At 47.7% G+C, this 71,229-nt stretch overlaps 1 protein-coding gene and 1 long non-coding RNA gene across 2 annotated transcripts; both read left to right on the top strand.

Annotated features, from left to right (window-relative positions):
* Positions 1-19,375: 19,375 nt before the first annotated feature.
* On the top strand, positions 19,376-25,371 carry LOC111935437 (uncharacterized). Its single transcript, XR_015276762.1, has 3 exons — positions 19,376-19,653; positions 21,562-21,686; positions 21,868-25,371. It is a non-coding gene; the product is annotated as an uncharacterized LOC111935437 (long non-coding RNA).
* Positions 25,372-43,765: 18,394 nt separating this feature from the next.
* STC2 (stanniocalcin 2) lies at positions 43,766-55,246 on the top strand. The gene is made up of 4 exons (XM_086851674.1): positions 43,766-44,088; positions 46,255-46,397; positions 48,849-49,060; positions 52,461-55,246. The coding sequence occupies exons 1-4, from the start codon at positions 43,926-43,928 to the stop codon at positions 52,846-52,848; spliced, it is 906 nt and encodes a 301-aa protein (XP_086707800.1). The 5' UTR covers positions 43,766-43,925; the 3' UTR covers positions 52,849-55,246.
* The last annotated feature ends 15,983 nt before the right edge of the window (positions 55,247-71,229 follow it).

Raw genomic sequence — 71,229 nt, 5'->3', positions numbered from 1 at the left:
AGCCAGGCCAGGAGCTGCAGAGCAGAGTGAAACATCAGAAGCAACCAGACTTTCTGGAGCAGTTTTCAAAGAAGGGGCTGCAGAGCCCTGTGTTTTGGGTAGATGAACACACGAGTTACTGCTCAAGAGCATGAACTCCACGTTACTCCCATTTCCCATCTGCCCTTCAGCTCGACAACAGACACACCTTTCACCTCCCTCAGCCTTTGGGGAGATACCTCGCTCTTCCCTTTTCCTCAGGAACACCAAATCCTGACAGCAGGAAAGGGCAGATTTATCCCAAAAGATTGTGTGTCCAAGAAATTGCCTCATTTGCAGCCTCCTTGCAGTCATGAGGGCAAATATAAAGGTCTCGTGCAGCCTCTGTGAGGAGCCAAGGAAGGGTGTGGAGAAGGTTTTGTGCTCTGAACTCCAGTTTTGGTGACACAGAACAGCCCCAACTGCAAACCACGAAGGCAGGAAGGAAATATCTCCCTCAGGAACTCAGGAGCTTCCTGCAAAGAGCTGTGATGAGGGAAAAGCAGCGACACATCCATGCCACAGGTCAGAAAAAACCACCAGGATCCTGCCTGAAATGGATCAGACACAAAGGTGTAAAGCAGCTCCAGTTTGTTCCAAACATTTCAACACATCAACTTTGTACTGGTGGGCTTTATGCCAGGGCAAACACCACCTGCCTGCACCCTTCTAACTTCTGCCAGCTTCTCCATCCTCCTGCTACGGCACAAATCTGAAATAAAGGGGCAAAACAGAGAGTCACCGAGGTTGGAAAAGACCTCCAAGATGGTCAAATCCAACCTGTGACCAATCCCCACCCTGCCACCAGACCAGAGCACTGAGTGCCACTTCCAGTTTTTTCTTAATCCTGTATGGATTCTACATCTTGTGTTCAACAGAAAAGCTGCATTCCCAACCCTGACCTACACCAGTTTTATTGCCTCTGGATGCACAGGTACAGCCTGTACAGCCACAACCCAGAGATGTATTTATACAACATCTATTCCAGCAAAAAAGAAAAAATCAAATTTGAGAAGTTCCTGCTTTCCTGCCTGACCCAGGTGTCCTGTTCCCATCCCTACTCCTCGGTTTACCTCCTGTTTCCAGGTGCTGCTGCAACTGCTCGTGGGGCTCTGTGATGAACTGGGTCAGGGAAAATTCTTTGGAGCAGCAGTCAGGTTGGGTTTTTTTTTAATTTTGGATGTTTTCACGTCTCCACAAAGAGCTGCCTCAGCACAACTGGGGGGCAATGAACTGCGTGGGACAATGCCAAGAGCAAGTGGCCAAACGTGGGGGCAAAACTAAATTACCTCTGCTGCTGGGGAAAACATTCATGTAACTGCTCCAGAGCGGCTTCCAACCTCTGGAGCAAGTGATCAGCATAGCATTTGCATTTGAATTGAGGGAAAAATCCCCAAGGAGCATGTCTAGGCAGGTGGCTGTCTGGAGTTGGTCAGAGGTGGGATGGAAGGAGGGCATTCTGCATGAAAATTGGGTAAACACTTCCCCGGGCTGCTCCAAGGATTTTAGGTTGTTTCCAAAACTTTTACCTATCTATCCGTACCTTTGCCTTAAGCTTTAATAAATAAATCTTCCCTTTGCCTCGCAATGAAAGCTGTCTTGGGTCATGGGACCGGGCTCTGCGCAATGGAAAAGCTCATCCAGCTAATTAATTACCGCTCCTGCCTCCCTCAGCACCAAAACACGGATCCTTTGGCTCCAGCTACATGGACTAATAGGAAGGCATTTTTAATTACAGCTGGGCACTGCATCCTCCCTTTGCAGTCCCTGAGCTGGGTCCACAGAGGGGAATTTTCCCTGTTGGAGCTCGTGGGAAATCCATGGGAGCCACAAGCGTGGGCCAGGCTGTGGGAAAGCTGGATCCCACCTTGCCCAGGGTGCTGAATGCACAGCCCTGCTGCCAGCCCAGCTCGGATCCTTGGCTGCTGCCGGGTTTTTATTTGCTTGGAAATAGCAAGGGGGAAAAGGGGTGAGGATGGCAGCAGGATTACCACATCTGCTCGTTAGGATCATTAAGCAGGGTGCACTAAATGAATCATTAGGCATCACAGCAGATCCACACACGCTTTGCTTCTCAAAGCTCCCTGACTCCCAGTCCCAAATGCCCAGCGATTGTTTCAAGCAGACGTGCCCAATGTTACTGCTGAAAATTCCTTCAAAAAAAAATAAAAATAAAAATAATAATTGCTAAACAGATGAAGCACTGCTGAAGGAACTGATCTGTTAATGGAACGTACTTTTATTTCAGCAGACCAAATATATTCAGCCTTCTCAAGTAAATATGTATATTAAAAATTCCCTAAACTGGCTAAATGAGAAGAAAGAAATAGCAAATGGGAAATTATGTAACAAGGGGCAGCTACAATAAGAAGGTGCATTTTAAAATGTTTTATTGCACATTCTTTTGAGGCTGAATCTGAGAGCAATTTTTAAGAAAATCAAAGATTGAATAAATGGTTCCACAAGAAACTGAACAAATATGTGAAGGAAACGTATTATTATATTTCAAAAATAAATAAATAAGCCCTCAGCCTGTATTATTACAACCTAAATGTTGACTTAGCCTGGAATATAAGAATCTGAAAACAGACCTAACTAGGCAAATAAAGCAATACTGACTTGTTTGTTTTCATTACCCAAGCTAATTTTTTTAAAATAATAATATAAATCATATTTTTTTTTCAAATTCTATTGTTCTTATTACCCAAGCAGATATTTCCACAGTCATATGCTTGCAAGAGTACCTGGCAGCAGTTGCAATAAGTTATCTGAGTATTACAAAACAGCCTTACAACAGCAGACAAAACCACTCCATTCAACGCTCCTCCACTGATCCCCTCTTGGCTCCCATTCCACCCCAGCCCTCCCCATATCACAAGGCTGCTGAGATCATGCCAGCCGAATCAAAACCCCAGGAAATCACAATAGGATTAAAAAATCCTGAGGACAGCAGCCAGCCAGCAGTTTTTCCATGGACGTTAATAAAAGTGGGATAAACACACCGCTAAAATCTCCCAACCTTTACTCAGGTGTGCAGGGCTGGGCTGTGGCTTCGCCTGTGTTTGCACACACTCAGCAGGCTGGGAGCAGCAAGGAATTCTGCAAGTCACACTTGGCTGCTCTGATTCAGCTCTGTTACAGGAGCAAGCTGAGGATAATTTATCCTATTTTTCCAACCCTTGGGTTTTCTGTGATTTAAAAGAGGGAAGGTGGGCAACATCCATCAGCAGAGCCCTGAGTGCACAGGTGAGCCAAGAATAATCCCCACAGCTCTGTCAGTGAAGATAATATCAAATCTATCAGCTGCCTGCAGCTCATAGGAGCTGCTTGTCTCAAGGAGCTGTTAGATCTGACTTGAGTTCAGCCCGTTGTTTGGTCTTGTTTTCTTCTGCCTCCAATGGCAGCTCCACAAATTGTGCTTTTCATTCCGCACCGAAATGCATCAGGGCCTTGAATTTTATCCCTGATGCAATATGGTCTTAGCAACAATGAGAACAGTGAGCAAGTCATAAAAATAATAAACCATGCTAGGTCTGGAGGCTATGAAATCAGTTCAAACCTACTGCGGGGAGCTGTGCTGCCTGCACAGAGCCACATGGCTTTCCATGGGCACCAGCCCATTTATGAGTCATGAAACATAATAGAGTATTGTTGAAAGCTTTGGGACCATGAGAAATTATCTACTGCCCGGCATGGGGAATGGTATAAACTGGCAAGGAGCTGGAGTTACATTCTTTTACAGAAATGAAATCAGACAGCCTTGACCTGCTTGCCAGTATACAAAACCACAAATCATGAGGACAACTCCTTAATTAGGACTAATTTTTCTTTTTTTTTTTTTTTTACTTCTCTTTTTGTGTTTTTGTTTGTTTTTTTTTTAAGGAGTTGCCACTGCACTAAGCAGTCAGGGAAGCCAACATTTGCTCTGTCCCTCGCTGAGTTATAATAAGGCAGAAAAGGTGGGTAAGACAAAAAGGAGGGGTAGGTGAGACAATGTCTCAGCACGAGCTCCCAGGTGCCATTCCCTCATGCCAAGGACTGGGGACACATGTCCAAGGAGAACTAAAGCCATTTGCTAAATGTTCTGGTTTTAACACCAGAATATTTAGATATTTAGAATATTAGAATGTTTAGATTATTTAAATAACACCAGGGTGCCATAGGTCTGCTTATTTCCATGTGGAGGAGAGAGGGAGGCAGCATCCTGCAGGGGAGAGCACAGGGCTGGAGATCATCTCTAATCCAAATGCCACATTCCTCCTGGTTCCTGTGCCCAGAGGAGAAATGCTAAATGGCCCTCTGACTGAGAAAGCAAAAATCCTATTTTTAAATGAACAGTGAAGACTTCAGGAAATTGCATAACTGCAGGAATACGGCTTAGTGGATAAATACCTGACAGGGAGAGAAAAGAAGACAAAGTCAGAATCTTCCCAGTGTTATCCATGGAATGCATGAGGGGCAATTGGCACAGTGGAATATAGAAAGCTTTGTTTAAACACAAGAAAAAAATTGCTTTACTATGAGGGAGGTTTGAAAAAAAAAGAACAAGTGGAGTCTCAGTCCTCAGATGGAGGATCCCTGTTAACTTTGGGAATGTTACACACTCATCCAATCAAGGAGGAAAATGACAACATTATGTGTATTCTTCAACAAATTTCAGTTAATTTAAATCATCCAGATAGTGAGTTTTTATTGTGTATTAGTGAGCCCAGAAAGTTCAGTAAAATCCCAAAGATTAACCTCTCTTAGCAAACCAGTTGCTACCCTGGAATTAAAATATGCTGAAGGAAATTATGGCCTGTGTACCAGTGATGAATGAGCAGGAAAGGGCAAAACTGAATGGAAATTCAGCTAGGAATCATTCAGTCTACAAATGCAACCACATTTTCTATTGTGCAGCGGTTGCATCACGTTACACCCAGCCAATAACAATAAATCAGGAGCTCCCTTCCCTCCTCCTGCCATGGATTATCTGAGATGGGACTGCTCTCTTCCCCAAGGAAACCTCATGTTGATCAAAGCATAAATGCTGCTTGAAGCATGTGATTGCATTTGACAGTGAGGAGAAATTTATCCAAGTTCAAGAATGGATGGATGGATGGATGGATGGATGGATGGATGGATGGATGGATGAATGGAGTTTTCTGAGACCACTATTTGGCTTCAAATTTACATCAAAATTGAGGGGACCAGGCAGGTCCAGCCCTGAAAGCTGAGGACAGACATCACTTCCAAAGGTGGAACTTCTTAATAGGACAAAAATAAATGGATGCATCTCACTTGTGGCCCCCAGGGTTTCAGCTCCATCCTCAGCAGAGTGTTGGTGTTCTGGGAGATCCTCGAGGAGAGAGAAGGAAGCATCAGCAGGCTGAGCATTTTGGTGGGATTCAAGGAGCATGGACTCGATTCCCAGCTCAAGCCCCAGCTGCCTGTGAGTCCCTGGGAAGCTGTTCCAGCCAGCAAAGCAGAGGCTGCAGGCTCTGGGCCAAAAAATACCAGGCCAATATGCCTGAAATAGAGAGAGAGGCACTCAGAGGTCACAGTCCCAGGCAAGCGGGGCAGGAGGGGAGAGATGACCCCGTGCAGCACCTGAAAACAGCCTGAGGAAAGATGGAAGAGGAGCTCTGATGGAAGTCTTCAGCTTGATGCTGATCCGAATCAAGGGAAAACAGCTCTCCCAGAGGACAGGGACAGTCCTGAGGGAAGGGATCACACGTTCTCCGTGCAAATATTGCAAATTTATTTGGCCACCAAACAGCTGCCAGTGCTGTCACAGCTCTGCTGGTAGAGGGACACGACCACACCTTCAGCTGCACCACTCTGGGGGACAGAATAAATGCTGGAGACCCAGGAATCAGGCAGCTCTGGGGAACAAAAGAGGAGAGTGTGAGTTTGGGGAGGCCTCAGGCAAAGGCTTTGGATGGGTGGATGTCTGAGTTTCACGCCAGGAGTGAGATATCTTTCATTACATTGGAAACCATCACTTCATAAAATTTTATACTCTCCCCACACACAGAGAACTGAGAGCTCTTGCGTGTTACTGTTGTTCCTGGATAACCAAAATGTCACCTTCATAGCTCCTTGTGGGCTGCAGTTCCACCTCAGACTCACTGAAAGTGTAGCTGCTTCATTAAAAAAAAATAAAATGAAATGAAACCCTCAATGTTTGTGACAATCACATCGACTTTAATGTCTTCCAGGTTCTTGGCTGGGATGACACATCTCAATAAAACAGCAAAAGAAAATGTCCTCTTTCATACAAACTAGACTTTTGTTTTCCACAAAGCTTTTCCAAGTCCTGGACACACGGTCATAGTAAATTCAACCTTTCTGACTTTACCTCTCTGGTCCAGCAATAACTGGGAGAGGAGATTAAACCAGAGTTGAAAACCACATCACCACCAAGCATCTTTGGAGAAAGACAGAGAGAACATCCAGAAGGGATTTGATCTCTAACCTACCAAGTAGGGTTACGGAAATAAAATCTGAAGTCCTAGAACTTTGTGAATTTGAATAAGTGGTGAGTTTTGGCCAAGGAAAGCAACGAAGGTGAAAGCTGGACTTCAAAACAAATATTTTCCTGCATTCCTAAAAGGCCTTTAGTTTAAAAAAAGCATTTGTAATAAAACCTAAAACAAGTTTTAAAAATTTCAGAAGCCAAGGGCACAAACAAGTTCCAAGACAGTGAGAAGAGCTGTATCATTGCATAAACTGTGGGGAGAAAAAACCCATTAACCTGAGGACATTGGTCAAAAAGTAAAGCATGAAATCAGAGTGGGGTTTGTTTGTTTATTTGTTTTTAAAAGGTCTCACACATTCTAAAAAGGATTTTGGTTGGGGGCCTCTCTTTTTAATGTCTGCCTTTTCCTCCAGCTACTTTGTGCCACTGATTATTCTGGAAGAAATTCTCACCTCCCTGAACTACAGCACTTTTCTAAAGTTATGCAACATGGGGAGCAAAAACTCAGTAACTGTCAATATTAAAGAATGTCCCTTGCATCAGCCAGTCCATCTGTGAAGTTTTGTTCATTACATAGATTACACCACTGACATATGGGAGAGACATTTCTGTGGAAGAACGAATGAAAGAAGTTAGAAATGTTTTATTTCTCACTTAAAAAAATTCATAGCGAGAGCTTCACGATTTTACAGGGGCTCCTAATATGTTTTGCCTTTATCTTTTTGTATACCCTTCTTTTATATTTTATTTTTTTTCCTCCCCTCAATACGTAGACTAATTACAGTGATAAAACAACTCATATAAGATGTGACTCACACAGCCCTTAAGAGAACAATACAGCACTACCCTCAGACAGGGAAACAGCCCAGCTCTCAGCAGGCAATAACTCCAGGCCTGGGGATCATTCCCACGGATGCTTAGATATCAAGCTTAATTGAAGGTTAGGTAAGTCTAATTTTAGACTCATTTCGTGCCCACACATCCAGGTCCAAACCCTTGTTCTGGGAAACTGCAGATTAAAATGGATTGCTTTGTGTTTTCATTTGCATGCAGAGCATTGGGGGAAAAACCAACCCCTGGTGTTTTCGAGCAAATTCTGGCCCTGGGTGTGGCTGCCCAATGCCTTCTGCGTGGAATTTGCCCAGAGATATCAGGCAGGATGCAACTCATTCAGCTCTGAGGAGAGGAACACCAACCACAAGCGCAGTGCATGGACCGAGACATGGCAGCTTGGCCTTGTTGAAATCAGGATCAAAACAGGCACTTAATAAGTAATAAAACCCAACTTGACGCTCTCTCAGCAGTACTAAGAAGGTGTCCAGTCCTACCTAAGCCATGTCCCTGTCCTGTCACAGCTGTTCCAGGGCACTGAGCCATCTCCCACCTCAGCACCAGCTGGATCACCCAGTCCCAAAGGCTTGTGATCATTCCCGTGGTGACTGAGGAAGAGAGAGCCCAGGCACCTCAGACCTCGAAAGCCTCCTTTGGTGTGGAGTCCCCCAGCTTTTGGCAGCTCTGCCACTGGGTGAGGTGCCAATGCACCTGCTGCTTGCTTTTCCTCCTCAGAAATCCGTAGGGAAGTCTCTTGGGGCGTGATTGTGAAAGGACGAGCTTAAAATTGGACTGGGAGTAGGAGATGAGGCAGAGCAAGAGATGGAGTTTATGGAGGCAGGCTGAGAGAGTTGGGGATGGTCAGCCTGGAGAAGAGAAGGTTGTGTTGAGGCCTCACAGCCCCTTCCAGTGCCTGAAGGGGCCACAAGGAAGTGGGAGAGGAAACTTCATCAGAAACTGGAGGGACAGGACGAGGGGAATGGGCTGACACTGACAGAGGGGGAAAACAGGTTAAATATTAGGAAGGAATTGTTTCCTGTGAGGGTGGCCCTGGCACATGTTGTCTGAAAATGTTCAAGGCCTTTGGGAGCACCCTGCTCTAGTGGAAGGTGTCCCTTGCCTAATTCAAGGCCCCTTCCAGCACAAACCACTCTATAGCTCTATGCAAGTTTAATGCAGCAAAAGGTGAATCAGAATTACAGAGAGTATTCCAAAGTATTCCTCCCCCCTGCCCTTTGCCACAGCCATGGGATGGCAGCTCCCTGCCATTCCCCTGGATTCCCATGCCAGCTGCTGAACCCCCTTGCTGTCCTTATCTTCTGTGACACACAGAGCACATGCCAAAGGCTCCACATCACAAAAAACTTCAACCTATGCCTGGCCTGAGCCTCCCCTGCTCAGCTGTCACAGCCACAGCTCACTGTAAGACAAACTATGGATTTCTTTCCAGAAATGTTGTATTTCACACAATTTCTACAAGGCCATTCATCACCCTCTCAGGGAGAAGCAACTGTGTTGAGAGGACAAACCCAACTTCTCTGCACATGTGTTTACCCAGCTAATGAGAAATGAGGAATGGCTGGCTGTATGCAAAGACAAATTCCTCCAGAGATCAAGTATGCTTAGATCTGGCCACGAGAGCATCTAATAATATGCAAGTGCTAGGAACTATTTACGGGTTTAACCCAACTGCAGTGAAGTCGATGGTTTAACTCTCCCTGCCTTCAAAGGGAGAGGGATCTGGCCTTGGCACGTGCTTGAGGCACAGCTCCCTGCCAGGCTGCCTCATCTCCCTGCCACCAGTTTAGGAGCTGTGGCCTGAACAGGAGAAATCCCCAAATTATACCATTTACAGCCAATCCTGATTCCCTGCCTTCCCCCTCTCTAAATGCCTTTGTTTCAAACAGAGGTGCTAAATTCTGTGTACACTTCGGGATGAGCAGGAGGACTGAAAACAGGGAATCCTGCCTGGACCAACAGATGGAGGCTGTGTCTCAGTGCCTCTGTTAAGCAGGCACAAGCCAGGCTACAGCATCCTGTGAGCTCCTGCTCTCCAGACCCTGCTGTAAAGAGCAACACAAAACACCCCTGCAGCTCTGCTCCCTGAGAAGATGCAATTAAGATGCCTTTCCACCTCTACAACAGGCTCTTTCTATACAAGCATGAGCTCTTTCTATACAAGAACAAATTTAATTTGGCAGTGGGAGCACAGGAATGGCATCCAGAGCTCCTGAGCCTTGCCAGCCATTTGTCCCATTTGTTCAACCATCTTGCACAAGCCACTTAATCCGATTTTACTTTTTTTTTTTCAAGCTGGTTACCTGAAATAGGGCCTGATCCAATCCCCAGAAAGGCAAATGGGAAGTTTCCAGTCCACTTCAATGGTACCCACGGGCTCCTAGGCCTCTATGTCTATATTTAGGCACTTAAATATAGTAGTCAGGGCTTCAGAGATTACTGAGTGCCCACAGCTGCCACTGATCTCAGAGGGAAAAAGAGGAACAAATCTCTGGTTCATAAAGTTTCTCAGCTGCAGGCTGGGAAGGCATAATCAAGGGAAATATCACTGTATTCTTGCTGTGATATGGATTTCTCCTTACACGGATGCTGTGACCCAAATCAGACCCAAGCTGCAGGAATTCTGCTGGGATGACACAGCACAGCTCTGTCTGTGTTCCTTCCCACAGACTCAAGCACTAAAGATTGCAATTCTTTGCAAAAACTCTGCTTGAATTCTCCAATCTGTGGTCACGGTCATTGTGAAGGTTTGGGAAACTTCACACGGGCAAACCGAACAAATTGTTGGAGAAATGGAGGAAATTCCTTTCTCCAAAAACCACTGTGACCAGTCCTGCCCAGTTCCACTGGTGCTGTGGACAATATCCTCATTTTAACAAAGCTGTAGGAACCCATTAAACTGATATTTCCTGGCAGCCAAATCCTCAGCACCAGGACCTTAAATAGGCAGAGTTAGCAGGGAAGCGATGGGCACGTGGCTGGAATTGCTCCATTGCCACGAGAACCAGCACAGCAGAAACGTAGGCAGAGGTAAGGAAAGAGACAGGGCTCAAACTGCTTTAATTTGTCCTAATTTTTAAAGCAGAAGTAATGTGGATCCTTTGTCCACGTTTTCACTCATCCTTTCATTTCTGACATTGGGAAATTCACAGTAAATTGTTTTAGTTATGGAAATCTAAGTCACCTTAGTTTCCATATAAACTGCTTTTGCTACATTCTAGGGATTTGTCAGAGGCATAATTCATCCACTATTTGTGCCTTGAGTGGGCCCTAAACATTAAAAAAAAAAAAAAATCAGGAAAAAGCTTTTGTTGCTTATTATCTCCCTATGAAGTTTCCTGTGCTTATCCTCCTTCACCTGCAAAGCCTCAAGTTCAAAGGACACCCCATTTTCCAACGCCAACATAGAAAACAAATCAGCAGAACTCCATCTCAAACAGGAATAAGCTGCATTTTGCAAGTAATACATGGAATATAAATATGGCATAGTAGTAATAGTTTTGTCAGGTTTTGAAGCTGTGTTTGCTCTGTGTACAGTTCAATTCTACAGATAACTGTGTTATTATCTGGTTATGTCACTCTGGACACGACAAATTCTCTTTCCAGCTGCATAATATAAAATATTCTAATTCTGGCATTTAAGGTAAAAGGGTAAGAAAAATCTGATTAGGAATAAATTGTAACACATTCCCTCCTGAAATGACATCTGGGAGTTGATGGACATTAAGCCAAAGTGAGAGCCTGATTTTTCATTTACAAATAATAACTAATTGTCATGTATATCATGATCATTTAGCACTTTTTCTGTGCATTTCTCTCCCCTAAAAAACAGGCCAGGGAGAGACATACATAAACAAAATCCCGAGGGAAAACCCTAGCAGCTCTCAAGGGCAGAGTGAAAGTCTGGACTTGTAAAAACACTTGGGCACCAGTCCAAGCAAAAGGCCCAGTCTTTAGAACAACTAAACCCAGGAGAGCAGGATCTCATCCCACACCAATCTTCAGGGGACAGGGAGAATCTGCAGAGCTGTGGTCCCAAAAGCTGAACATCAGCAGGTGTGAAGAGCAGCCTCCTCCAAGGAATGTGGGGATCCTGCCCAGGAACCCACTGCCAGCTTAATGAGATGGAAGGAGAAAGGGAAACCAGACACAGATCAGTGGAAGTCAACTTATTTTTAAATGAACTGGGACACAATAACCGGGAGCTGAAGTGCAGCAGGCTCTGGGGCTTGTGTCACTTGGCTGGGCTTTGCTTCATCCCCTCACACCAGCTGAAGGACACTTTATTAGCAAAAAGGCTGAGATTAAAACAGGACTCATCAGTACAACCCACCAGGTTCAGTCAGGGAAGGGATAAAGGCACATTGTTCCACTGCACACCCCCCTGGCCATGAGTGACAGACATTGCAAACCCTGAGCTGCACAGAGAGCAAGGGCCACACACAGCCAGCTCTGGGAGATGCTCATTTGCTGCTAACCTCTGTGCTCAAAATACCCAGCCACTCACTTCCTTGGGAGTTTATTTTTCCCTCAGGAGAATTATCTGATTCTGTGAATCCTCTTCATTTTCCATTCAGCTTCCCAGATTGTGCAACCTCCCCTCTGCACCTCCTTGTATAAACCAGAGAGGACCAAAATTACCAGCAGCAGGGCAGACACTGCTTTCCTCATCTGCCCCTTTGAAGCTGTGGCTGATGCTCCTAAGAGTGATTGAACTGATGCTCTTGGTTGAGTTTTGTACAAGAAATCAGGACAGATCTGTCAAATGTCCCCAGGTATTGGGGAATGGAGAGTCAGAGCTGCAGGAAGGAGCTCTGGAGGCAATGTCTGTGCTCAGTCCTCCCTCCTTTCTCCACCTCGAGTCTTCCCTCCCTTCCTCACCTCCCCTCCAATCCCTCTGGCAACACCAAGGCCACTCCAAAGGGCACATCCAGCTCATCTCCAAAGGATTTGGTGCTCTGGAAGCGTGGGCAGCGCTCATTTCCTCTGCACCACGATCCTGCCCGGGCTCTGGGTTTTTCCCCACACTCCAGCCCCAGGAAAGGATGCTCAGGAACCTTCCCTGTCTCCCTCAAAAAGTATGGAGAACAAAGTTTCTTTTGCAGAGAGTCTAACACGAGTTGGAGAGTCCTGGCAATGTCCTTTTCCCATTCTCTGAGCTCCATCCAACCCACTGGCATCACCTGTCCCAACAAAATTTTAAAAAAAGAACATTTTTCCAAGGAAGAGTTGTGGTTTTTTGTGAGCAGAGGGTCTCCATGAGGCAAGTGGAAAGTTACTGGGAGTTTTTCTGTCCCAGTGTTATGCCACAGAGCAGGACTGCAATGTCCCAAGAAGATTTAGATCTACACTGGTGCCACTGATGTCAGAACTGGGCTGGCATGTACAAATAAATATGAAGTATTTTGGTGCTGTGTCACAATGGCAGCAGTCTCTTTCCCATATTTATGCCTGCAAAATGTTGCCCTGCAGTATCAGAGAGGACTTCTGTGCAATCCAGGAACCGGTGACAGGACTCCTTTAATTGCACTCAGAAATATATTTTTAGGAATAAGACCAAGAAGTCAACGCAGCTTCCTTCTTGTTAAAAACTAAAATAAAATGTCTGGTGGGCTGGGAGCGAAGAAAAATGAAAGTATTGATGAGCTCAACAGCTGGAAAAATGATTACAAATAAAAATTTTAAAACCCTGTTAATATTTAAAAGATTGTGTGGCTGGGGGGAGAAATCAAATTTTTGTTTGTTTGTTACTGTTAGGAACACACAGCTTCTGGAGAATCAGGTTTCCATAAAAAGCTATCTACTGTTTAATGCCACTAAAAGCCTGGAAAATCAGTTTCTTAGATATTTAACCTTTTGCTCACTGGAAACCTAACAAACCTGTGAAGGAGATGTGACAGCAACAGTGAGGATTTTATTAATTTCAACATCAAGGGGGATACAGGGAACTTTTTAAAGAGAAAACCACTCTTGTCCTTGGCCCCAGAGAGCCTTCTGCTCCTGCCACCCACCAGCAGGGAAGAGCAGGCCACAAGAAAAAATGAGGAGATCTGGGAAATTGGGTTATTTCAGCTCTGAGTGCCCCCATAACACCAGCAAGTGTGTCAGGCAGGTGCTGAAATGTTTCTTCTCACCCTGAATGTCCAACCTAAGGGACAAAGCAGGCCTGGTTTTCACAGATAATCACCTTTCTTATCCAGCTAAAGCCAAGGAAAGCTGCAGATGCTCCCAAGCTCAGCTCAAGGACTTGAGATCAAGCGTTTCAGAGGGGAGGTGCCCAAAAATCAGAGGCTGCTTCTGAAAAGGGCTTCACACAGCAGCACATGAAATTTCCAGAGCATTTGTTTTTAGACTTTTAAGTCACTTCAAGCAAAGCTAAATGTCAGTTTTAATAGATGACAAAACCTCCTCTCAATTCCAGTGCCAGCAGTCAGGAAGACTGTGAAGCAGAACTGCTCCTGCCAGCACAACTCACCCCTCATTTCTTCTGAGCAGTGCAGTCAAGTTCTAACTTTACTGTGAAATGCACTTTGGGCTGCTTCCTTCAGAAATGACAAACAGCTGATCCATTTGTTTCAAAGTTGGTAATGGTAAAAAAAATAATATTTAAAAGTCATAAGCACAGCTTAGTGATGTTGAGCTCCCACTTTCTTCAGTTTTTAAAGAAATCAGAGAGAATTTCTACAGAAAAAATCACACTTTCTCAAAGACCTTAACCTGAAGTTAAGTGCTAGCTGCTACTTTTTCCAGCTAAAATTCCAGTCCAGTCATAGAACCCAAGCAAAAGAACCATCAGAAAACAACAGGGGCTTTACTCCACATCGTCTATGATTTATATTGATGACGATCATGCTAAAGCAAGAAACAAAAGCAGATTAATTTTTACAAATGCCAGTGTTGCAACCATTGTGCTGCTGCCTGAAAGTCACTTTTCCTTGCTTTTGAACAGGGCAAATTTCCTCTGGGCTCCATATCACCAAAAAAATTGAATGAAGAAAAGATGGAAGCCTGATGATGCCAACCTCCCATGGATCATTTCCAGATTCCAGCCTCCGTTTCACATTCTTTTGACTTTGATCCTCACACGGGTTCAAAAGTATTTGTTCACATCAAGGTCATTCCAGCTGACTCGATATTTCGGCGAGACAAAACGTTTGAAAGAAAACAAGCGGTTAAAGAAAGCGTGGAGGGGTTTGGTACCTGTTTGTGTCACGCCATAAAGCAGAAAATTACCTCAAATACTGAAGGAAAAGACACGCATGAGAGATAAAGCCCAGGCAGCCAAAAGCACTGGGGTTCTGGATAACAATTTACAGCAGTAAACACTCTTGAACTGTTTAACTTCTGCGTGGTTTCAGAGCAGGAGAAAGTCTAACTCTGCAGCTGGCAGACTTTAACCCTAAAAAAACCTGTTCAAATCCATGAGGCTCTTTTCATCTTCCTCCACTTGATTTTTTCTCTCATCTCTGTGTGAATGATGAAAAGGTTGTGGGTTGCTTTCCCCACTCCCCTCCACATGAACTTGCAGGCTCTCTCATGGGCACAGACCTCCCAGTTTAGCTGGAAAATGAGTTAACAGGTAAAAATGACAAATGTCCTGCAACAGTTTCCTTTCCACTGGGTTTTCACCCTGCATAAACCAGAACAGACACGAGCAAATTGTGCCCCGCTCCCACTGAGGTTTTTGACTTGGAGGCAGCATTAATCCTATCAAGGAACAGTGACTTTCCAACCTATATTTAGGAGCAGTGTTCTCAGCATCCCTTGCACGATAGCAAAGACGGGAGAGCAAGAAGAGGAGGGATTTAGTGCACACCGTGATCTGCATTTATCCAGAATTCAGAGAATTTCACAGCTCTGGGGGCCAAAGGGATGAGCACTGATCACCTGGTGGGACCTGACTCTGATTCCAGTGAAATGCAGCTCTGTGTGTGCTGGTTTTGTGCCAGGGTGGGACCTGTGTGCACACATGTGCTTCCCCATCGTGGCAAGGAAAAAAATACAAACCCCCTCTGTTCTAAATCTGATCAGATTTCCCAAATCTAGGGACAGGGAAAATAGAGTGCAGGTCTGAGAGCTGAAAAACAATTCAGGGATTCATCAGAAATGACACAGGTGCCACAAGAAAGGAGTTTTCTTGTTGGAATGACTGTTTAGCCAAAACCCCAGCTGTGTACAAAAAAAATCGCCAGTGCCAGGTTTAACCCAGCATTGTCACTCCTCTGTGCAGACTAAAGTCTTTCCCTGTCTCTTATCCTCCAAGCCATATTCCTTCCACAATCCCCATCTCTTCTCTGGTTTAGCGTTTCCCTAAAGCCAGGCTTACCCCCATGCCCCATTCCTGAGCCCAGTCCCAAATGTCTCCCCAGTACAGAGGATGACTGGGAATGCTCTGAACTGAGCCCCACAACCCTGCTCAGCCCAGATTTAACCTCTAGGGACCACCATGCAGGTGTCCTCCCTTTTTCACCAGATCACTGAAAGAATGGCATTTTCATGAGATCACCCTTCTGCCTTCAGAGTTTTCTAGAACTGATAAAAAGACTCATTAACTGCATCATGCTCCTAATAATGAATTGCCATTTTTTGTATCACAGTGCTTGAATACAATGGGGAACCAGCACCTATAAATACCAAAATTTTTTATATCAACTCTTAAAAGTTGCTGAGAAAATAACCATTCTATCCTAATCCAGCAGGAACATTCCTTTAGGCCACTCTGAAATCAATTTGACCACCTGATTTACCCTCAATTCCCCCATGCTGATATCCTTCCCTCCATTTGACGGGCAGGCTCCAACAATATAAGTTATCCCCTCTTAATTTTATTAAGTCCATTGCCCAGCACATTCCACTGGACGGGAATTCAGCTCCTCAAGTGACTCTGCAGGTCAGACTCCAGCGGCTCAGATGGAGAGCAGCAATTACTGGAACGTGTGAGATGTGGCAGGAGAGCAGCCTGCAAAGAGCTTGGCCACCCTGGCAGCACCTACAGAAACTCCTGTGAGGTGGGGATTTAAACCCAGCCAGGTCTTGTGTCATCATCCATCCGTCTTCTTGGCTTTCCCTCTCCAGGAGCAAATGATGAATGTGACCTTCTTTGTTTGAGTTCTTGCAATGAAGCACTGTTTGCATAAGGCTCTTTTTTATTTATTTTTTTCCTGCGGCTTGTTGACTTTTATAAGACATTCATAAATTTGTTCTGAGTGCCAGTGAGATGCTTAATGGTGCTAAAGGGAAGGTATTAAGGATAGTCGACTCATGTCAGAACAAGCCACTTGAAAGTAGCTATAAATATTTGTCTGGATTTCATTTTGCTAACAAACAGCTTCTTTTCTTCTTCTCCTCCCATTGCCCCCCTTAAAGGGTTGATCTCATAAACAACAGAAGAATTTTCTCATTAATAAAAAAGCACATGTCTGGATTTGGGTTTTTTAATAGAAACTTTCCTACTGGCGACATTTGAGTCCTTGTATTCTGTCTGCATGGAGTCGGCTCCCTTTTCAGGAAAACCTTGGCAGCCTGAGACCTCCAGGGTGAGCTCATGTTCTTTTGCACTCCCTCAAACTCATCCCTGCTCTTTCATTGCTCTGGCAATGAGTTTAGGCTAGACTTAGGGACTGCAGTGTCCTAGAAGCAAGCCAGTAGCTACACATTCCTCCTCATTTTGCCCATGAGCACACTGGAGGGTTTTGGATCCCTTCAGGACTGCAGCCACTTGCCACACAATTTGGGAACTCCACCCTCCAGTCCCATTGCTCCAAGGTCACATTGAGAGGGACACAGAGAATATCTTATTGTCCTTGGGACCAAAACCCCTCTCATTGGGAGCTAGGACTGCTAACTGGGGGCTACCACACATGCAGCCCCCTCCAGATCCCTGCCAGCCCCAGGGCAGCAGAGACAGCTTTTCACACAAGAATAGTCCAAAGCTGCTTCTTGGAACCAGCAGGGATGGATGCTGGGGGCTTGTCCCAGCCTCTGGCTTTGGGCAGGCAGAGCCCTTTCCTTCCCAGAACAGTCTCTGCTTGTGTTTCAGCACTGGAAGACCAAAGTTGTGTTGGGATGCAACCACCACTGGAGGTCTGAGGAGCTCCAAGCAGCTCCTGCTGGTTCAGATGAGCAGATAGCTCAGCACTCAGCCAGCAGGAGAGCCAAGGGGGTGTCCAGAGGGGTCAGATGGGAAGGAGACGAAGCCTCCTTCTTTGAAAAGCAATTTAGGAGACCAGCAAGAGTGGGAAAACAAGGTTTGGGAGGGTCTTTTTATTTGGTTGGTTTAACTCTGTGGGAAGAATGAGTTGTCAATGCAGTTTTTTATTTGTTTTTTTGGTGTTCTCATAGACCAGAGCTCATTACAGCTGCCCAGAAAGTACCAGTGAGGAAATCTTGAACACTGTCACCTCAGACAGATCCCATGGGAGCCAGGGTGAGTTTTACCTCGGGAAGGACTTTCAGCTTTGGTCTGAGCCAGCAAGCCAACTTCGATTTGCAGCTTAAATCCCTGCTAAAAATATTCCAATCCCCCAGAGAGCTACCCCAGACAGCAAGGAAAGCATAAGAGAAAATAAACTTTCTAATACAGAGCTCTAAACTGTCTCCAGTGTTTTTTCTGGATCCTTTTGGATTTTCTGGATATGCGCAGAGCACTCTCCGTTATAAGGCATCATTATGGCACAAACAAACCCTGCCCTCCAGCACAGGGATGGGAAAGACCTGGCAGGTGGTCCAGATCAGCAGAAATAAGATCAAACTACCACACAGGTGAGGCACCTGCCCGGGGGAAGGCTGCGGCTCCCTGCCAACCTCCAGCTCCCGGCTGCTCTTGTTCTCCCTCCTCCCTTCTTTTTTTTTGGGTTTTTTTTTTAACTCATGTATATCACTCAAGCAGCTTTTCCCAGTGCCTGCAAATGCTAATTGCCATGGTTTGTAACATTCTGTACCCCACTAGAATTCGATGGCAGCCCAGCAGCCCTGATGATATGGTGGTGAATGATTTATCCACCGTGTACCACATTCCTGCACCGTGCTGAAGCAGTATTGCTGGGGAGAACTTGGAGTGATTAGTTTGCCTCTGGTGTGGGCTACAATCAAAGGTTAATGGCCTTGAGCACCCAAGAAGTTCAATTAATGCCTTGAAATGGCCTAGCTGGAAGGCCTTTATTAAATGGACCATTAACACACAGAACACTATTTCATGCCTTTGTAAACATGAGTAAAATACCCCTCACATCCAAATAGCAAGCACCTGAAGAACTCTTTGTTCAGAGATGGGCCCCAGCTGCATTATGGACACACATTTCCACCAACACCACCAAGTTTAAGCTCTCTAGAAGGTCGAAAGTCCTGGAAAAAACCTGGGGTTTCTGGCACTATCAGGAAGCAGCAGTTTTGTACCACCTCCTCTCCCTCTTCAGTCTCTGCCCCCACCAAAACTCCCAAAAGCCTGGAATGAGCCCAGTGAAGAAGAGAGTCCTTCATAGTCCTCCCAGGGAAGGAGAAGGAGTTCTGGTGCTCATTGAAGGAGCTTTTGGGGACAGACCCACCCCATGCACCAGAAAAACTTCATCTGGTTGCTCTGCTCATCCTGTCACAGAGTGTGAGGGGGGAAACGTGGATGGCTGTCACAAGAGCTGCCTCAGCAGCTGATTTATTGAAATGTAGAAAGGTTTTCCTGTCAATCTATCTAAGCAATCCATCAGTGCTTCCAGCTGATGCCACCAAGAGCCACATCCCTCCAGCCCCTCAGAGGAGGGCAGGGAGAAGCAGCCAGATCGTTCAGGGACCACAAGATAACTCTTAGAGTTGGTTCTGACGAGAGTGGAGCTGGGGAGAAACCTCCAAGGCCAGTGACTTGCTCAGGAATCCCTCACTCCCTCAGCACCCTTGAAGTCACACATTGACCTGATTTTAATTGCCCACTCCCTGCTTCTTCTTCTGCTGGAGACTCATGCAAGGTCCTTTCTCCACAGGCCACCCATCCCTTTTTAGTTCACTTATAAACCTTCACCCACAACACCTTCTTGGCCAGGACGGAGCCAGCTGTGATGCAACAAGGCAGGAGAATGTCACCGTGCAGCCAGCACAGGTTTCCTTTCTGAGCCAGCCCATCCCAGCCATAAAACTCCCAGCCAAGGCAAATTGGATTAAGCTCAGATCAGATTGTGTGAGAGCTGGGCTGTGGGGACTTTTCACTCTGGCCTTTCTTCAGCAAAAAGAGCTCCAGAGGCTCAGCGTGACAACAAGAGGGAAAAAGGGAGAGAGCCTGGAGCCATGAAGAGAAAACTAGGCTCCCAGGGAGAGGAGAACAAAGGGAGATAAGATGCAAGGTAAATAAAAAAGTACAAGAGCTTAGTTGTGACTTCAGAGAGAGAAAGTGGGGGGCAAGGGGTCAAACTTTACACTAATTAACCTTGTATCAGCAAACCTTGAAAGCCTGAACTGCCCCAGGGGCTGCAGCATGGGAGGTCAACCTGGGCCATCTTCATCTTTGAAACCAAGGGTGAAAAGAGTGACAAAAAAAGGGACAGCTCCACCTTCAGACCCCAGGCAGTCTGCAACGCTCCCACCTGAAAATGGGAGTTTGCTCTGGAATCTCCCCACAGCATCGTTTACATTTGTAAAAAAACCAAAAAATAAACAGCCTTGTGGAAATGTGCACCTGCTCCCTGATCCACCAAAGCAGGGATCTGTGGGCTCACCTTTAAACACTGCTAACCCAGACAATCTGAAACCATTAAACATTTGCTTAAATACTTTTCTGGATCAGGCAAAGTATTGCCATGGGTGTCCTCAGGCTGCACAGTTAATTGAAACAACACATGGTTCTGTCAATGCATTAAAAACACACATGGACACAGCATTAAAAATCAGGCAGCAAACTCACACAGATATAGAAATTATGAGGACTAAGGCATAAAGCCATTAAAAATCCATGTCTTGTACAGGATATATATATATATGTATGATATATGATATAGAAAAAGGGTGATTACATCTCTGTTCTCAGTGGCTAATAGGAAAATGGTAAGCCTGGTTTGAGTGTTCTGGCTAGAGGAAACACAGCATAATTGCCATTTAATGCCTTTACTTGTTGGCTTGGAAAGAGAGCTTGAATTCTTGGTGTATTAACACTGGAAAAGCATCAGAGCAAAAGGTGCCTCATTCAATCACTGAATACCCACTTTTACTCTGATAAAGAAAACCAACCTCCATAGCATCTTCCTTATTTCCCCTCCTTAGCACAGGGGATCCCCAAAACCACTGGGGGATCCACTCAGAGCTTCTGCACACAAAATGCAGATTTTTCTTTTTTTTTTTCCTCATTGGTGGAGTCCTGAATGACAATCACAAACACCTGGGGTTACTGTAGAACAAATTAATTCTGCTAGAGGGTCGCCAGCAAGATCAACCCCACAAACAACACTGGGGGGGTGTTCCTTTATCCAGGTCCTGGCTGGAAATTCTGCACACCTTTGTCCCCCCTGGCAGAGAATAAAAATGTCAATTTTTCAGGCTTTGGGGAAGGCAGTGCCAGCTCTGCCTAGCCCCTAGCACACACCAAACTAAGTAATGATCCCAGCAGAGGGAAGAACAAAGCTGCATTCCCATTCTCTCAGTATGAGGGAGCAGTGATTGAGAACTCCTGAAAATCGCCTTTTGCTCCCCAGTCCAGTTTGTATTTGTTGAAGCCCAAGGCAGACAAACACGAGAGGAGCCCCCAGGAATCCATAACCACCCTGATGCTTCTGGGTAGCAAATCATCTCCGCTGCCATCTGTTTTCAGTCACTTCCAAATGAGTTCTGAAGAGTCAATTGTTTTCTTCTAGGAAAAATAAACATGCAAGCTGTTATTCACCCAATTTCCAGCAATTTTCTGCTGTGGGTAAATGTAGCTTCAGATTTTAGAACTAAGTCTCGTTCTCATCCAAAGAATTTTGCAATATAATTACCTCATTTTTACTGACTTGGATAACTGTTGCCCTTTGAAAAAAAAATAAAGAAAAGGGGGGGGTGTAAAGTCTGCAAGACTAATTCCTCCCCCTGCCCCTTTGTTATAAAATCTTGGAACAATTGACAGTGATTAATCTCACTTGATATTTCTTTGGTTCTCTATTTGTTGATTTAAAGGCACTTTATGACTGATTGTTTTCAGTTGCCTGGACAGCTGTCAGATCTCTACTGTGGTTTGATTTGGCTTTCGGGGAGCAAAATTATTATTTTTCTTATTTTTACAGCCCTGAAACATAGTGGCTGACGGAGGTGGCCCATCAAAAACCATCTATATGAAACCAAAACTACATCCAGATTGAGAGAAGATGGCTCAGACGTTCTGCAGGCAGATTATACAAGCATGTGGAAGGCAATAACACAATTCTTTTTATTTTATTACTAGTTTTTAAGATGCCCAGCTTGCACATAGCCTCAAAAACAGTGGCAAAATCCATCCTTAAGTGCAAGATCAGTTGTTTTGTAGGAATAACTTTGGCCTTTGGAGCAGCACTTTGGAGCTGGTGTGGAGCTGTATTTTCTGCTTGTTTCAGGGCTGGAGTGGTGCAGTCCAAGTAATTCCCATCCCTGCCTGCCTGGGAAAGGCTGTGTTCAGTGAAAGGAGAGTGAAACAGGGTCTGAGAGTCTGAACCACGGGAAAAAACCATAAAAGAGTGAGGAGAGCTCAAGACAGGAAGGTGTTTATACTGAACAGCTCAATATCCATCACCTGCAGCCTTCTGTCCCTAAGAGTGACTACAGCCTTTGACTTTAAACCTCACCCTCAATTTTAGCTTCTTTTCATCTCTGCATCTTCCTTTCACCTCCACCTCACCACTGTGCCCACCTACCTGCCTTTGTGGCTCTTCACTTCTCTCATGGTGCATCTACAAACCTGACTAGAACTGCTTGAGCATCATCCCTGGCCCATCCTCCTGTCTCTTTTTTGGATCCCAAGCCAAATCCTCACCAGATTCTACCTCAAACAAGGCTGGACAGAGCTTGGAGCAACCTGGGATAATGGAAGGTCCCCCTGGCCATGACAGAGAAGCAGAACTAAGTTTTCTCAATTTTCCCTTCCAGTCTAAACCGTTCTGGGATTCCCTGGTTCAAAATTTACATGGGAGCTTAAGCCTGTGGAGAGAGCAGCTGCTATTGGCTCCAGTCTGCTAAAATTTAAGCACAAAAGAATAAAAGCCCTTACAACCTGGGGTTTTCCTGGATAGGTGATGGGATCTGCTTACACATCTTCACATTTTTGTCCCTGCTCAGTTAGACAAGATGAGGAGAAGACGAGGTGAGCAGTGGGTGGTGGCACCTCAGGGACATTCACGGCCCAGGGCCCACGTTTAATTCCTCATTCCTTGTTGAAATCTGTGGCTCCCACCACCCAAAGTTTGCAGCACACAAAACAGCCAGAACAAGTGCATAAACACAGTGAAATGAGGGGTGGGACTCATCATTTTGCAGACTCTCACTGCGTGCAAAGGAAGTTCTCTCCAGGACCTGAGCCACCCTCCCCTTCCAATGCCCACATCACTTCCCAGGCTGCCTCCTCTGGTATTCCTAGCTGGAATTAGGATTACTACCAGCTCTCTTCAAAATGAAAATAACCCACACAGTTCTTATTTTTGGCTACCAGACTATTCTTCACCCTTTCAGCCCATTCTGAAGCATCTTGCATTATTCAGATGCAGTGCCCCTGCTTTTCTCATTGAGGGCCTATGGCCCTGCTACTCTTTTCAAGCTGCACACTTATATTTTCATGGAGTTTTACTTTTCCTCCTCCAGTCCCCTCCTCCACAACACACTGCAAGCAGTGGAAGCGAGCCCCACATGATGCCCTGAGAGCCTGTGTGGAACAATAGATTTGAGCTTGGTTTTACTAAGTCACTCATCCCAACATCTTTTCTCTGCCTTACTTTCTAAACCATGGCCATAAATTGTTGGGAAAACAGCAGAACGGTCATATCTTTGCATCCATGCCCTCAGCAGCTCTTCCAACACCCTGCAAATATGGGCCACCAAACCCACCAGGCCACATTTAATCCTGCACAACACACTGGTGAAGTTTCCCTCCACCCTTGCTCACATACAGATCTTTCAACCCAGCTGAAACATCTGGGAATTCTTTTCCCAGTTCCACAAACCCCACAGTGCTCTTTTCCCTTCCATTCCTGATCGTCTTCTTAGGGTAGCACCTTCTCCAGACACATATCCCTTCTTCTCAGCCACTTGGACACGGGATGGATTGGGACCATCCTTGAACAAATAAATCCCAGTGGATTTCTCATCTCCTCTGCTTTCCACCACTCTGGTCTCATTTCTGTCATCTGATTCCTCTTTATCCACATTGCCTGTTCTCATACCCATTCACGTCACACATTTAAGAAGGTGGCAAAGAATGTCAAATGTCTTTATAATCCCACTAAGCCACATTTGCCGCTTCAACCACCAGCTTAGCTCACTGTGCTCCTTCTAAACAAACACAAACAACCCCAGAAGATGTAACAACAACAGAAACAGGCGGGCAGCAGAGCAGGACATGCTGAAACTCAGCGTGGTCCCCCATTAGGGGGAAAATTTTGAGTGTTTTAATCATGACAACGGCACCACAATGAATCAGTGGATCTGCCGGGTCAGCCTCTCGGCTGGTGCAGCGCCAGCAGCTTCCACAGGGGTTCATCAGGCATGAATTGGCCCCATATGTGAAAACCCTCCACAATTTGTCCAGTTTCTCCCATCCCTGCGGAGCAGAGCCTCCATATGTGAGATCCCACAGAGCTGTCAGCCAACGTTACATTTCAATAACAGCAAAAACAAGCGGGGCTGCACAAACCGGCGGAACAATCCCATTGCTCATAAACTGGCAAGTGACCTCCGCTGGCAGCGCTCCTGTTGATCACAGCCCTGTCTATGGAACAAAACATAGGAGCTATCACGCCAGAACAGGCTCAGTGATCCATCCTCCCCCTGCCTCCTGTCTCCAGCAGAGGCCAACGGTGATGTTGGAACGGGAGATTAAAGAAGGATCCGCGACGCCTGCGAGGCACCTGGGCTGCTTGTGCAATATTTCGCCCTCGACCCAGGGAAAAACTCTCCTGTTCCATGCAAGTGTGCAATATGTCATCCCAGAGAGGAAAGGCTCTCAGGGGCTCTCAGAAAGCAACATATGTCCAAGTCATTTTTTTTTTTGATGACTGTCAAAAAAAAGACAACTGCCTTTTGTTTATTCTCTATTTTAGCTCGATTGGTATAACTGAACGTCTTCTTCTTAAGATCAAGTCTTTGATTTTACAAATTGATTGAGTTTTGTGTCAAAAAATATTATTCTTACCTAAATTAATATCTTTTCTCCCAGAAGTAGATGCATAGGATTATTTTTTTTCATCTTACCCTGTTTCTCGGGGTTTTAATCCCTTGCCTTGCCAATCCGACACCAAATCAATGCTGGTCCATTCTATTTCTTTGTAGATAAATTCCCTCCCTCCAAACTTCAGAAACTTTTCTTCTTTTCTACCTTTATTCCATCTTGTCTTGGACATGATTTATATAGTTCAGCTACAACATTATTTGGCTCAGTCCTGAACAGAGATTGCATTCTCAGTTCCCGCAAGGCAAACAAATAGATCAGGTGAAAAAATTAAAAAACCCGAAATAATATCTTCTGCTTGAAGTGGAGTTCAGGGAAGTTGATGAGATGATGCTGATGGCTACACAATGAATCATGTCCTTTCTAAACTGAGATTTGTTATCAAGTACAAACCACTCTTCAATTCAAAAGTGGAGAAGGTGATCGGATGACCGTTTTATTTATTCATTTTTTGTCCCAAAACAACAGATTTTGCAAACATTAAACCCAAAGAAAATGTGATCTCAACTATTTCTTTTATTTTTGTTTTTTTCATCTCTGAAAGAATTACTTTTTAAATGCTGTGCCTGGTAGAAGATGCTAACATGAAAAACTCTCTAATTTAGAAATGAAGTATAGACGCTTTTAGTTTAAATTACTAAAAATTAAAAAAAAAATAAAATAAAATTTAAAAGAAAAAAAAAAATTGTCTCTCTCAATTTATATATTATTAATACTCAGAGCATCTCCTGATTCCGGAGACTGAAGCAGAGAGGGAAAACTCCTGCATCCATCCCCAAGCCGAGTATTTGGTGAGGTCCCATCCGGGGCTGGCAGCCCCAGCCCCCTCGTTAGGTGCTAAATTAATGCCTGGCCCCCGCTGTGGCCTTGCCAAGCGGGCAGAGCTCCAGCCCGAGCCTGCCTTGTCCAAACAGCACCCACCCTCTAGTGGGATGAGGGAAAAGTGCTGCTCCAGCTGCTCCCGGCCGGGATCCATCCCGGATCCATCCCGCCGCAGGGACAGCTGCTGCACACCCGGAGGATGCTGCTGGAGGATGGGCACGGCCACATCTTCCCTCCTCTGCTCCTCCCTGCCCTCCCCAGCCCTGCTGGATCATGAAGCGTTTTTAGCTCTGAGGGATGCTCCCAGCCAGGGGGAGCTTCTGCAGGAAACTCCTGGGATAATCTTTGCTTTCGAGCTCTGCTTTGTGCACTGCGGAGTCAGGGCTATTTAAACCGCATTTTTACAGGTGAGCAGGCAGTGATCACCCAGGGAATCGGTGGCTGGAAGGATCGTTCTGGGCCAAAAATAGCGTGGCAGCAGGACCAGTGACTGTCCCCCCATGGTGGCACTGCCCTCAGGGGCTGTGTCCAGTTCTGGGACCCTCAATTCAGGAAGGGCATTGAGGGGCTGGAGTGTGTCCAGGGAAGGGTCTGGAGCACCAGGAGGGGCTGAGGGAGCTGGGAAGGAGCTCAGCCTGGAGAAAAGGAGCTCAGGGGGCCCTTGTGGCTCTGCACAAGGCCCTGGCAGGAGGGGACAGCCGGGGGGGTCGGGCTCTGCTCCCAGGGAACAGGGACAGGAGGAGAGCTCAGGCCTCAGGCTGGGCCAGGGGAGGCTCAGGGTGGACAGCAGCAGGAATTTCCCCATGGAAAGGGAGCTCAGGCACTGGAAGTGCCCAGGGAGGGTTGGATCCCATCCCTGGAGGTGGCACTCAGAGCTCTGGGCTGGGGACAAGGCGGGGATGGGGCACAGGTCAGACTCAATGATACCAGAGCTCTTCTCCAACCTTAGTGCTTCTATGATTATACCTTTCTTTTGCTGTAAGGAAAGGACCAAACACACAATCAAACAAAATCGCTGAGGGAAACAAAAACCCAGCCAGTTTTCCTCTATGCATTAGATAGACCAATATTACTGAAAAGTAATTAGGAAGTGGAACATTTTTGTTCAACAATGAGCACTGCACTCATGGCACAACCTGTGCAAGTGCAGCAGAGCTGTCAACAGGTCTCAAATATTAGTACAAAATATAAGAAGTGAGCAGTCTTTAGGGAAGACACTCTTGGAAGGGTTTGCAGCAACTGAGGGGCAGACCCTGATCCCGCAGCCACTGAAATGTGCTTTGCAAAGGACACACAAGCAGGCCCAAGGATGAGAGCAGGGCAGCATCACCAGATAGATACAGCCCTCAGTGCCTGGGCAGCAGGTCCAGGGGCCATAGCTGAGGCCAACCACGCTCCAGAGAAATCCAAATCAAGCCCAAAGTGCAGACACAACTCAGCACAAACAGCCTCACATCCCCAGGGGCTGAGCCCAAGAGCAGCTCAGGACCTGCCAGCACAGGTGGGTGCCCAGACAGAGCCACTCAGGGAAGTCAGAGCCTGCTGAGGTCTGGCAAACCTCTATTTAAACCCAGAGTAACAATCCCCAGTGGATTTAGATGAATCAGATTAGGTCCTAGAGTTATAAATGAAGATTTACAATGACAGCACGAAATGAAAAACCGCTAAGAAATATATTCTGTTCTCAAACACGACACAGTGAAGGGCAGGAATGAAGCAGCCAAGGCCATTAAAAGCAAGATGGGACCTGGAACAATTGAACAGGGCTGAGGAGAGCGTGATCCTCTCCTTGACATGATGCAATCAGCCGCCTCCAGCAGGTCTAGAATGGAAACAGCGTGAAGTGAAGGAGGGGGGGAATGAAAATAAAGCCATCTTTCATGGATCACATGGTCCCATCAGGAAATATGGAAACCTCTGACTTGTCTGGCTCTCTGTCTCTCCCTCCCTACGGGTCTTGTGCAGAAAGCACAGCCTGTGTGCCCGGGAGGTGATGAAATCCCTAATGCTGTATGGCACATGGGGAATTTGGGGGATTGCAAAACAGGATGTTTCTTGGAGGAAATACAGTCTCAGCAAGCAAAAGGTTCAAGTACGGTACATCTCACAATGATGTAAGAGCTCGATTATGCATCTCCCTTAAAGCCCAGCTTAGGGTTTCAGTTCTAGTAGAACTAATGGGCAACACCTGCTGCGATGAAAACAATTTCCGTCCCTGAACTCGAGCAGAAGTGTTTATCTTTTGAGTCAGAAAATGTTCCTCTAATGTCTGAACAAGACTCCAGGGACGGGAACATATGCCCAGAACTGACGTTTCCGCGCATTAGATCGCTTATAAAAATGGGAATTAGAAAAAAACCTGGTATCATCAGATGTCTCGTCCAATAAAGTCATTAAATGGAAAGTACAGGAAGGTTCCTCTAACGTTTCCTCTCGCTGCCACTGTAGTCCCGGTTGCTCTTTGGAGAGCACAAACAGAGGCTACTGAAAAAGCTCACTGGGGTAAATTGTGAGTTCAAAATTCAGGGCTTTTCTAGACCTGTTCCTGGCAAAATTACCACTGGTTTCAGTGGAAACTTTACCCAAATATGGGCCCCAGGACTTGGGCCTCTTGGTTTTAGTTACTAATTTTATTATTAAAGGTTAAACAGAGCTGTTGACAGTACAAACTATTTTCTTACGTAAGCAGTGAGAGTGTCAGATATACGAGATAAAACAATACTGCCAAGTCAAGGCAATATAGGTTATGGGTGAATGTCCTTTCACAGAACATCCTGCTCCAAATCCCAAGAATGACCCTTTTCCTCAAGCAAAACTCCCACTTAAATCCACTGGAGCTCGGTGTGATAAGGAGGCAGAGTCAAGAAAGGACCTTGAGGTTCAGCCACGGTTGCTACGAGGGTTTTTAGGGAGTGTAGCTGCTGAAAACACAGAGATTCTACTTTTATGTAATAGTCATTAAATATTATAATGCAAATTAAATGTTTAAGCCACCCAGTTATACACACACAACCCTTAACAACAAAGCTCTGGATGATAGGGATGTCAGAGAGGATATGCTGGTCTTTCCTCCCTTAGTTTCTGCTGCGATGTTCTTTATCTAAAGCTTGGACCCAAACCAGGGACTTGTTTTTAATTCTTGACTGAAAATAATAACAGCAAATTATGTGGCACTGAAAAATAATAACCATCCAGTCAAAGGCAAAACGTTCTCCATTCAGTCAAACAACACTTCACTGGTTTGGTGATTAAGTGGCAATCCAAAATTCAACTCCCCGGAAAATCTACTGTTGTTATAATGCAATTGTACTGTCAGGGCCACGGATAGTTCTGTCTTTAATAACAATGCAACAGACACTGAGAGAAATTCCTGTGGCTGTCTGTCCTCCTCAGATACAGTTATCATCCCATAGATCATCAGATGCACAATAGGCAAGGGTGTCACGAAGTTTTTGACACAGTTAACACATTAGCACATCAGACAAATGCAGGATTTCAGCCAGTTCTCACCAAAGCCAGTGGAAAACTCCCGAAGGAGCCGTGCTGGGCACAGGGATGGTGTCACAGGGATTGTCAATCACGTAGCAAACAAGACAATCCCAGCAGCTTTCTGACATCAGCGTCTGCCTCCACTCGAGGCTTTGGCAGAGCCTCAGGAAGGAATGGCTCTCCGTCTCCTGCTCTTTCAAACAGCCTGAGAAACACAGGGGTTTGTTGTTTTGGCATGAAGTGCTCAAAAGGACACTGCCGAGCTCCACAGAACAGAAATCTGAGAGACTTCTGTCTTTTCTTCCGAAATTTCATGTATTTTTAAGCATGATTTTATTTTTAGCCCTGTGCTTTACCCAGCTTTTTAAAATAAAGCAGCAAGAAGCCTTTGCTCTACATCAACCCCACAACCCTAAATCCCAGGTCAGCCCTGACTGTGCTGTTGAAGTGTGGTCATATCAGCCAGTGTATCTAACCACAGAATGTATTTTCTGAGCAAATGTTTAGTAAAACTCCCATATTTTTTGCTGAGTAAGAGTTCACTGGGATTGATCTGCTCAGGGAAGGAACACCACAGATGAAAACATACTGTTCCTTTACAGTCACAATACCAGCACAGCAATAAACACTATCTCGCCTGGAAAATGAAGCTTAAAACAACAAAACCCTTGTGCAAATGGTGCACAGAAATACCAGGACTCCCAGCTTAAAATGAAAAGCTAAAAAGTAAAAAGAGAGAGGGGAAACATTTGATTTTAATCCTGATTTCTGCAAGGTTGAAGATCCAAATGAATGAGCGGGCGAGAGAACCTGATCCTGGAAATAAGCTCAGAGAAACAAAAGCAGGAGTCTGAATCCAAGATGATTTTCCATTTTTGTACAATCAGGGCTACAAGAACAGAAGCAAACTCACACATTTTCCTATTCATATGGAAAAACATCAGCCCGAGGCTGGAGAGGCAGAGACAGAACACAAAATAGGTGCCGTAGAGAACTGAATGAAGCTGTTTCTCCCTTCCTCTATTCCTCCCCGTCCCTGACCCCCCCCAAATCCGTGATTTCACGGTTTAGCACATCTGCAGGGGCTGCAGGGCCGGGGCTGCTCCGGGGGGACATCGCTGCTCTCCATCCCCGGAGCCGTGCAGGTGCAGCAGCAGGTGGGCAGCTCCCTTGGTGCTTCCCAGGGCTGTGCTGCTCTCACAGATGCTGCTCCAGAGCCAGCCCAGCTCCAGAGGAGGCTGTGGCACGTCCTGCCCTGTGCTGGCTGGGTTTGAGGGGCTGTCTGAGCAGCAGGGGGGAGCAGGAACGTGCTCCCTGCCTCTGGCGCGCTCTCCTCGGCAGATGGTGGCTGTGCCGCATCTGTTCCTGACCGAGTTCTGCATCTGGGACTGCTGCAGCTCTGAACAGCACTTGAGGGATCTCCCAGAAGGAAAGGCTGACAGGTTTGGGATTGCTCAGCCTGGAAAAGAAAAGCTTTGGGGCTCACCTGAAGGGAGCCCACAGGGAAGATGGAGAGATTCTACAAGGGATGGAGGGAAAGGACATGAGGGAATGGCTCCAAACTGATAAAAAGTAGGGTTGGATTGGTCATTAGGAATGAATCCTTCCCTGTCAGGGTGGGCAGGACCCGGCACAGGGTAACCAGAGCAGCTGTGGCTGCCCCTGGATCCCTGGAAGTGCCCAAGGCCAGGCTGGAGCAGCCTGGGATGGTGGAAGGTGTCCCTGGCCATGGCAGGGGTGGCTCTGGATGAGCTTTAAGGTCCCTTCCAGCCCATTCTGTGATCCAGACTCACCCAGGGATTGCAAACACAGCCTGTGCAAGCACTACCCAGAGGAGATTGCCAATCTCCAGTCTCAGAGCCTTCAAAGGAAAATGAAAAACATGGTAAGCAGGTAAATGGCTACCCTGGGGTGATGATCCATCAGAATCAGTTGAAAAAAGCCAGCATTCATTATCAAACTTTGCCCAACATACTACACTTAACCCCAAATTTTAAGCCCCTTCAAAAATAGTCTCTTTTAAATAAAATGGAAATGTGTTGTAAGCAACTTCTTTTTATTTCACTGCAAAGAATACAATCTACTTTTCTTTTAGCTGCAATTCACAGAAGACTGCCTGGTTTACATGGGAAACTGAGGAATGAGCATTCCCTGCAATGAGTCTGCAGAGGGAAAGAAATGACTTCTCAGAAAGGGCCAAGTTCAGGATTTCACTTTAAGCAGGGGCTAAGAGTAAAGTCCTGCCTGCTGGAATTGTGAAATCTCTGTAACCAAGTTTATAAGCAAGTATTAGCACAGCTGGCAAAGGCTTTCAGCTAGGAAAAAGTTATTCCACTGCTGAAGGCGTGCAGGAGGGAGCAGATGAGCTGAAGTCTGGAAAAGCACAGCAGATGGGGGCTGTGTGCACTGGAGGCCTGTTGAGAAGCCACTGCAATATTCATGAAAGATTTTAGGTCTTTAGACCAAAATGCCCTAGCAATAGCTATTAGTAAAATATTTTTTCCTTTATTTTTCTTTTTTCCCTGTTGCCTGCACGGACTGGAGTTTTGCTGACAGGCACAGTGAAAACTGCTGGAAATGCCAGACAGAGGGAGGAGATGGACCTGGCACAAAACCTGCAGTGAGGAGACTGCTTTGGGATGTCCTGGTGGAGCACTTCAGCCCAGCAATGGGTTTGGGAAGCAGCTTGCACTGAGCAGAATGCAAAACTCATAACAGGAAAAGATGCCTGTTCATACCAGGGCTCCACTGAAAAAAAAAGCTTTTGTGAAAAGTCAGGTCACAAACATCTGACCAAAGGAACTCCAAAATCTACATTGGTGAAGAAAAGGAAGGTAGGGAGTGAACCTAAATTAGCCAGACTCCCCCAGGGAAGCAGAAAGAGGGGTCTTGTTAAAGCACCAGCTGTTAGCTCCCATCTGTGTGCAATTCCCACTCCTTCCCTCTCTGCAGGATAAAGCCCTTCCAAAAAGGGCTGTGAGTGAGCTGCCTGAAAACTGGAGGAGGCCCAAGCACGAGCTTGTGGTGGGTGTCACACAGCTTGGAGAAGACCTTGTGCTTCCCACAGGGGCTTGAGGCCAGATGCCACCTCCAGGCAGTGCAGAGACAAAGGTCACCAGCGACAGGATTGCCCAAGTGTAGGGAAACCACACCAGGGAAAGCAGGAGCTGCTGAAGCAGCAGAGTCCCCATCCCCAGCTGTCCCCAAGGCCCACCGAGCTGCCACCAAAGGTAGGACAGTGCCAGCCTGGAAAGCACACTGCTGCTCAGAAATAACTCTGCCCCACGGAAAACATGCATGGCTCAAGCACACAGGACTGCAAGAACAAAATAAACTGTAATTATCAGCCTCATCAGGAGAAAAGCAGCTCTTAGTCAAGTTCATGTCTGTATGATAATAAATGATACAGATGTGCCAGTAAAATGATCACTGTCTGCAGGGCTGTGGGGCTCTGAGCACCTGCTTCTTTTACCATGATTTTACCATGGTGGGTGTAGTTAAATTAACTAAGAAAGGTGCTGGTTCATCTCTCTGGGCTAAGAGTTCTCCTGGACATTTCCAGTGGGTGGGAATAAGAACAATTGCTGACTCTGGGGGCAACTCATGTTTTCCTCACTGTCCCTCCAGGGTGACAGAGATGAATTGCTCTTGGAGTAAAATTCTGGTGAATCCTGTTCACAAAACCCACTCATGATCCTCCACGTGTTTCTTTGCCATTTATACTGGTGGAAATCATCTGCTCCTGCTGGACCAGTTCACACTGGTCCAAAGACCATATTCTGCAGAAAAATGACATAATCAGGTAGTGTCTGGTGGGAAGGCACGTCACAGGGACAGAGGTCATCGTACCTGGTGTCACAGGAGAGGCTCTGAAACAGCTCACCGAGGTAAAGGCTGGCAGAAACAAGAGAAAGGTGTCATGTGGCTCTCATGAAAGGCCAGTCCCTTCTCCAGAACTGAAGAATTTGGGGGCCAGCCCTCATCCAAGATGAGGCTGCACTAAAACCAGAGCGAGCCCCCCAGAAGCTCTGTCATCATCACACTGGACAGATGGCAAGGAAAGAGAAAATCCTATCCTGGAGCACAGCCAGAGGCAGCTCTGAACTGCCTGAACTGCCCTCAGAAGACCCAACTGCAGCAGAATGAGAGACATTTGGGCACAAGGACTGTCTGTTGAAGCCTTCATTCACAAATAAATCCACTTTTACCTTGGAGCAGACACTCAGGATAGGACACCAAGAGAAATATGTTCATAGTTTAGATATGGTGCCATCAGACTAAAACAGCACCCAAATATCAAAGTAAAACAATGATAACCTGCTCTACTGAACGTCATTCAAAGCCATAAATGTTCAAGAGATACGTCAGAGAGTGACACACAGCCTAAGCAGAGATTTGAGAAATGAAAACATCCTCTCTTAGGTTATGTTGTTTCTGTCCTCAAAACACAGACTGAACTTTTGGTAGGAGAATAATAGACTCCAAATCATTTTAATGAGACAAGAGATGAAATTTGCAGGGAATAGACATCAATTTGAGAGAAATCATGTCCTCCTGGCAGGAGATTTAATCATCTGATTATTCCAGGAGACACATTTTGGCATAGGAGCTGTTTGTAGGCTCCAAAAAATTACACAGGTTCAAAATTTCACAGAAGAGGCACAGAGCTATTATGTCAGCCAATTAATAAAGACTTTTGACTGGAAAAAAGAACATTCGATCAAAATTGCCTAAAACAATCCTTTCTCGTGCATCTAAATTAAAAGTACTTCAAAACCAAGCTGATCTCAAATTCCCAGCCCATATTCTGCTCTCTTCTTTTAGGTCTTTATGGCTACTCTGGGGTGATGATCCACCAAGGTCAGCTGAGTAACAGCAGCACCTATTATCAAACTTTGCCCAATATAATACACTTAACCCCCAAATGTAAATCACTACAAAAATACTCCTAAATAAGGTGAAAATGTGTTGTGAGAAACGGTTGTTTTTTTTTCACTGCAAAGAACACGAAGTCGACTTTATTTTTTTTTTAAGCTGCAATTCATAGAAGACTGCAGAATATTACCCTGACTTGTTCTTGTGACTCACTGTCACAAGGCCACTCTGATCCTCTCCTCAGTGCTCTTTAGCCAGCTGAGGACATCTGTGCTGAGCTCTGCTTTCCAGGCACAGGAATGTGCACGGACGTTGTGTCAATGTCACACAAAACACACCTCCGAGGGTTCCCTGGGTCAGGAGGGCTCTGGAAGGGGTACCCCAAGGTTTCCACACCTAACAAATCCTACCCAGCAATGAGAAAATTGAACAGCCTGTATTTTAGCAAGTACAAACCCAAAGATTTGGTCCTGCTTAGTGCATTGAGCCCACCAGAGATGTTCATCGAAAAAGAGGCAAACGCTGAGGGAACACCACAACCCTCCTAGACAGATGCAAAAAAACCCAAAAAACAACAACAACAAAAAAAAAAGAATTTGGAAACACCCCAGTGTGTTCCAGCAGCCTATAATGGGAGACTGGCTGTGGAAGAAGAATTGCTGGTATGATCTCAGGACTCAAGCCACTGTAGTCAGCCAGTCTGCCCACAACGATGGGCCAGCCAAGACAATACCAGCTCTATGCTCACTGATAATCCAACACAAACTGCATCCCCCCGACTGGCCATGCCACAGAAGCAGGCAGGAGCACGTAGAAGCCTCAGGAAGATAGCAGGCTACCTGCTCTCCTAGGTTCAACAGCAGGGAAGTTTCTTTTGCTGCTTGCAAATACTCCTAATGGGGTCAGCTGAAATGATGGATGTAAACAGCTCCTCCAGCCACAGGCAGTGCCGGATATTCCTACAAGTACTGAGCTCCTGTGGGTATTACACAACTGCCTCTATTCAGGAGGCTAAAAAGGAGTTCAGTCCTGCTTGTATATGCTGGAATCATTACATACAGTGTTCCCATAAATCATATAAATGACTATTACTGTGCCACTGGTTCGAACAGCTGCTGTTATTATTGAAAATCCTCCTGGCAAGCCAAGCCCAGTGCCATTCAAGCTGAGGTTGTGCTGGGCTCAAGTCTGTGCCCTGCAGTTTCCCCAGAAGATTTTGGCAGGGTTGAGGGTGCTGTGCCCATCTCCATCACCCAAGGGTGACACATGTTGACACGGAGCCCTGTCACCAGGCACTCACCACGGGGAGCTCTGTCCCCCACCAGGCTGCTCTGAGCCTTGGAGCAGGGTCTGCTCCACACCCCAGCCTGTTCTCCACCTGGAACACCTCGTGTGACACAGGCCACCGGGGACAGCCTTCCTGCTGGGGACATTCCAGACACAGCTGAACCTCAGCAGAAGCTCTTGGGGCACCCAGCAAAGCTGCTGGGGATGGAAGACACAAAAGCACAGGCAGCTTTTACCTCAGCCAAAGCGCCACCAGTTATCAGGAGAGACACTTGACTAAACACAGAGATTGGAAAAGGCAGAGAGGAGTCCCAGGAGGCAGCAGAAGGCCATGGACACCCTGTCTGTGGTCTTGTTCAGCACATTCCACCCTCAAGTCAGCCCTGTCTGAACCTCTCACCCACACACTAATTTATTCCTGAGGGTTTTCAAGAAATAGGAATTCTGAAACAAGATGTACAGAAAGTTTAGTACATGGTGTTAAAGCTAGCATCCATCATGTCAGCTCTCCCTCTCCAACGAATTCGTTCTGCTTGTTATTATCATCTGTCTATATTCATAAACAATGCCCTTATGATTTTTTCCATGCCTATTTATTTCCTCAGTTGCTGACTTGGTTTCCTGAGGCTATCAGAAAATTACATATAAATATTTATATAAGCAGATCTCTATTTTGAAATGGTCCCCAGCTACTTCTGAATGCAATATGACATCAACCAAAACTCAAGGCATGCTTGGCACATGGAACCCGCTACTGACTATAAAAATGGGTGTAGCTGAAATAGCCCCAGGAAAGGACCCACCAAACTCATATCCAGAATGTATTTCAGTAAATGTGGGGCCCAGGATTGGCACATGGATGGGCAAAACTCTTGGGGAGGTGGGAGAACAATTTCATGAGGGGCCATTCGTGCACCAGCCAGATGTGCTGTTACAGCTGTACTGCAGCACCACAGCTTATTAATGGGGTGAAAGGATTGAATTGCACTACTGGACACGTTTCCAGATTAAAATCTGATTACACCAGGGCAGAGAAGACAGCAAGTATTATCTCTGAGGGTTTCTCATGCAGAAAACAGCATCCAGCAATTCTTCCATTTGGGGTTATAAAGTGATTTGGAATGAGGAGAAAAAAAACCTTCTGAAATAATCCCTTTGCAGACATGAGAAACTGCCATGGACGGTGCCATGCTGATGAGCCCAGCTATAATCCAATCTCTGCTTTCTGCTGACTGGCTGAGCTCTGGTGGTTTATGATGTCAGAGGAACCCCTCAAAAGAATTATAGCCTTTTAGTCAGCTCTGAACCACGTATTATTATGAATACTAAACTGGTTCAAGTGCTCTTTTGGTCTTGCTCTAACATTAGACAAAGTCTAAGAGCAATTACCTATCTCTTCAAGGAATGTGTTTTCCTTGGCGTGGGATCCTGCTGGGAGCAGGAGGGAACATTTGTGGATACAACTTCCCCAGAGCCAGCACACGACAAGGTACAAACACCAGGACAGGGCTCCTGTCACCACAGCCCCACAAAATAAAAGGCTTCCACCACAAGCAAATCTTAACCATTCCTCGTAAAAACACGTTAAATAAACACAGATAGGGGTGATGCAGGCGAGAGGCACATCGTGGTGGATAAAAACTACATTCATTTGAAAACAGATGCCAGCATTAGCCCTGCAGAAAGAAGAGTTCAGGCAGGTTCCTGCACCCAAGTGACCCCAGTAAGTTCCATGACAGCAGCAGGACCTTCACTTGTATTTTCAGAGTTCCAGTGTTGGTAGCTGGAGCAGGAGCACAGCTCTGTGACTCTGCACTGAGCCCTGGTTTATCTAAGCCTGGCTCATAACTGCTGAGATTTGGAGAATCTTTTTAGCTTCAACTGACAATTAACTATTTACTTAAAAGCCTGGGAGTTTCTTACTGTGAATTTCAACTCACAGTACTCATTATTCCACAAGAAGAATAAAAACCTATAAATTGTGTCATGTAGGTCACGGCTGCAATACCTGTAAGCCAACATGGTGAACAGGCTGTGCTGTGTGTCAGAGCATATGCCCAGATCCCACAGGAGTGAAAAGAGAGATCCCACCAGGCCATAGGAACACTTGGACTTACGGGTTCATTATTGTCTAATCCAGCTGAGAAGTCCCAAAGCAGCGGGAAGACCATCTATACGTAAAAAGTGAAATGTGGTTATGGAAGGCCAGGGAGAGCCCAAGATCAGATTGCAGAGATGATTTTCTCTCTCGCTGCTCATAGCAGCCCTGCAGGATCGCACTGAATTTCTTGGGTTCGACACAAGAACAAAAACTGAGCCTTAATTTCGTCGGCAGCTGTTGGCTCCTGCGCGGCCGTTCCCAGGAGCAGCAGATGCGCTGTGGATCCCAGGTCAGCTGAGCTGGGAGCAGTCAGGGCAGCTCCAGAGCACTGCATTGTTTGGACTCTGATTGTGGAATCTCTGCTCTGTGCAGTCTGTGGGCGGTGACTCGGGTGCTATAATTACCACTCTAATTACACTGGCACGTTTCCTTCTTGGCGAGCCCCATGGAATTGCAGTCCCGTTACCTGACCTGGGTTTCTGATAGTCCTGCCACAATGGGCTGCAGCATTTTGCTTTTTGGTCTGGCCACAAGCTGTAGGCTTTGTGTGAATTGGAAGGCCAGGAATGCCAAGGTAGTTTGGTTGGTTTTTTTTCCTGGAGGAAAAAAAAATGTTGTCAACGTCTGCTTTGACTGCTTGTGGCTCCTTCATGTGGTGAGGAGGAGGAGGAGGAAGAGGAATGGAGGAACCAGAACACTGGAAGGATCTTCAAAGGAGAAGGGACTAGCAAATCTTGCCCATCTTTAACTTTTGCCTCACATAACTGCATCAAAAACGCACAAAAACTCTGTGTGTCTGACAAATATGTCAGCTGGGACACTCGATTAAATTATCTGCACTGGGCTTTGGCATTAATGCCATTGTGACGATTCTCATCCCTCCTGTAGATACTGCTTCGGGATTTGGTGGGTTCAGAAACTCAGAACCATCCCATGTTGCAGGTGGAGCCCAGCTCACCTCTGGATTTGATGCTGCCCATACATGAGCGCCTGTTAACCTTGTAGCACATAAAACAAAGAGGATGCTTTATGTGCCATGTGGTCTTCAGGTGGGGAACCCAGAAAACGCTTTTTTGCTCTCTTCTTTCCCAAACTCAAGCAGGGTTTCTGCAGAAGAGCTGTGAGGAGTTTCCATGCTCCTCCAAGCTGGATCCCACACTGCAGCCCTGGGTTGGGAGCCAGAGCTGTGTCCCAGCAGGCCATGGTCTGGATGAAACCAGAGACTCCACTGCAAATCTTTTGCAGATCCTTCTTCCCTTTATAGCTCTCAGGGGGATTCAGTTTTGGTGACTTTGCTGAACAATTCTCTGAATCAAAGCTGCTTCTTGAAACTCTCTGTTTTTTTTCTGGTGGATTTTTCTCCCTGCTGATCCGGAGCTGACCTGGGAATAGGGGTGTTCCAGGATGCTCAGCACTTCTCTGTGTCAGGCTGCAGCTGCCTGAGGTAGCCACTTCACTCGAGGGAATTATTTGAGGTTTTCTGAGAGCCTCTTGACAGTAGGTAAAGACTCTTTCAGCTCGTGGGAGTGCCAGCTAGGAGCCTCCATAACCTGAATGACACGCAGTGCCATAAAAACTCCTGCTAAAACTCACTCTGTCCTTACAAGAAGCTGATTCTGATGTCAGGGTCTGTCATTTCAACCATCACTGAGCAGCTCATCTGGATAAGAACTGGCAGGTTGGAGGTGGCCTGCAAGTATCTCCTAACAGGAGACCCTTCCATGGGTTATTCCAGCTAAGAATGTAACTCTCCACATCTTGCAGATCTCTTCCCCGTTCTCTCCAGGCAGAAAAAAATGTGCTACTGTGAGAAAAAGGGAGAAATGGATGATTTTTGGCCAAAGCTCTTCTGTGGTGACTAAGCAGACTGCAGTCTGATATGTCTCAATCTGCCCCAATTTGATGACCCTGTCACACATAATTACCAACAGAACTTCCAGTTTTTCTTCAGCTCGTGTAGTAGTCTCAGAAATCCTGACTGTTGGGCATGATCTGCTTTATATGAGTTGTAATCGCATCACATTTTTGTTTATATCCACCAGTAATAGAAAACATGCATATCTTCAGTTTGACTTTAAGTATAAAGTGAATACATAATTCTGGCAAATTGTTTGGAATTATAGTTTAGCAGCATCTGGTTCAGATATTCTGTAGTAAATTGTTGGCACAGGCACTGCCACATTTTTTTATTATTATTATTATTTGAACCAAAATGTTCTCAGAAACATGTGTTTTTCATCCAACTTCCATGTAATCCATTTTATGATGGCCACAAAGCTGACGAAGTTTGAAACTTAAACTACCTGGGCAGAAGGGATTGTTTCTGGACACTCATTACACAGCTGATTAACTGAGGAATAAGCAATTCTGGCATGTAACCCGGCGTGTCAGTTGTTTTGGCTTTTTGTCTCAAGGAGTTGTCTTTCTTGAAATACCTCCCCAGGTACAATGTGTACATTCCACCCTGTTTTGCTCACAAATTACATACCTGACTTTTATGTCAAGTCCAATAGAGCTGCACCACGTTTCCTTATTCCACATTAAAAGTAACCAATTACTTGAGTAAATACCTGTTTTAAAAATATCTCAGAGTGGTTTCCTGCTGCTCTAAATACTGAAATATTTGGCAGCATTTCTGACCCTTATAAATCTTTCCAATAGTTCATAGTTTATCAAAGAAGCCACATCAGCTTTAAACCTGGTGCATAACTCATTGAGAACATTTCTCAAATACAGGATTTTTACATGAGCAATCAGGAAGAGAATGCCTGCATCATTTTTAATATAATTAGCTCTGGCTTTTCGTGCATTTCATTTTCTGTGACTTTATTGTCAACTTCTGCTCGCTCCTCATAAAAACCAGTTACCAGAAATTCAAAATCGATGATGAGAGGGGAAAAGTGGCTTAAAATACACCCCTTTGAAGCCTCCCAACAGACCTACATTTACTGAGCCTAACAGGTTCTCCAGTGTCGAATCCCATTTCAGTCACTGTCAGCAGCTTTATTCGCACCATCCGAGAACCAACTTGTGGGAATTAAATCAACATGTTCCCAGAGCAGGTCCCACACCGGGAGGAACCAAGTCCAAGAGGCAGCTTCCTCCGATCTCCTGACCACGTTCCCAGCAGGGCTTTGCAGCTCTGGGCTGGCCTCGTAATGATGTGTCATTTGCAAGTCAGCACCTTGCACTAAGCCCCGAGGTGGGAAAATTACCCAGGAGAAGAGGCAACACTCAATTCCCCTGCCTCGCTTATTTTCTCAAGTCTGATGAAATCCCACTGCGCTGCTGGGGCTGCACAGCACAGCTCTAACTCTGCTGTGAAATGTGTTTAGTCACAGATAGAAAGCCCAGAATCCAGACCTTGGCACACCTTCCCCGCAGCATCCTCTTCCCTTTTTGAAGTCATCGGCCTCTGGGTCCCTCAGAACTGGGTGTGCTCGCTCTCTGCCCGTGTGCTGGAGCCTCTTGCACAGCATTCCTCAGCCTTCACCTGCCTGCAACGGCCTTGCAGGGACACAGCCCTCTTAATAGTCATGAGGGCAGCTCATCTCCCTCAAGACGCCAAACAATTAAATGCTTCCCATTTCAAGGCAGTTGCAAAACGCTCGTGCCACTGCTTGAGCACTGCATGAAGATCGAATTATGAAACGCTCTTAAAAAGAAAAGCTTGTCTACGTTAACTAAAGGGAGCTCAGAGAGTATTCCTGAAAGCCAACAGGTTTTCAGAACTTCTGGAAGGAGTTGTGATCCTCTACAGAGCGTTACTGCTCAAACGTGTCCTCAAACACCTCGCGGCAGGACAGCAGCCTGCGGTCAGCCTCCTGCGTCCATGCAAGCTCCCAGCGCTGGAGCAAAGCTGCAGGCTCAGTGCCTTGGGATTCAGCCATCCCAAGTGTCCTGGAAACCAGCCCCTAAATCACTGGAATTGGTAACCATTCTATAAAATTACCCAGCAGTCGATCACGCTGCCAGGGAGCGAGTTACACCGGGCTCCGAGAGATGCCAGATTTGCTGGAGCGTGACCTGTGGATCACACACGAGCTTTTCCCTGGCAGCACTCACCTCTAAAGAGCAGCCACAGCTCCCTAAATCCCTAAGGAAGGGCTGGATAGCTCCAGCTCCTCTAATCCCAGGAGCACCCTGAGGAGAGAGAAAAGCAGGGAAAAATCGCGCAGCTCTGAGTGGCACCCGCTGCCCAGCCCTGCGTGCTGAGCAGGAGATGGGGAATGCTCAATGTGCTGACAGCCAGCAGATTTCCTCCCCAAAGTGACACCAGGAGAGGCTATTTTAGGCATGGTTTTGGTAAGGAAAAGACGTTAAAATAACCTTGATTAATAAAATATGGGCTGAAAAGCAGGAGCAGCCCACCACGGCAGCCAGGGCTGAGGGGTTCAAAGGGCACGCTCTGAGAAATTAGGAGACCTGAGCAGAGAAATCGAGCAGAGGGAGGAACGAGGGGTCTGGAGGATGGAGACTGCACAGAACTCAAAAGTCAACGGGGCGAAACACATCCAAAAATTGTAACTTTAAAAAGAGGCAGAAAGGTCGATGAGGAATGGCTGCAGGAGGACATCAGCCTGAAAGCAGCAGGGAAACGGCGTTAGGAGAAACATCATTTGCCAGGCACCAGGGGAAAAAAATAATATTTTATAAAAATATAAAACTAACTTGCTGGTTAGGAGCAGTGCAGTGGCTGTTACCTCCTGCAACAGATAAAAACTGCTACCCCTTAAATTCTCCTGCCTGAGTTCAACTCATTCAGCCCCTGGTCTTTGAACACTCGAGCTAAGTTAGACCTAGCAAAGGCAATTAAATAGCAAAACTCTTCAGCAGTATAAATAGGAAGAGAACAAGGACAAAAGAAGGGCCGGGCACTCCGGGAGAGGTACAAATGAAGAAGAAAAACCTATTCCTTTAATAGCCCTGCTGTCAGAAAGGGCAGAGCCCATCCCAGGGGCACGGGGGCTTTGCAGACATCCGCACTGGCACAGGCAGCTCCTCAGAGGAAAGCTGCAAGTTGCAGTTCCGAAGGCAGCAGCATGTTGATAAAAGGGAATTTCCACACGAGCTTGGCACCACCGTTAAGAATTTCAACCTTAAAAAAAAAAAATAAATAAATAAAAGAAAAAAAGAAAAAAAGAAAAAAGAAAAAAAAAAAAAAAAAAAGACGTTGCGATGTCAAACCCTCCGGAAGGATAAAATAATTCAAATAAAACTTCGCACGGCTCAGCCTCAGCACACACAAACCCCGTGGGCCTGAGACAAAAGCGGGGGAGGCCGGGGCTGCCCGGGGGCTGCCCGGGGGTGTCAGGACGTGCCTGCCCGTGCGTAGCCGTGGAGCCATGGTCCTGCGGCGCGGTGTCACGTCCCGCCGAGGAGACCCTTGCTCGGGGAGGTGTGAGTGGATTTCCTCAAGTGCATTTTGACAGCTGTGAGGAAGCGGGCGGCAGCAGCAGCTGGAGACATTCCTGGCTGCGCCCCCCCCCCCGCTCCTCCCCGTCCCGGCGGGACCCCCGCCCCCGGCACGGCACAGCTCGGCCCGGCACTGCCGGGGGCTGGGGGGCTGCAGGGGAGCGTGGTCTGATGAAACATCTGATGTGCATTACGGCAGGGCAAGGGGAGACACGCTCGCCCCTCCCCAGCCAGCGCGGCACTTCTCATCACCTGCTACGGATTTTCCTACGTGTGTATGTGTGTGTGTCTGTGTGTCCCCCACCCGGACAAAAGGCAGCAGCCAGAGATGCCTGGAGAGAGGGGTTTGCAAGGGTGATGCTCTCCCCACGGTGCTGGCGGTGGTCTAAGGGGGTTTCTCCCCCCGGGAAAGCAGCGTCTGTCCCTGTTCGCCCATCCGCCTCTGCACCCAGGGTACCACTTTCCCCCTTCAAGTGATGGATTTGGTCCAAATCCCCTAGCAGAAAACAGGGTACAAAATCCCAGGGTGGGGGGGAAAAAAAAAAAAATACCGAGGGAGTGGAGGGTTTCCAAGAAAGTCATTGCAATAGCTGCTTCGGAAAAGGATTTTTTTTTTTTTTTTCTTTGAAATCAAGTCTTGCCATGAGGCGGCAGTGCCGCAGGACGGCCGGCGCTGGCAGCCGGCTCCGGGCACGGGCACCCCGCTGCTCCCCGCGCAGGGCCGGCTGGAGCGCCCCGAAGTTGCCCCGCGGAGGTGGCGGGGGGGACCGGCCGCTGCCTGCCGCCTCCCTTCGAAGCGTGTTAAAATCCCGCTTTTTCACCTTTTTTTTTTTTTTTTTTTAATATTAATATTTAATTTCTATTTTTAATTTTTTTTTTTAATTTTTTTTTTTTTTTTTGCTATCCCTCCCCCAGCCCCGCTGTCCCCTGCACCCCCATCCCCCGGCGGGTGGGGCGGGGGGCGGGCGGCTGCAACCTGCCGGCGGGGCAGGGCCGGCCCCCGGCGGGCGGGCGGAGCGGGGCGGCGGCTGCCATTGGCCGCGGCGCGGAGCGACACCTGCTCGGCTCCCTCATGCGAGTGACACCGGGGCTCGGCGGGGATATTTGAGGCTCCCTCCGGCGCCGCCGCCGCCACTCCGCGCTCGCCGGGCACATGCGGTTCGCGGGGCCGCGGCGAGCAGCGCGCTGGGCCCGGGTGCGGCACCCCGCGGGGGAGGACGCGGCGGCGGCGGCGGGGGGAAGGCGCGACCATGTGCGCGGAGCTCGGCGGAAAGCTGCTGGCCCCGGCGCTGCTGCTGGCCCTGCTGCTGGCCAGCGGCCGGGCGGCCGCGGGCACTGAGGCCACGCACCCGCCGGAGGGCCCGCAGGACAGGACCCCGCAGCAGAAGGGGCGCCTGTCCCTGCAGAACACAGGTACGGCATGGGGGGCACCGGGCTCTGCGTGTCCCCCTCCCCTCGCTGCTGCTGCTGCAGCCGCCTCGAGTTATGACAGGCGTTTCATTTCGGTGTCCGACCGTCGGGCGTAAATGACCGCAGGGAATCGGAGCTGGCTCCCGATCCCGGTTAAAGCCCGGCTCTGCCAAGCACGTGTTGCCCGTGCACGGCCGCGGCCCCGCCGAGATGCTGCGAGCCCGGGGAGGAGAAAGTTTCGGGAGGGCCCGGGGGATGAGCGGGGCTCTGCCTCCCTGCCGGAGGGAGCCGGGCAATGATGCAAGGGGCCGGGGGTTTCTCCGCTCCTCTCCCCTCCCCCGGGCATTATCTGCCTGGGAGGAGAGAGCTGGGGCGTGCACTTGGCTGGATCGCTTCCCAGCCGTGCAAAGAGAGAGCGCGGGATCCAGACGCTTCCCTTCCTCCCCCTCCTTCATCCCACCCCCCCCACCAACTCCCGTTTTTTTCCCTTTCCCCCCACCCCCCTTTTTTTTTCTTCCTTTCTTTCTTTTTTTTTTTTTTTTCCCCTTTTAACACTCTCCGTGCTGCGAGGCGTGTTTAAACACACACGAGCAGGAATGCACGAATGCCCATTAGGGACTGCCACATGTGAATCACGGCACTGTGCAGTTCTCAGCACGCTGGAGCCAGGACATGTGATCCGGCAAAGGGTTTGCATCCGGATGCCAACACAAGCACCGGAGCCGAGCTCCCGGCCCCGAGAGCTCCCGGCCCCGAGAGCTCCCGGCTCCACAAAGGGCTCCGGTGCCCCTTTCCCCCCTTTCCCTGCGGGACTATTTGCGCAGCTTCCCCTCCGTGCCCCAGACAATCCCTGCATCCCACCCTGTGCCACCCCCAGATGCACTTCGGGGCAGGTAGAAGGGAGAAAATAAAAGGTAGGAGAGGGGAGGAAAACGCAAAATAATAATAATAATAATAATAATAATAATAATAATAATAAAAGCGGGGCGGCGGTGGATTGGGTTCGAGCTGCTGGCGGGGGGGTCGTGAGAACTCCGGCAGGCTCCTCGTTTCCATCCCCGGCTCCTCTCTCTGCCTTGCAGCGGCTGGAAATTAGACCGAAAGTTGCTGTAAAGACTTGCAAATGGACCGCATGGCAGAGGGGGAGGCTGGGGATGGCTGGAACACGCTGCGGTTCCAGGGGGATTAGTCTGGCTCCCAAGGGCGAACTTTAATTAAAGGTACCACAGGGCACAGAGTACAGGAATTCTTAGCATCCTCAGTTCTGGTCTAAAAGCTGCCCCTGTTTAACTTTATCCCCAGGCTTTTTCAGCAACCACCTTCCCTCTGGCAGTACTACTACATCTATTTTATTTTAAAGGACCAGAAGGTGCCGTGTTAAGATTTTTGGGTTGGTGGGGTTTGGTTTGGTGTTTTTGGTTGGGGTTTTTTTTTTGTTTTGTTTTCTTTTTTGGAAGTGAGTATTAGACAGCATTTTTTATTTTTTTTTTCAGTATTACGTAACATCTGAAAGGGCAGAATAAACACATATGTAACTGCTAGCTCCAGTACATCTATTTTATGTACTACATATATAAATATAAATATTTTCTGTTGATTTCTGCATAGCTGAGCACACAGTTAAGTTTTTGTACAACTCTTGGTGCAGAGGAATTCACGTATCAGTGGGAGTTTTGCCATTAACTTGACAGACATCCTGACAGGCAAAACCCAGTGGTCTGTAAAAAAACATCGTGCTAAATGGCCAGAAACTTGCTCAAAGTACCAAAACCGAAAAAATTTTGGCTGGCTGGGTCCTGGGCTTCTCGTTTTGGCACTTAAATTTGCTGGGGGGGGGGGGGGTGGCTTTGCACGAGCCAGAGAGCAAAAATCATGCCTGTCCTTTGCTCCTGAGGAATTCAAGAGCATGAGACAGTTCTCAAGTGAAATAGCTTGACGTAAGCATAGTGGATTTGGCATTTACTCCTTGGATATCACTTTCATAACACAATACACCCAAGTTTTGGCCTAATTCCTGCGCAGAACGGGCACGCTGCGGGTACGATTAACCACTGTCACGCATTTTTCTCTCAAACTGATGTTGGGAGCAAAACAACTCTTGTCTCCCCTACCCACCACCAGTTCCTGTGAAGAGTTCTTCAAATTAACTCTAACCAATACTCGTTCTAGCTGAAATCCAGCACTGCCTGGTCAATGCTGGCGATGTGGGATGTGGAGTGTTTGAATGCTTTGAGAACAATTCCTGTGAGATCCGAGGCTTGCACGAGATCTGCATGACCTTCCTGCACAACGCTGGAAAATTCGATGCCCAGGTAACACGGGGAGATGTCCTACCTGTCTGCTTGCTTCTAACACACACCTGGCACCTACTGCAGCTCCTTAACACGTATTTGCACAAAGAACTCCCGGAGCCAGCCTGATTCTGCCGTGATTCACTAATTCACCAGGAATTTTTCTGTGGAAAGGTCCAGAATCAGGACCCTCAGGACAGGAATAAAGCAGCGGTGTGCAGCCTGTCCTAGGAGACAGGCTGGCTGTAGCTGCAGCTCCCTGGATCCCTTCCACCTCCTGTAGCCAGGATAACTCCAGCAGAACCCTTCATGGAGCCAAACTTGGTTTTAAGAAACACAGGGCGGCTTAAGCCTCTACCCCGTGTTTGTTCAAAGCCGACTCTGAGACGCAGCTTGGGCTCCCAATTCATTTAGAATTATCTTGGTATTTCCCAAGGGGCAGTCACTACAGTTAGCCCTCAAGACTTGCACACAACCAGCCCAGGCAACCTCCCAAAGCTGCTGTACCCAAACCTTGGGTTCGAGCGCTGACGTTAAAATACGTTACTTCCATGGTATGTGGTATTAAGTTTGTCTCCTTCATTTTCTCCCCAGACCATTTATGCATCATTGAGACATCCTGTTATTATGTCTTGTAAACCTCCTCTCCCATTTCAGCGTGGAGGGAAGGGAACATTCCCGAGGGCCGGCGGCACTTTGGGCCTGAGCAGGCAGTTTAGTGAATAACTTGACTAAAAGCACGGGCTACATGGCACTGCTAAAAGCGTGGCACAAAGTAGGGCTGTCCTCAGGATCCAGCCTGTCCCATGAGGGGTGCTGGCACCATCCAGCAGGGAGCACTTTTTTGTAGTGCTGGAGCTTTAGGTTCAAATGTTCAAGGATGTACAAAGGGCCTGGCTGCTCGCTAAAATGGGAATTGCTGCTTTTGTGGGTATCTGAAAACCTTCAACTTCATTTCCAAGTGGCTTCCAGAAAACACTGGTTCATTTCTGCACAATATTTCTGTCAGTGAACAGAGCTGACCAAGGGAGTAGGGAAGGAAAGTTGGGAAGGCAGGGAATGGTGGAGGCTGATGCCAGATCCCCAGATACTGCTCATCAAACACAGCCCGTCTCACATCCAGGCTGTCTCCAGTGCAGAGCAGAAGATTTAAACCCCTGGAGCTTTATTTAACATGAGATTTATTTAACATGAAGGTGACTTTAGCCTCTGCTATGACATGGCTTTTCACAGCTTCTCTCTCTGTATCATGCCCAGTTATTTCAAGCTGCATTAAATGACAAGACTAACACTGGCCATTTTCTGTTCTCTGCTCAGAAACCTGAGAATTGATGTCAGTTTGGGTTTATATAAGAATTCTCTTTTTCATCCCTATTTGCCTACTGTGCTGTGTGTTTGTTCCTGAAGGGAAGGGCGAGGGAATGCCTTTGGTATGGGAAACTGAAAGGGATGAAGCAGCTCTTTGATGAGCAAGAAACATTTCTGGCTTGAAACAATTTGGGGACATCTGCTTGCAGGTCTGGGGCAAATCTTATTTAGGGTCAGTGGAGCTGGGCCAGTGCACTCTTGGGTAAAGAGGAGCAAGGATTTGGTCTTCATGGAGCACCTGCATAAAAGAATCTGAGGCTGATGAGGAGGTGGAGGCAGGGCAGGAGGCTTCCATGGGTCTATTGCTCAGCAAAGCACTGGGAGTCTGAGCAGAGCTGTAGCTGCAGCGTCCAAGAAAAGGGGAAAGGAAGGGATAGATTTGATGGCCACCAAGCAACTGAGTGAAGGAATCACTGTGGTTAAAGAGATGCTGCTAAAGCAGCTTTCCTCCACCTTATTTTTTAGCTTCTTGATCTGATTTTCTTAATCTCAGTTTCTTGCAACAGACATGAAGACATTGTGGGGTGAATGATGATGATGATGAATGTTATTATTATTATTAGTGCTGATTTGAGTCCCTCTCTGAGCAAGAAAATACTGATAGCTGGGGAACAGGGCAGGTGCACATAGATCATGCATACGTTTCTGTGAGTTTGTAAACTAATTTTAAAATGAGAAAAACCCCTGCAGTTCCTGAATGGGTATCTGCTTGTGGTCTTGAGGAGCTCAGCCATGGCAGGATGCCCTCTCCTTTGTGTGGACCTGTTGTTCTGCCACCCTGGAAGCAAATTAATTCAGCACTGAATTACTTCAAGGTGCTTACTTCTGCTCTTTCCCTGGTTGGGCATTGAGCTGTTGGGGCAGAGGAAACCTCAGAGCAGCAGTGGGGAAGCCCTGGGTGTTTCAGGTCCACTGGGACAGCAAAGCTGGGTAACTTGGCAGGGTCTTTAAGGGCAGAGAAGAAGGGGAAAGCCATTAAGTGATATCCTTAGCACTGTAATAACCCTTGACATTGTCCTGCAGAGAAGCAGCTGGCTGGGCATAAATCAGCTGCTGTGCTTAATGGACAAAAATACAGACCTACTCCATTTCTTTCCTTCTCAGGGAAAATCCTTCATTAAAGACGCTCTGAAGTGTAAGGCTCATGCCTTGAGGCATAAATTCAGCTGCATCAGCCGTAAGTGCCCTGCCATTAAAGAGATGGTGTTCCAGTTACAGCGGGAGTGCTACCTGAAGCATGACCTCTGCTCTGCTGCCAAGGAGAACGTCCAGGTCATTGTGGAGATGATTCACTTCAAAGACCTGCTGCAGCATGAGTAAGTGCCTCGGTGCTGGTGCAGTCAGAGCGTGGGAGCTCCTTCCAGGAGTGTCAGTGGGCTGTGCATCTGCCCAAGAGCTGTTTCACCTCCTTCTGGCCTTAAGCACCTCTTGTTTTCTCATGTACAGCACCAAGGTAAAGCTTTCTTTGCAGGGCCCCTTGAGGTTTGTGTACCAAGGGTGAGATGTGAGTGTGGAAGGAGGTGAAATGAGCTGGATCTGCCCATCCCCTTGGTGCTCTGGGAAATCCACCAGCAGTGTCTGCCATTTCCAGGGGCATCTCACAATGGGTTTATTTTGTTTTTCTGAGCTCAAAGGCATCGCTTCGACCCCAGTATCCTGTTAGAGGTGACAACTAGAGAAGGGGGAAGAAGGTTTATGCAAAGTTGTCAGCAAGATGATAATTTCTTCTTTAAATACATACTTTGAAATGTCTTGTAGTTAATTGTCCCTGAAAGAGCTGCAGTCCCCCAGGTAATCTCCCATTCATCTTCCTTCTTTATTAATCTCAGATGCTTTTTAATAAAAGATGGGGTTGTGCAAAATGAAGGCACAAGTCAGATTTTTGAGGACTTCATTCCTCTAACTAAGAGCACAGCTGTCCTCCAAGGAATGGCAGGCACAAATCCTACTTGGAATTGATCAAAGCTGCTACATGACAGCAACAAACCAAGCACAAGCTGTTTGTACTGACTCTTTGTGCACAAATGCAAAAATCAGAGCCTGTTTTTCTTGCAGGTGAACGTCTCACTCCTGAAACAAGAAGGCTGAGCCACAGCCTGGCATCAGGCTTAACCTTAGAGCATCTTCCTACCACACCTCTGTGCCTTGATATTAGCACAGAAACTCCAAATCCAAGCAGTCATGACAGACGATTTCTTTTTTTACTGAATCACTTCTTTGGGAATTTCAGCCTTGCATTTTATTTTCCTCACCACCCAAGGGAGCTGTGCTCTGGTTCCCTTAGTGCCGAAAAACACCCCCCACTAATATTTCAGCAGCAGTTGCAGAGAGATGCTTCAATGCCAGTTTACTCCCACAAATCCTGTGCTGTGGTTTGCTCAAGCTGGCCATGGTGGCCCGAAAGCAAAGCCCTTTCTCTGGACATTCCTGAGGCTGGGATCAAAGGCACGGCTGGGGGCAGAGCTGCTGTGCTCAGGGCCATGGGCAGCATCCTGCTGGCTGAGGGAGAAGGGCAGCAGGGCTCCATCCTGCCCAGCAGCACCTCTCTGGGCACTGCCTGGGCTGTGTCAGCAGCTATAAATTGGGTACTTGGCACCAATTAACCCCCCCATCATTTGGGGATGAAAAGAACTGTGCGAGCCAAAAGCCTGTCCAAGGAGGAGTGAGTTATCCTTATTTTATGAACAGGCTCAAGCAGGAATGCTCAGAGGCAGCTGCTTATTTCTGGGGAGCTGAACTGGGGGGTTGTTGGTTGGAGAAGAGAGGGTCATTCAGCTGAACACCTATAATTTGCATGATCTCATTTAGCGCTTCCTACACTCCAGCATCTCCCGGAGCGGGAGCTCGGCTCTCCTATGCGGGACTCCCCAAATAGAACCAGCCAGCCTCCTCCCCTCCCCTAAATTTAGAGGCCATCTCTGAAGCTCTTGAACTAAGGAACTTGTTTGAGATCAATAGGCAAGTGTGGCAGAGCTGGAAATAAAATCACGTCTGCTGACTTGCAGCCTTGTGCTCGGTTCAGGTAGTCTGGTCAGGCCGGCTGAAATGCAGAAAGTAAAACAGGCAAGGAGAAATGGGCCAGTATTAATCCACAGGGCTCTGGCAGGCTCTGAATACCTGAAATATTTGGCAGCTGAGCCACTTTTTAGTCATACCAGCGACCTTTTTTCTTACAAAGATTTCTGCAAAGGCTATGCCCAATTTCAAGAACTCATTTCTTGGGGGGGGGGGGGGTGGTTTATATCCTTTTGCTGGCTACACTTTGTATGCAACTTGCTCAGCTCTCTCTTATCTCCTACTTTCCATTTAAAACAAAAACCTGAGAGCAGAGAAGCGAGTGGCAGCTCTCAGGCTTGTTCTCTGTTTTGTTCTGACTGTTCTCTCCCGATGAGTGTTCGGAACGCGGTCGGGGCGGTGAAGCCTCCTCCTGAGTCAGCTGTGGGGGTCAGGCTGATTTGCTATGGTGGAAGTGGTGACAGGCCTTGGCAGATTCGTCCCTGCTGCATTCCAAGTAACTTTTTTTTTTTTTTTTTTGAGCAGCAGGAACAATCCAGCCATGGGAAATATTTTGAGATAGGGGAATAGGTGGCTCTCCAAGATTAGCGATTCTCAAAATGAGGTTAAGCAGTTGGTAAAGTTAGATGCTGTTGGTTTTCCTCATCTCTTCTGTCTTCAGTTAGTGAGAAGAGATTTAGACTTGTCCACAGCCACCAGAGCTGGTGGATGGGGTGCCCAAGAGGTGCACCCCCACCACCCACCCCACACAGCCACGACTTCTGACCCCGGGCAGCTTTCCACGTGTGCTGTGGATGGTTCCTGCCGTGGAAGATTTTTAAGCACGTCCTTCTGGGCCTGCAAGCAGCTGAGCAGTTGTGTCAATAGACAACATCAATATTGACCCACAAAACTTGTGACCACAACTATTTTAAAATTGCTGCACTCGGTGACCTGTGGCTGAGAAGCCCAAGTGCCTGTGCTCGAGCTGCTGGTGCCTTGGGGACACTCAGGGCTGGGTGGGAAGCACAGAGGGGATTGAGCCAGGGCATGTTCTGAGGCCTTGTTTGGCTGGGAAAAGGTGGCTTCTGAAAGCTCTTTAAGGAAATGAAGAAATAAAACTTGGTGTGGGAAGAAAAAGTGCCACCAAAGTGGATTCCATTTGTCTGAGCGCTGTTCAGGCAGATCCTGGGTCCAGATAGGATCTTGCCTGTGATGGAGATCAACAGCCAGTGGAGATGATGAGGAAAGCCAGAGAATCTCTGGATGAGTATTTGTTGCTTTCACAGAGGTGAGAAAACGCCTCCCTCACCAGACTGGGGGCTGGTGAATACTCTGAACCTCACCCAGAGGCAGAGCCTGTTGGGTGAAGCTGATGGCTCCGGACAGGAGCAGGTGTCCTTCGCCTTGTGTCCTGAGGAATAGAGATGGGAGGCAGAAAGTGTGAGATAGTTCTTCACTTGCCAAGCAAGAGCTCGTCTGTTCCTCTGGTGAACATTCCAGTTCTCCCAGAGTTTCTCCAGGGGGAGAGCAAGAGAGGCCACTGTGCATTTCCTGCAGGGAAGCAGCTGATTAGAATGAGGGATTTTCCATAATTAACGTGGGCAGAATTGCTGCTGAGTCAGGGGGCTCCCACCACTGGGAGGTGAGGCTGAGGCAGGTTCTTTCCTGATTCCCTGGGACGGCTCTTGACTTTGCTCTCGCTGCTCCCTTTCCCTCCAGGCCTTACGTTGACCTAGTGAACATCCTGCTCACCTGTGGAGAGGAGGTGAAGAAGGCAATAACGAGGAGCGTCCAGGCCCAGTGTGAACAGAACTGGGGAAGCCTCTGCTCCATCCTGAGCTTCTGCACCTCGGCCGTGCACGGAGACGCCGTCCTGGGAGCCGAGAGGAAGGTGGGGGAAGGCGGCAGGGCCGGTGCTGGCCGTGGGGACATGGTGGCCCACGCCGACCCCGAGCACAGGGAGAGCTCGCGAGCGGCCAAGGGGGAGAGAGGTACCAAGGGCCACTCCAACGCTCGGGTCAAAGCTGGGGGCCACAATCCCAAAGGGGCCCACGGGATCCTGGACCGGGCAGACGAACTGTCCGACTTCTCCGACATCCGGAGGTGAAAAGAGGCACCAGCTCCCCCTTCCCCCCCGCCCTCCCCCGGAATCCTCCTCCCTCGAGTTCCATCCTCCCGTCTATGGACATTCCAAAGCATTTCCCATTCAGAGGTCAAGCACAGGGCATTGCAAGATATCTATGGACCTCGGCGTCAGTGTGTATATAGTAGCAAAGGGAGAGCAGTGGCAATGGGTTATCCATCCAGCAAACTCGGCACTCGGGTGGCAAAATGTCTCCAGCTAAATTCTTTCCCCGTTTTTCATGAAACGGACATCGTCTGAAATTTTAGGATCTTGTTCGGGGGGGGGGTTGTTGGGTTGGGTTTGGGGTTTGGTTTTGGGGGTTTGGTTTTGGTTTTTTTTTTAATTATGGGTTGTTTTGTTGGGTTGTTTTTTTTTTTCCTTTGGTCTCCTTGGCAGGGGAGAAGGTTCCGAGCGGGCTTTGCCAGGCTGCATGTGGCTGCTTGTGGCTTAGCACCTCCAAAGGTTTAGGGCACAGCCTTACAGCAGATGGCTGAGTTCCAGGGGCATTTGGTTTCTGCCTGTGGCTGGGAACGCCAGAGCTCAGGGCTCTCTCTCTGTGTGGAGCTCTCCAAGGAGAGCTGCCCCGTCTCTGGCACAGGAACCGTGTGTGCTCTGGATCTCCACCACTTTCTCTGAAGTCACTTCTGAGCCATTGTTCCCACCTGGGTGACGCTGCCTGGTTTTAAGTGCCCCCCTGTTAGTTTTTAACAGCTGTATAACTTGACACTTGCTGATCACAGAACCATACCCAGTCACTTCAAAGGCAAGTAATCAGCTTCCAGACAAGGCAATGTGACTGTTAACACTTGCACAGGGTGCAGGACCCCCAGAAGAATTCCTAGGGACCTCTGCAAACCCTGTGCATATTCTCTGCTTCCATCTGCCCCCTCAGTGATACAGGTCTTCCACCCTTACAGCCCAAGCCTAAAGGGGCAGGTGTGGGCTCAGACAGCAGAAGGACCCTATAAATCCCCATATATTTAGTTCTTAGTAGGGCTGCATTGAAGGCCCATCAGAAGCCTCTCCTTAGCAGTGTGGTGTGGTTTGCTGGGATGTGGAGCCCCACTCTAACCTGCCTATAGCTTGGTTTATCCAAATGCCAAAGACAAGGAGAGGGGATTGACTTGGGTTTTTTAATTCTTGTGCAGGTAACGGCGACCAGTCTCCACAGAATGAGTTAGTAAAGGTGAAGAGTGTCAAGAGCTTATTGTCTTTAAACAGTTTCTAGTGTGAATGAGGTGTTTGGCCATATCTCTCCTACCCCCCTATGCAATTGTTATTCTCAGGTTGCAGCTCTGCAATCCTATATTCCCAGATATTGTACTGGAAGTGGAGGCTGCAGCACCCCCAGGGACAGGAGGGTGAGCTCTCAGCTTCCTCTAGAGAAAAAAAGGGGAGGTTCTCTTAGAAAGTGGGAATCACACCGGGGATTGGAGCCTTCTCATTTAGAAAGTTTGGGAGGAAAGCTGTGGGGGCAGGAAGGCAGTTCAGCAGAGACAGAACGTACCCAGTGAACTAACGTACGTCTTGCTGCATGGTGGGAAGGAGCTGCATAAACAGGAGAGGAGGGTGTTGGAATTTGGCTACAATTTCCAACTCAGATTTCAGTTCCTGCTAAGTGAGCACGGCTCCTAATAGCTACATTCAGGGTTTAATGCAGGGATCCACCCGCAGAACTTGGAGGCACTGCTTTAAATAGCAACCACGTAGGAGGCAAGAGGGGACAGTTGAGTTGAAAAGGTGTCTCTGTGATCACCAGGCCTTGGCTTAGCGACGTGGCCTTGACACTGCCCGGTTTTAGCCAAGTTCTGTGATGAAATTTTCATCGGGTTTCAGTGGGAAGAGCTGGGAGCAGGCCAGGTGCTGCAGCAGCAAAGAGCACGGTGATGGTGCAGTGAGTGTGGCATCTGCCCCGTGGGGCTGGTGGCAGCTCAGCCACCCCTGGGGCACCCAGGCTGCCCCACAGAGCAGCTTGGTTCGGGCCTGACTCTCTTGGCCACCTCCTGTGCTCCAAAAACCTGCTGGTGGCACCCTAAGAAGGTTTCTGGCGTGTGCCTCCGTGGCTTCCCTGCAAGTGTCCTCTCCCCCTTGGTGGCACAGAACCACCACGAAGAACAAGCTCAAACCAAAAAGACAATCCAAGCATTTTAGCACAAAAAACAGAAAAAAAAAAACAATTAAAAAAAAAAAAAACAACCAACTAACACAAACCAGAAACAACAACTTGCTACCAATGTTCTTGCATTGAACTAAAATAAGATCCCTCTGTCGTTAGAGGTCTTGATTCATCAATGGGAACCAAACAGAGATCTACATCTTTGAATGTCTCAGTCAACATATCACCTCAGCATGCATACAGTTTTATTTGTATTCGTTGGTTCTGTGGGGAAAATTGTGTATTCCCCTTGTTTAGTCAGTGAAAATTGGGGAGTGGGGGGGACGAGCTGTGGGTGGGAGGGATTTTTGTATAAGGCATCATTTTATTTTTATTTTTTTTTCCTCTGTGTGTGAAGATTTTATGTGTTCATCTACTGATTCCACATATGCTATTATTGTAAATATTTAACATTTCTATTTATTATAGTGTCCCCATTTAAAAAAAAGAACACTGCTGGCTATGATAATTTAAACGTATGTCATGACCTGTGTTGTATATATTCATGCCACTAGTATGGTTTTTTTATGTTTAAAGCTGCGTAAATATAGTTTTATACAGTTCCATAATGTTATTGACAGCATAAATCATTTATTTATTGTTAAACCTTTCTTTCATATCTAACAGATAGGGTGCGTTTTACCTGAGATTATTTTATTGTGACATCTACATAGCCTTAATTCTTTATAAAAAAAAAAAAAAAGAAGAAAAAAAAAAAAGTCCATTTAGATACTGTATGATGCTTTAATTAACATTCCTTATGAACTTGCTGTTCATGAAGGAGGTTTAGCTTAAAAGCCAAGGTATGAATGTTTCCTTTATGCTTTGCATCTGGAATGAGCCTTGTTCTGGAATGAAAATACTGCGAGAGAAGCAAAACGCCTACAGGAAAAAAGATAGCAGTAAACCCTGGAAAATGCTGTCCTAACTTACAGTGCTGAACTAAAAGGAGAAAAAAAAATAAAATAAAATAAAAAAATAAAAGACAAACTGTCCTTAATTCCAAATCTCTGGGAGAAAAACATACTAGTTTTATCTCGTGTAGAGTTTGCAGCCAAATAAGCTTGTAAATAGAGAAAATGCATATGGCTTTAGACAAAGCTCTGTACCTTTCACACACTATTATTTTCCTTAAACACTAATAAATGTTTTGAATAAGTCTGTGGCTGGGTTTTGTTGAGCTGGAGTTTCGGCTGCTGGGAGATAAGGGGGTGGGAAGAGCCCCCTGAAGCTGAGCCAGCAGCTGCAGCCAAGGGGGGACAGAAGTGCTTTGGCTGCTCGTCCCCCACAGCCAGGCAGTGGCAGAGGGACATGGGGACAGAGCCAAACCTTCCTCCAGAGCAGGGCAGAGCCCTCCTGTGTCACTCCCCAGGAGAGGGGGATCTCTCTGGCTGCTGGTCTGGGACCTGGAAGCTTGGCTTGAGGCAGGAAGGGAGATGCAGAATCAACTGGAGGGTGAAAAAAAGAGCAGGGAGCAGAAGCTCCTGCACTTCTCAAGCTCAGACAAAGCCCTTTCAGGAGGTTTTCCCATGGGCTGGGATCTCTGCAGCTTGCCAGAGGCACCCCATGGCTGTAAATCAGCAGGTTGGGGTTAGGGAAGGAGCAGGGGCTGCAGCTGTTGGGGGTTTCTCCTCACTGCCCTGACCATCCCAGGTTCCCAAAGTCCCTCTGCAGTGGCACACCGTGCTCAGGCAGGCTTTAGGCACAGCCCAGCATCCATAAATGCATCCCAGAGGAGCCAGGGAGGGGATCTGTGGCTGACCACAGCACCTGCCTGTGGGCGAGGTGTTGGCAGCCCCCTAAGCCCCAAGTGCTGGATTCCAGCCAGACCCATTAACAAATGCAGCAGCAACCCTTTCTGCAAGCTGCAGGAGCTGATAAGATTTGTCCTGCACGTATGAGAGACTCAGTTCATGTCACACAGCAAGTTACCCCGTCAAGATTTTACCCTAAAACCAGAGGACATCCATTTTTCACTCCTCACTGGCAGCTATTAATAACCTATCGGTAAGTACCAGCCAGTGGCTCTGTACAGGGATGTCACAGGAGCTGTAATTCTCTCTTAAATCAGATATTGAAATCTTAGATGCTTACTGGAGTCTCAGCAAAGGAGAAAAGCAAAATCCTAAGGTTTACAAAAAGCAAGCTGCAGATACAGCCCTTTGTGTTGTCTCCAAAGTCATTTTCATACAGTGTCGGGGTGTAGGCAGCAAAGGGATGGGGAAATTATGAGAAAGCACCTCCGAACATAAAGCATGGATTTAATTTTTTTTTAATTATTTTTTTCTTAAGGCTGCTTGCATGAAAAAGCACATTTTTAACACTCCTTCTGTGGGGTTTAAAAATAACTAATCCAGTTGAAGCCTTTGGATGAGATGGGCTTCACAAGCCTAAATGTGATTTGCAGCAATGTAGGACCTGTAGCATTTCTTTGCCTGTAGGTGCAGCAGCTCTTTATAATCCTGTCATGGACTGTCAAACACCAACGGGAGAGTGCATCCTGCCAGCAGAGCTGTCACAGAGTTTGGTGGGATGTGAGCTCAGACCAACCTGCACTCAGGCTACAGCCAAGGAATAACTTCTGCTGGACCCCTCACCATCCCAGTGCATTTTTAATGTGTATTTTTTGTTTTTTTTGCAGTAGCTTCTCCTCACCACGGCTGCGATGCAGCTGCATTCTGCCTCTACCATCCTCCCCACAATTTCAACCAAAAAAGTTCTTTTTCATCTCCTAACATGTAAAATGGTGAGCCTGCACCCTGCTCCCAAAAGTGGCAAACGTTAGTGATGGAGAAACGACCCCCAGCTCCCCTTAGGGCATCTCATCTCACCAAACAGCACAGTCAGTAACAGAGTGCTGACATTAGAAAGTGCAGAAGCGCAGGGAGAAAAAGAAACACTAAAACAGACTGCAGAGCAAGGATTCTGCATTGCACAACCCACTAAAATATGTTTAATACCAGCTACAAGCCTGCTTCAAGGCTGGAGTGATCTTAGTTCAATTTGCTCCAAGTCACTTTACAAGTGAGGTGAAGAAAACCAAGCCCAGAAAATTGGAGCTGCAAATGCACATCCACACACAGGTCTCAGCCAGCTGAACAAACCCCACCAGCATTCATGCTTGTGATCCAATTGGACTTATCCTCTTCACGGGCTCCCTGTCTTGCCTCCCAAAAGAACAAAATTAATTCCAGATATTGGCTTGCTCAGGCATACCAAAACATTTACAAATGTATATGGCAATTTACATATGTCAGCCCACACGGTGAGCTGAGTCAGAGCTGCTGCCAGCGCTCCTGCCTGCTCTCCCCAGGTTCCCAGGTACTGCCCTTCCCTCTCCTCCTTCGCCTGGAGATGCCAGGAGAGCCCAGGCAGCTCCAGAGCAGCTCCGTGCTGCGTCACGCCTGAGGAATTCATCCCAGAGATCTTCCCAGGTGAGGGAATGGTTAAAAGCTTGCTGGGAAGCCTCTCAGCAGAGCATTTTTAAAGCTATTTCCTGACATCTCACCAGAAACACAAATCCCACTCAGTTTTCACTGCTAGTTATGTTCGTGTTTCCAAGCTCCCCTCGGAGACTCTCGCAGGAAAGGCTTCTCTCACACCTGCTCGAGGCACAAATCTGGCTGCCTGTTCCCCCAGGGACAAGTTCAGCACATCTCCAGCCTCGAGCCATCCTGGGATGACGAGCCCCAAGTGAATTATGGAGAGGGAATTCCAGGGGGTGCAGCTGGACCCCCCCTCCAGAGTCAGGAGTTCCACTGATGCCTCCCAAAGCCTTGCCCAGTTCCTTCCTGCAGCCCCAGCACCAACAGGTCCTGCACAGGGTTAGGCAAAACCTTATAATTGATGAAACCCTCACATTTTTATTCTTGTATGTTTTCTTTAGGGGAAGAACCCCCCCCAGCCAGTGGAGCATTGCATTTTGAAATGAAAACCTGGTGTCTTTCTTGATTGGGAATGTGAAATGGGGACTCGAGGGTTAGGGACGTTTATGTCAAATGATGGGAGGCTGCAGGGGCTGAGAATTCCTATCTCTGAGAATACTGCCTGTTACAGCCTTAACCTTTCCTGCAAATACCATCCTTGCCTATAAAAACGTGGCTTGGAGTTTATTTAGAAATTCTTTTCAAGTAAGAAGCCGTTCTTTGGAGAGTCTGCTGTGAGGTTCTCTGTGGAGATGGAGGCTTTTTTTGAGGAATTCTGCTGGGAGAAAATGCCCCAGGGGCAGTGCTGGTGATGCTGCCCTGCATCTCAGGGGCTCTGGTGACACCACAGACACCAGCCCCAGCCTGGCTCTGCAAGAGGAACCTCAGCAGGGTTGAAACCAGGGCTTGGCACAGTGCAGGAGCCCGTGGCACAGGCAGCACCAGCTTCCCCAGTGCCATTGGAAACAGCAGCTCGTGGAAAAGCTAAAACCAGGCTGCATTTTAACCCACAGCACAGGATCAGCCCTCTGCCATCTGAGCCATTATGGCACCAAATCGCTGCTAGAAACCCCGCTTCCATTTCTCAGATTTTCTGCAGTTTGTAGCTGCTTTTCTATATCCCACAGTCACACCGGGCTACATTTGTCACCCATGAATAATCCCACTTACATTGCAGAGTCTCTTCCTACCCTGGAGAAAAATGCAGTGGGAGGTGTGGGGAAGCTCAGTGAAAGCTGACAGCCAGGAGAGACTGGGAAAGGCCTACAGAGCTCCTTATTTAGATGTCCTATTTTAAGATAAAATGAAGAGGAACTATGCACATTCAGCATTTTGCTAAACTGACATGAAACCAAGTCACTACAAAATCAGTTTGCAGAGGGATGCAGCGCACATGCTTGAAGCTTTCTGTAAAATATTATTATTATTTATGATTGCAGTAGCTCCTGGCTGTCAGCAAGCCCCAACCTTGGGGCTACTGATCCGTGTACCCTGGCCAAAAAAAGATCCCATTGGTAGAAGGAAACATTGCCCTTTGCCTCCCCATGCAGAAAATGAAATAGTGCCTGCCTGGGCACTCAGCATTAAACTCCCTGCACAAGATGCTTTGCAACAGCAATGACAGGAATTACGTGGTTTTCTCCCACCTACACTTGCTGACCCAAAAGCTGCCACTCACCGATGATGAGTCTGCAGCAGCTCATTAAAAGCGTTCCAGCCTGTAGAGAAAGAGGGATTTAAAGCAGCCAGGATGGCTTGGAGGGGGCAGAGGATGCCCAGGGAAAATGGAAATGCTCTGCAGCAAGAAAGGGCTCCTGAGGGTCCGTGGCAGCAGCAGCTGACGCTGCAGATTCCTGGAGAAGGAGATGTGGCTCTGTGTGGGACATGGACTGGGGAAAGCTGGCCACAGGGAGCGCTGGGGAATGAGCCTGGGATAATAATTAAAGGTTCATCAAAACCTCTGCTAAAGCAACCCATTGATAATGATAGCAGGACACGAGGATTAGGCTTTTGCCGAATCACTGAAGCTTTCCTGACTCCATAGGCTTATCAGGGACAGTCTTGTCAAAACCAGAACAGAGATGAGGCTGAAAATAATCTGTCCTCAAACTTCCCACGTTCTGAGATGGCTGATCTGAGGCACGGGGCTCTCATGCAGCACTCCCTAAGCACAGCCCATTCGCATATCATGGAAAAGCAGGAAATCCATGGTGCATTTCCACAGAATCCAGAACTGTACAACGCTTGAAGTATGACAAAGATAAAGCCTGAATACTTTCAAAAATCTGCAATAAAGTTTACCAAGGTTTATGACATTATTGCTTGAATTTTAGCCATCCTACACTTTCCTTGTGCTGGTCACATATCACAGCCTGGAAAAAAAGGTCAGGCCCTCTCTTTAAAGGAGAAAAGACAGCTGTACCTCCCCAAGGAAAATGGTAGCAGGATGATACCACTTTTGAGGGGAAAATAGAGTGCTTATTCTGAGCAAGAGCATAGAAATCAAAAACCTGAAAGGGTGGAGTGAGAAAGGAGCAGAGACAGTAGTGAGAACACACGACGATGCCAGTTCAGCACATAAACTCATTTAGGAGCTTGCTTGGAACAAGCTGTTCTTAGGGCACTGCCAGACTGACCAGACACAAGAACAGATTTCAGTCCAGCTGACCAGCAAGTTGGTCAAACCCTCTCTCGTGCCACTGCCAGCCAACCTGGTAAACACTGAAGGTCAGATAAACATCCAAATGTTGCAATTTATTGGATTCACATTCCTCTGGCGATTCACCTGTGTTTTCTTCTGTCGGGACAAAGGGTTGTGGGCAGCTCACAGGAGGATCATGCTCTACCAGCACGAGGCACAGACAGGACAGAGAAGGCAGAGGATGAGATGGGAAGCCCAGGTTTTGCAGGAAAAACAAAGTCCCCAGCGCAAACACCCATCCCCATCTTCAAATAAAAACCACCACTATTCTCCTATCCTAGCAATTCTCTACAGGACGAGAAAATGAGCGAACTGAGAACCTTTCAGGGGCCACAAAGGCAGCTGCTGGCTCTGAGGGCTCTCTTTGGAGCCACACCAGCAGGGAAAGGAGGGCTTTTCCAGGGCTCCCTGGAGCAGGCACGGCGTGTGGCCGGCAGCCCAAGCGGCGCTGACGCACGGCTCGCTGCAGAGGCGGCACATGAAAGGCAGGGTCAGCTCAGTCCAGGAGATGCCCCAGCCCTGCACGAGGCCCTGGCTGCCACTGCAGAGCCACAGGTGCACCTGTAGTAAGGCTTGCACAACCCCTGCTCTAATACGCTCCGGGACACACACCCCCATACTCACAGTTTACTCCTCCGGCAGAAAAACAGCAGGGCCAGAGGCAGGGACCCTCCTGTGGCACTGGCAAGGCTGAAGGCACGCTGGTGCCTCCAGTCTGTCACTGGGATAAATCAAAAATTATTCTGGTTGAGGTCCTTGGACCCACAAAACAGCAGCACAAAGTTGGCTTGGTTTTTTATCAGATAGGTGAAATTGCCACCAAAACACAGGTCAGGAAGGACAACCCCACTGCCTACAGGCTTTAGAAACAGATGGCAAAGCCCATCCAGGGTGGGGAAAAGAAATTGTGGGAGTATTTGCCAATATCTCTGTATCCCTAGTGAGGAAGTGCAGAACCAGGGTGGGATCGGATCAGCCCCACGGGAACAACCCCAGCTGCCTCTGCCTCGTGCCCTTGAAAAGTTCCCAAAGACAGGGCAGAGATTCAGCAGAAAGGGGCCCTGGGGCACTGATGTGTTATTTTATTTCTGGCCTTCCAGGATTCCTGGATGTGGTGTCACTCACACCAGGTGGGTTTTCCCGGGGTACCCATTCCAGCCGGGAAGCTCCTGCTTTCCATCCCACAGCTGAACCACGGGGATGCAGAACTAATGGTGGGGAGAAGGGAGCCAGGAAGGGATTCCAGCCACATGAAAACCAGAGGGAAATGGGAGTCGGTGCTATCTGCCATCAGTATCTGTGACCCTTCATTTTCCAAGAAGTAGCGGTGATAAGGCAGCTCTGCCCAGGTGAGCCATACCAGCAGGGCTAATTGTGGCTGAGCAGGCTGATTCTCATGGCACTGCTGTTATCTCCCCAGATTCCAGCTCCCAGAGACTGCTGCCACTGCTCACAACATCCAGCAGCACAGAGAGAGAGGAAGAAAAGGGGGTGGAAAGGAGAGAGGGGGAAAAAAACGAGGAAGAAAGGAGGAGAGAGGCAAGGAACAAGCGGAAAGGAGAAGTGTAAGAACAGGCAAGACAGAAAGGGGAGGAACAGAGAAGATACGGAAAGATGAGAAGGCAAATGGGGACTCTCAGCTGCTCCACAATTCCCTCTTACAGGGGTTTCAAGCGAGTGGAGCTGACGGCAGAAATTGCTCGCTGTGGGTGTATTTCTAGAGGCAAACTCAGCTCGACCCTTCCCTGAGGACACCCATCCTCTGCAAGGAGGGACTGGGATTGTGCAGAAGGCACAGGGAGTGAAGAAAGTACTCCGGAGACATTACCACTGACTACTAATGAGCTGCTAATGAGGCTCAGCCTGTGCGAGACTGCTCTGCTCCCCAAAACCTGCCCCAGGAACCAAGGGATGCCACAATTCCCAGATTTTGGGGAGCCCCAGCTCCGAGCAGGAAGGAGCTGTGCTCGGCCAGCTGGACCTGTCAGACCTGCTGCAGGTGGCTCTGGCCCTCAGGATTATTAATTACCCTCCTCACATCCAGGTAAATACATGCTGCAAGAGTCCCTGGGCCCAGGAGGTGACGCTGGGAACAGCCACAGCAAAGGATGAAAGGAGAGGTGAGAAGTGACTTGCCCAAAAACACGTAGCACAACGTAGGTGAAATGAAAAAAAACAACCCCAAAATGTAATAATTCAATGTACATCTCCACCAGGAGCTCCCACTGGCTGCCTGTGGATAACCCAGTGGGTATTTTCAGGCTGGCACTGGTTTTGTTGGCATTGATCTCAGAAGGAGAGGATTTCTTATTTTCTGCTCTCACCCTCATGACATTTATTCCTGAAGCACAGGGCTCTAGGAGTTGTTGGGAGGGGTTTGGATTTTTCCCACCTGAGCCTGAAGAATTCTGTTTCCAAATGCTGCTGGAGATGTTTTCACAGTGCCCAGAGCTGCAGCCTGGCTGAGGAGACCTGGGACAGCCAGCACTGGATAATCCTGGAAATGCAGGAGTCCAGCTTGGCCTGCAGGAAGCCCCCAGCAGTGCCTGGGCCATACCAGGTGGATGTCTTAGAAAACAAAACACATATCAGCTGGCTCCTGACACCTGTATTTTGGCTACAAACCCCTTCTGTCCTCTGCTAGGCACTGCTGGGGGCTTCCTGCAGGCCAAGCTGGACCCCTGCATTTCAAGGATTATCCAGTGCTGGCTGTCCCAGTTTGGGATCCCTAGAGGATTTTGCTGAGGGTCTCCACTCCTGGGGCAAGCCCTGCCCCATGGGACCCACATCTCCATCTCGGGGGGAGTTTGGCACATCAGCTGATGCCACTGGCAAAGGTCACTTTGTCCCCCAGAGAAAATAAAATATATCAAAGAAAAATCCGAGTTTTCAGACTGGAGAGCAGCAAGTGCAGCTGGTCCTGTCCCCAAGGTGGAGAAGTGGGGCAGTAATTTCCTAAACTGCTGCCCTGAGATTCCCCGGAGAGCATCAGCCGGGAATTGGGAGTGCAAAGCGTGAACCGGGATCCCTGCAGGGAAATAACCCCACATCAGTGTGGGGCAGGAGTGGGGCTCAAAGCGTGAATATTTCCATTTCAACCCCTTGGCCCAGGAGCAGCCCCACACTCCTGTGCACAGCCAAATGGCAAAGGTGGCTCAGGGATTCCTGTCCCGACACCCCTGCGGGGCAGCCAGGAGGTCAAGGACCACCAGCCAGTCCTTTTTCCTTGGGAAGGAAGCACCAAAGTGGAAGTTGAACAGCCCCAGGAGCCAGGGGCACAGCTCAGGGAGAGGATCTGTGCCCCAGCAGCAGCAGCAGCAGTGCCCACCCGCAATCCTCTCCCAGCCACAATTCCCTATTCTGCAGCACCATCTTCAGCAAGAGGGAGGAAAACACCTTCTGCAGGCACAGCAGGGAGGGCTGGACCAGAGGGACCTGAGGATGCAGCCAGGGGCTGGGAGCTTTGGATCAGGGATGGGGAGCTGGGACACCTGCCATCCCAGAAAAACCCCAGCACAGCCACACCTGGGGAGAGTTTGTGGCATTCGGTGTTTTATTGGTGAAATCCTCTGCTCTCACAGCCCCTTTCCTGCCTAGGGAAAGGCAGCATCACTGCTTTGCACCCAGCTCAAACCAAATTATCTGCTACATTCTCTTCTTGAGTTTGCTGCCAGCACAGCCACATCCACTACAGGAAGGAAATGTCATTTGCCTAGAGCTTAAAAAAAATTTTTAAAAATTAAATAATCTCATAATCTTGAGCCCCACATCCTCCAACACGCTGTTCCCCAGCCCCAGAATTCCCACACCCCCTCCCATGTGGATTTAGAGCATCAGGAAGGATAAAAAAGCCTTCCCACCTCCCAGCTGCTTAAGCCACAAGGATGGGGAGAGGACCCAGAGCAGCTGGAGGTGTTTGCTGCAGGTTTTCAATTTGTTTGATGACACTCCGAGTTTGGTCCCCTCATTTCTGGAGAGCAGCTCAGCTTTCTCCTGTCAGCATCCAGATTTCTCATCTAACTCTGAGGGTAACAGCAGAGGAGGTGCAAGGACTTAAAATAGGAATAATATTTATTTAGAACCTCCAAAAAATGAATGATGGGCTCTGAAATAGTGGAAACTTGATATTAACTACAAGTAAACCCTGTGATATTATTTCAAGAGCTTTTTTTAGTAAAAGAAACTAAAATTTAAGAAGGCTATTTTCAGGGAAGTTACACTCAGACCACTTGTGTCATTAGTTCTGAAGTTAGTTGCATTTTTTTTAGGAGAAAAATAATTCAAATTAATCAAAATCACCTGTCACTAAGACGTGAGATTTTTTTTAATTTTCCATTTAAAGAAAAGCAGAACAATGGGGTGCTGGGAGGGAGAGCAAAGCTTGTCCTTTTGCACACAAAGGGAGAATCTGGCCCTTTGTGTCAGGCAGAGAGAAAAACTTATTTCTACTGCAGAAAAACCAGAGGAGGGCGAGAACAGCCACGGTGTCGAGTCTCAAAGCTGAAGCTCTGACTCCTTTTGGCAGCACCAATTTATCCCCACAGAGCCACAGCTCAATCTTTGTGCAGCAGCGAGAAAGGAGTGTAAATTCTCTGAGTTCAGAGAAACCACAGATTCTGGTCGGGATTGCCAAAATTAAGGACACTCTGTCAAATTATGGGGGTGGGAGTTTGTTCCTGTGTGTTTTTAATTGATAAATTCTCCTGTGCTCTGAACTGCAGAGTCCTCATCCCTCCCTCCCTCCCTGCAGTTCCTTTCTGCTTTCACTTGAAGGCAACCTTGCTCTGCTCACGGGAAGGGAAAGGGGCTGGGGAAGCTCTGCAGCTGCTGCAGCTGCAGGGATCCCAAAATCCCAGGCTGGGAGGGACCCCAGAGGGTCACTGGTGTCACCTCAGGCTGGGAGGGACCCCAGAGGGTCACTGGTGTCACCTCCCTGCTCCAGCAGAGCCATCCCAGAGCACAGGGACAGCAGAGTGCCCAGAGGGCTCCAGGATATCCCCAGGGAGGAGATCCCATCCCTGCTCTGGGATCTGTTCAGGGATCACTCACTGCACAGGAAAAAGGTTTTTCCTCCCATTATCCCAGGTGAAATTTCCTGGGATCAGCTCCTGCCCATTGCTGGGCTCTGCTCGAAGCCCTCCCTCACTGGTGTAGCAGGGCTCAGACACAGGGAAAAACAGCTTAATTTCTTTAATAAAATCCAGTTAATCAACCTTTGAGCATTGCTGATTTTCCACATAACTCCTCTGATGGTGGTTTAACCCTTCTCTGCTCACAGCCTTGCAAGGAGCAGGGAAGAGGATCGGCAGCTGCAGGGATAAAAAAACCCCAGGGAAGCAAACAGCAAACAAACAGCCCCTGCCTTGGCTCCTCTCCTCACCTAAAGCATCCACAACAGCAGCCACAGCTCAATTCTGAACCAGCTGGAAAGTGGGATATTCCCTAATCAGCTGTCCCTGAGGAATTTTATCCTTGGATCCTCGTGGAGCTGCTTATCTCAGCCATTAGTGAACTTGTGAGGGACAGGTGAGATACAGCAGGCAGGCAGAGGGCAAAGGCACTGGCTGTCCTCAAAAGCAGGGGATGAGAGCAGCCAGACCTGTCTGTGATGCCAGGAAAAAGCACCAGGAGAAATAAATACCTGAAAAAAAAACCCCAAAAGTGAACAGCAGGGCCTGTGAAATGGTCAGCAGGGAGTGGTACACGGTAATGGGGTTTGTGCAAAGGAGTAAAAGGAGGTGGAATATAGAAGGATTTAATAGCCCAAGGTTCTAAATTTGTATTTTCCATTAATTTCAGGGAGCAGACACATTGATAAATTACACACATCCACTTCTTGACACTGCTTTGGAAGGAGCAGCCAATAATGTTACCGTGCATGAAGCTGCATTTATGAAGCCACTCTTCAAAGCAGAGCAGCATTTAACATTTTCTTCTTTTCCTTCTCCTCAAAATGACCATCTGGCAGCAGATTTCCTGGAAGGAAGCCTTTTCTCTGGTTTCTGTTTGGGGACAAACCTGTGCCAACTTCCAGCAGTTCATGTGATTTCGGGATGCAGAATATAGTTCTCTTCTGAAAGGTGCGTGGGCTTGGAGTCAGATTCAGACAGGGAAAAGATCTGGTGTGAAGCAAGCTGTGGGTCTCAGTACCATTTTCTCTGTGTGTGCAATGTGCCAAACTAGAGATTTGCATCCCTTTCCTTGCAGTCTCAGGCCAAATGGTAAATTCTGGATGTTATCTCCAGTTATTTTACCCTCCCTAAGCACATCAAGCCTGCCTGAAGCCTCGTTTAAAACTCCAAGGAACTTTTGTTTGGAACCATAAGATGCAGGATCCTCCTCAGATTTAGCAGGCACAATTAAAGTCAATTAAATTTTCTTTAAAAATAGAATAAAATCTCTCTGCAAGAAACCAAGAGGTCTCAGGGGCAAAACTTCCCATCTCAGGAGGGTGTGGGAGTCTAGAAAGACTATCCTAAAGGAAGAACAATTTCCTCTGTGTTCCTTTTAGAAGAGACATCTGAAACTTCGAAGAACTAAACTGTAGGGCCTGAGCTCAGCCATCAGTGCACACAGACATGGAGACACAGGCAGGGGGGGAAAAAAGGCTCCTCTAATGACCTGCACTGCCCCTGCAACCATCCAGCCCCAGTTCCACCCAGTCTGGGGGCAAAAAAAAAAGAGGAAATGAAACCTAATTCCCTGCTTGGAAACTTCAGGGCAGATTTTCTGATCTTTTTTCCAAATGTCTCACGTGCCAGAGCTCTGAAACCTGGCCGTGTCCATCTGGGATGGGCAAGGAGCTGCACAGCCAGGGCCTGGGAGAGCATCAGCGGGAGGGGGAGGTCACCAGGGGATCAGGGAGAGGGCAACCACATGGATCCCTAGGGAATGCCACCAGCCTCCCATCATTCCTCAGAAAAATCTCCAGGAAACCTTCTCGGAATAAAGCTTTTTTTTTCTTAAAGGTTTTGTCTTTCTGTGTCTGAAATTTGGGTGGCTGGTTTTAGAGCATGTTATCAATGGATTAAAAATGAGTTGGCTTTTACTGCTTGGGGATAAAATGTGGCTGAACAATATTTGCAAGGAAAGGGGTTTGTGTCTGGGTAGAGGAAAGGGAGGGAGCCTCTCTGCCTTTGTGAACACAATGAAATGCAAAAAAATAAACATCAAAAACTGGGGGAAATTAATTACCTTATAAAATTCCTTTCAGCTATAACACTCCCCAGTTTTATTGTCATTTATTACATCTGCATCACCCAGCTGCTCAGCCAAGGGCTGTTATTTGTCTGGAAACCTCGAGGCACGGCTTTCACTGCTCCCAAGGGAGCCACAGCTCCAGCCCAGCGGTGGCTGCTGAGCAGGAGGTTTGGAGGAGCTCAGCATTGCAGGGAACTCCTGTGGGTGACACTCCCAGCTGCTTTTAACACACACAAAAATCAAATGGTGGAGGTGAACGACTCCATCAAGGCAATCATGGCAAACAGGGAAGGGAAACGCAGTGAATATGTGACTGCAGCCGACAGGAAAGGAGCCAAGGTCCTCCCTTGCTTGGAGAAGCTGCCCTGGCTGTATTTCACCTGATTAGAACTGAGGAAGCCTCAGTTCCCTGTCTGTGGGCAGAGATAACAGGGAGCATTACCTGCTAAAAGCAGACAGGAGCAGGAGATGCTGCTGTGCCCTGCCAGGAGCTCTGAGGCTCTCCCCAGACAGCTGTCAGCTCCTCGGACACGCCAGCTGTGCCTCGGCTGCCCCCACACCACAATCTACTGCCCGTGTCAAATGTCCCCTTTCCACAAGCCTGCAGGGCTCAGAAAACAGAGGATCCAGACAGTGCTTTATCTCACTGACAACTTTTGCTGAAATCAGTCGGGAAAAACACGTCCAGCTATTGCCAAAAAAGATCTCCCACAGCTATTGGCACCGTCAGCCCTCGGTTACGTGGTTTCCCAAGTGGCACAAGGGATGACAGATTCATATTAATTCCAGTCAGCAAATGGATTATAAATACTCCCCCAGCCAGTTGCCACCTGATAGGACTGTCCTTGAGTCCTCCAATTGTGGAAGGGACTTGTCAACTCTAAATTTACCCACCAGCACGTATTGTATAAAACATAATACTCTGTGATCCTGGGTAGACACTTGTGCTGTAGCCCAGCAAGGATTAGACCAGAAAGTTCTGGTTCCACCAGCCAGCCAGACATCTCACTATTGCTTATCTCGAGCCTTGGATGGCAGGAAGGAGAAAGGGATGGGTTTGACAGGATGCCTTGGTGTTCCCGTGGTGGGTCAGTGCTCACATCAAGTCTGAGTTAATCAAGTGATCAAAAGCCAGGCCCACCTCACCCCTTTCTGATGAGGTAACAGCTTCTCTTCCTAAGGATGGCCTTTCCCAGCAGAAAAATATCCCACCACCACTGATAAAAGTGAAGCCACTCAGGGATGGGGTGTCCCAAACCCAAAACAAACAGAGCTGGCACCTGAGATAACGTTCCCTGTGAAAAGCAGGCAGGCAGGATGCTGCAAGCTTGTACACATGGACTGTTCACTCCCAGAACTGTAATTAGATGGGTTTAAATTTACAAAATGGAAAGTAAACAAAGAGCAAGCAAGGAGCTCCACCTTTTTCTGGCTTTAGAAAGGTCTGAGCGCCTGCAGGTGGAGCAGATGCAGGTGTTGGTGGCACCTGTCTGCAGCAGATTTTCTCAAATCCCAAAGAAAGGAGCTGCCTGAGTGGGAGGACAGTGTGTAAACTCTCAGTTCAGGCCATTTACCCTTTCCCCCCCCCCGTTTCTTGTTCATGCACAAAAACTTTCCAAACTCGAGCCTCTCATCTCTGGCTCTCCACCTAACAGAGACTTGACTGATATTTCCATTATTTTCACTTTTTAGCAGCTGAGCCAGAAGGTACCTGCCTCTTCTTTGGAACCTGTATCTACCTGCTTTATTTGGAAGACCTCAGGGGAGAGCAAGGCTGGATAACAATGCATCAGAAAATTCCTGAGGATTTTTGCTTTGAGTGACTGTAACCCATCTGTGCATTTAGGAAAGGATTCCACCTTTGCACCAGGACCTGGAATTTTTGTTATCTACATGAGAATCACTTAAACATAACCAGGTTACCCCCCATTAGATAGCAATTTCTCCATGCCTGGAATGCTGTAACACATTTTAACCTCCAATATTCTTTTCAGTCACGCTGCAGCAATCTTACATGGAGCACCCCAAATCCATGGATGCTTTTAACCTCACACTCTGCACCTTAAATCCAGGGCTAAAACTCCTGGGCTATTTTCTCTCCACACGTGGGATAGGCAAAGGCAGAACCTCTCATACCTTCAGAGCAGTTGGACACCCCTGAAATGAAAGAGGAACTGAATGACTCTGAGGTTTAGGATCTTGCTGTGGAACAAGGCTGGGAGCCCAACAACAGGGATAAAACGAAATATTGAATTGTTGCTTTGCTGCACAAGCACTGTGCATCCTGTGCAGAGACAAGGGCTTTAGGGGGGAAAGGCAGGGCTGAAATAAACCCAAAAGCCTGGCAGGGAATGTACACAGCAGAGTCACACCAGAGTGCTGAGGGCCTCAGCTCACACACTGTCCCTTTCCCCTCACTTCTGCCCTCGTGTGATACCTACAAAAACCAGCTCAGAGTGACTCCAGTGCTACAAGGGGCTTTTTCAAAATGAGGATTTACTCCAGGGCTAGTGGAGCTTACAATAAAAATGTACACAGAGACAGCAGCATTTTCTGCCCTCAAAACACGGAGCAGAAATCCCCATTGCGGGACATTTTATCCCACTGGCACTTTCATCCAGCTAACGAGTGGTTCAGAATAAATGTGGTGGGAATGAGGACAGAAATGGGAATGGGATTTTCTTGCCATTAGATCTCCACCATGGAGTTTTCCCAGTCCACTGCCCAAAATCCTCCACACCAGCACAGCCAGGGATCAGCCCAGCAGAGCTTTCACATCCCTGATGGAATTCAAGTTCCCAGGACAGGAGATACTTTGGGATTTTCCTCTCTGTTTTGCCACGGCTTCCATCACCTTAAGTGCAGAGCGTTGCCTGAATGTG

This window comes from Cyanistes caeruleus, chromosome 15 (assembly GCF_971803275.1).
Source record: "Cyanistes caeruleus chromosome 15, bCyaCae1.hap1.1, whole genome shotgun sequence".
NCBI classification, from domain to species: Eukaryota; Metazoa; Chordata; class Aves; order Passeriformes; family Paridae; genus Cyanistes; species Cyanistes caeruleus.
The sequence above is the reverse complement of the archived record's forward strand: the minus strand, read 5'-3'. Positions and strand labels throughout refer to the sequence as shown.

Bases quoted from the DNA above. Each gene is read 5' to 3' on its own strand.
- STC2 (XM_086851674.1), top strand. From the start codon at position 43,926: ATGTGCGCGGAGCTCGGCGGAAAGCTGCTGGCCCCGGCGCTGCTGCTG. The intron at 44,089-46,254 runs GTACGGCATGGG...TACTCGTTCTAG, and splicing joins CCTGTCCCTGCAGAACACAG to CTGAAATCCAGCACTGCCTG. The intron at 46,398-48,848 runs GTAACACGGGGA...TTTCCTTCTCAG, and splicing joins CTGGAAAATTCGATGCCCAG to GGAAAATCCTTCATTAAAGA.